The sequence below is a fragment of the Amaranthus tricolor genome, chromosome 2 (genome assembly GCF_026212465.1).
Source record: "Amaranthus tricolor cultivar Red isolate AtriRed21 chromosome 2, ASM2621246v1, whole genome shotgun sequence".
Taxonomy (NCBI): Eukaryota; Viridiplantae; Streptophyta; class Magnoliopsida; order Caryophyllales; family Amaranthaceae; genus Amaranthus; species Amaranthus tricolor.
Window position 1 is genome coordinate 35,022,383 of NC_080048.1, and position 70,162 is coordinate 35,092,544.

Below are 70,162 nucleotides of genomic sequence, written 5' to 3' on the forward strand. Positions count from 1 at the left end.
GAATCCATTTCTTTATTTTTTTTTTCCTTCGATTGATTTAAAAAAAAACTTACCTCGAATTTTTGTTGACGATTTCGATTCCAAAGTTTTAGCTCCGCTTAATTTTATGTGAAGAATTTGACTTTATGGAAGTGATGAAAGTGTTATTGAGTGGATTTGAAGTGTTTTTATAGAAGCTATAAGCTTAGTGGCATTTTCGTAATTTTTTAAATTTCAGGGGTAAAGTCGTAATTTCATTCGAGGGGTGGCGATAAAATGAAAATGGTGGCGACAAATAAGAAATGGGATAAATAAATTTCATCCACCATGTCATCATCCACCTTTCAAGTCCCAACCTACTTCTCACACTTTAACGCCACGTCAGACACCAAAAAAGTGGGTCCCGGCGGCTTTATTGTCAGTCAACTTTCCTCCACATTTGTCATAAGACAATGAACTCTCTTGCATTTTTCTGTCAAATGTAAATGACAAAAACATCCACTTCTCTCTCCTTTCTTCTTCGGTTCTTCCCTTTCCACATCCTTTTCTCTCCTCCTTTATCAATTTCCGTTAACCTTGATGATTGCAAAAACTTAATTTATGCTGTTTTTTTTCATTCGGTCTTAATTTCCCCCAATTTTTCTCGATTTTTGAATGTAATTTAGGGTTTTGATGATGTTGTGTTCGTTTTGAAGAGGCGTTCGTTGTGAATTTCAATTTGTGCTTGCTGCGGCTGTTTAAGCTTAATTTTAAGCTTTGAGAGAGTTTTTGGACTGAATGTTATGGTGAATTTGAATTTGCAGCTATATTTATCAATGTCGTAAGAATAATTAGATTTGTGATTGTTGTGGTGTAATTTTCTCCGAAAATGGCGGCGGATGCTGCGAAGACGGATGAGAAGAGAGAGAAAATGTCGGTTGCAGAGTTGAAGGAGCGTCATGCTGCTGCTATTGAGCAAGTTAATTCTCTTAGAGAACAATTGAAGCAACGTCGTCGTAGTCTTCTTGACACTGATGGTTATTCTTCTCTTTTTAATTTGAAATCTATGATTTTTAAAGAGAACTAAAATGTAGTTATGCCTTTTTACTTTACTATTCCTATTTTTGTGGAGATTTTGTTGGGAAAAAGATGAAATTTTGCTCGTGGTAAATTTCTTTTGCAGTTGCGAGTTTTGCGGCGGCGCAAGGAAAGACGGCAGTGAGTTTCGGACAGACGGATCTCGTGTGCTGTAGAACTTTGCAAGGTCATACTGGAAAGGTAGTGCCTTTTTCTCCACTTTCCACTAAGATTAAGGAATTTCTTTAAGAAAAGGTGGATAAATTGATGGTATTTGATGTCATATTTAACTTTTTACTTTGAGTTATTTGCATTATGTAATTATATTTTGATGATGATGTGAAAGAGCTCTCCTTTTCTATTACTGCTAACTCCGTTTGAGGATGAAGGTATTCATATCTAGTTATCTATACACACGAAAGATTTAGTTAAAATTTAGACCAATGAAAAGATCATAGGGAGAATTGCATGGACAATGGAAGTTTTCATAACACATTGGAAGTGTTTGAAATTTTACCTTTTAGTATACTGGTATTTTAGGATGACATTCACCTTATTTTTACCTCTTGAAGACTTGAATTTATGTATGTAGAAAATTATTGGATAAGTTAGTGAAAGTTTTAGCTTGAAAATAAGAAAAGATTTTGGAAGAGGTAAGTTAGTGGTAATGTGTTAAGTTTCTTAATGTAGAAAATTATGGGATGAGTTGCTGGAAGTTATAGCTTGAAAAATCAAAAAAGATTTGGGAAGAGGTAAGTTAGTGGTAATGTGTTTAGTTGCTTGTTTTATTTTTTATTGATTGATTACAATTGTTGGGTAACACCCATATTTATATATGATATGTCGGTTACTCTTAAGTTTTTCTAGAGTTCTCTAAAGTATACTACAATGTCAGTTACTAAGCTAGATTTTTTCATCCATTTGTTGGATATTTTATTGAGATCTTTCCGGATTAATTCTAACACTTCCCCTAATTTGAAAATTCTTATACTCTAAGTTGTCTTCTAAACTCGATAAATTTTTCTGTTGATATGGGCTTCGTGAAGATATCAGCAAGTTGCTTCCCTGTCTTGCAGAATTGTAGCTCGGTCTCTTTCTTGTCAACTAACACACAAACGTAATGATGTTGTATCTCGACGTGTTTCGATCTGCTATGGAATATGGTCATTGCTATTGCTGACATATTGTCACAAAACATTGTAGTTGGTTCTTCTTGCTTATGTTGAAGATCGATCAATATCCATCAAAGCCAAACTGCTTAGCAAGCTGCGCTTGTAACTCTGCTTCTACTCATGACAACATTATTGTTGCCTGCTTCTTGGATGACCATGAGATTACCTTGGATCCTATCTGAAACTTTCAGCGACTGGGTTGGAAGCATAGATGACCGAAAAAGCACAAGTTTCAGCTAGGATCCAAGGTAATCAAATGGTCATACAAGAAGCTGGCAACAATAGCGTTGTCATCAGCAGAAGCGGAGTACATTGTAGCTACAAGTGCAGCTTGCAAAGCAGTTTGGCTTCGACGGATATTGATCGATCTTCAACATAAGCAAGATGAACCAACTATAATGTTCTGCGACAATATGTCAACAATGGCAATGACCAAGAATTCAGTATTCCACAACAGATCGAAACACATCGAGATACGATGTCATTACATTTGTGAGTTAGTCGACAAGAAAGAAATCGAGCTATAATTCTGCAAGACAGGGAAGTAACTCGCAGATATCTTCACGAAGCCCATATGAACAAAATGATTTATCGAGTTTAGAAGACAACTTAGAGTACAACATTTTTCAGATTAGGGGGAGTGTTACAATTAAACTAGAAAAATCTCAATAAAATATCCAACAAATGGATGAAAAAATCTAGCTAGTAACCGACATTGTGGTATACTTCAAAGAAATCTAGAAAGACTTTAGTGTAATTGACTTATCATGGTATAAATATGGATGTTAATCAACAATTGTAATCAATAAAAATAAATAAATAAAGCAACTGAATTCATTACCACTAACTTACCTCTTCCCAAATCTTTTCTGATTTTTCAAGGTAAAACTTCCACCAACTTATCCAATGATTTTCTACAATGTGAATGATCATATGAATGAACTTATGAGAATTTGGAATGATATGGAAAATTGAGATTTGCAGAAATATATGGTAATGATTAGAAATGAATATAGAAGGGGAATATGTGGATGACCATATGTATGGATGCTGTTAGTTGTAGATTGGTATTAAACATAAGGTCCATTCCTTATTAGTGATGGTCTCTCGTGGTAATTTATTTTGGTTCATATAGTGACCCAATGTAGTTAAGATTAATTCTTTGTCATTATTGTTGTTGATGTTGAACTTATGTGAATGGTGGTGGTTAGAGCTTATAGTTTTAAATTACATCCTTAATTATCCACCCATGGTATTCCTAGTTGGAATTTGTACTTTTTTGTTCGTTTCAATCTTGGTTACTCTTCAGATTTATTTTACAAGGCGAATATAGAGCACCCTTAGTGACAATATCATAAAGCTACTTAAATTATGTAATAGGATTACAAGCTAAAATGTCAAATAATTTAGTGGAGAGATACTAATGCATGCTTTTAGCCTAAATGAACTCCAATTTTTATGGGAGTATGTGGATTCTTTTGGATGCGAGTAATCTATTTGATATTCTATTGTTTGTAATATTTCGATTACCCTTGTTTGAAATTATGGCATTGTGAATCCTATTAACTTTGCGTATGATGTTGTAAACTAAAGGATTTAGTGTTCCTAAGCTATACTCCCGTGGGGAAAATAATTTTCACAATGTTTCCATATTTTAATGACTTGATTTCTCCATAAAAACCTTTATCCGAATTTGACCCTTATGCCCTCTCATACTTAATGCAAGTAAGAATGTATTCTGAACTCTATATTTAATTGTACTGTTTGGGAACACAGCTAATGTTCTCCTTTCACGTTAATTGCTAATGAAATGATGAATTTAACCTGGAGATCTGCCAATTATTGGCGATTGAATTTTTTCCATTTTAAAATACTTTATAATCATTCAATCATGGTATTGCAATTAATTATTAGAGCTACCCAGGTGTATTCTCTAGATTGGACCCCTGAGAAAAACCGAATTGTCAGTGCATCTCAAGATGGGAGGCTTATAGTTTGGAATGCCCTAACAAGTCAGAAGACTCATGCCATCAAATTGCCTTGTGCATGGGTGATGACATGTGCTTTCTCCCCTACTGGTCAATCAGTTGCCTGTGGAGGTCTGGATAGTGTTTGCTCAATATTCAACCTAAATTCGACCACTGATAGAGAAGGAAATCTTCCTGTTTCAAAAACTCTCAGTGGGCATAAGGGGTATGTATCTTGCTGTCAATACATTCCAGATGAAGACACCCATTTGATTACCAGTTCTGGTGATCAGACTTGCATTTTGTGGGATACGACTACTGGACTACGAACATCTGTGTTTGGAGGTGAATTTCAGTCTGGGCATACTTCTGATGTTTTGAGGTACTCAAGTAGAATCTTGTTTCCAGTAGAGCTTCATCTGCTTCCCTATTATACTAGCATTTCAAAATTGCATTTGTTTTATGATATCTTCTTACTGGTGCTTTTACATTGAATTATTACCCAATCTCCTTTTTCTGAGAATTATCACGGCATCCCCATTTGTTGTACCTAGTTTTGGCTCTTGCAGTGCATTAACCATTGATGATATGTTTTGGAAGCTGTTGATAATTTGACTCTACAATGAAAAAAAGCCTTTGACAATAAAGCTTACTGATCCTTTAATGTAGCTGCTACTTTTTTTTTATTTTTTATAAAAGTTGTGTCGGAATTAAGTATGCATATTTTGCTCAACAGAATGAATCAGGCTTCAGCTTTTATGCTGATATTATCGACTTTTAAATTAAATTTGTGAGCACGGTGTAAATGAATTTCAAATAACAGGATTTAAGTTGGACAAAAGCTTTGATCATTTTGAATAAGCATCAAGAATGAAAACCTTTCTTGCGTCATTCTTTTCAGCCAATACCACTTGGTTTGTGTTGAATACTCGATCATAACAATAGTCAATTTCAAGCTATATGATAAGAGCTTTGATTACACAAACAAATCAGCAAAGTTTTCTGTCTGCCTATAAACTACTTCCTCCGTTCTGAAATGCTTGCTACATTTTAGATATGAGCACTATTCATTGTTCAAATATATTTTACATATTGCAGTTAATGTGCAAGCAAAAATATAGTCAAGTGGGATCTTGTTTGAATCGTCTAATCGCATACTTTCATAATATTAACTTTTTATAATTTTTAGATGTGTATAATTTAATATGTAAATTAACAAAATAACACATTGGATTGCGTAAAAAGTAAAATGTAGCAAGAATAATGGAACGGAGGAAGTATGTCACTTGGACCCGGGTACTGATGTTGGATATTGGTACGTGTCCAAGTGTCGGATACGTCTAAATATTCAAGTTCACGCCTAAAATGAAGTGTCTAGGTGCCATACCAATGTCAGAGCATCAGGGATCGGACATGGGTACGTGAAGCAAAATGAAGAGTCTGAGTAACATAGCCTATAAATTACGTGAAGCTGATATCTTTTTGGACTCTTAAGTTTAATCTATGTTACTTTTAGTTCTTCGGTTAGACTATATGCTGTTGTCTTTTTTGGATATATTTATCGTTTCATTTTTTGCTTTTATACTTGTATGTTATATAATTTGAAGCCGAATGCTACCTTTGTATACTTTTGTATTGATACAGATGAGTTCTGTTCTTTCCTCTGTATTTCAGCATTTCAATAAGCAGAGCAAATAGTAAAATGTTTGTATCTGGTTCGTGTGATTCTACTGCCCGATTGTGGGATACTCGTGTTGCGAGTCGTGCTGTGCGGACATTTTACGGCCACGAGGGAGATGTAAATACTGTGAAGTTTTTCCCAGATGGTAACAGATTTGGCACTGGTTCAGAAGATGGCACATGCAGACTGTTTGATATTCGTACTGGGCATCAACTTCAGGTATACTACCAGCCGCATAGTGAAAATGAAGTTCCTCCCGTGACAACCATAGCTTTTTCCGTATCTGGAAGGCTTCTCTTTGCTGGGTATTCAAATGGTGATTGTTATGTTTGGGACACACTACTGGCAAAGGTAGGAATTATAGTTGTCCTTTTACTTGTTTTGAATTCTTACCATGATAGACATGCATGATGCATCACAACGGTGCTTACTGTGGGCTTATTGTTGACTATCTTGTTCTTTCTAAAATCTAAACTTTTCAAAGAATAAGATGCAACCATAAATTGAATCACTTCAAACAGCTAGAACATTGTCCGGTAAATAGAGGATTTGAAGGCGCCAGTTTTTTGAAGAACTATTTCCTTTTTTGAGCCTGAGATAGAGTTATGACTGTTGACCCTTAACTGCCCTTCACTGGAGGTTTTTATTTGTTTTCCATATGCGCCACTGTCTGCAAGCAGCAATCTGACCTATTTGCTGTTGTTGCTTGCAGGTGCAATATCAATATAATTTGTATGCTCTATATAGTATGAAAACGGGTGGAAGAAATAATGTGTTTGCTTGTTTATAGGTGGTTCTAAATTTAGGATCACTTCAAAACTCACATGCTGGAAGAATCAGTTGTCTAGGACTGTCAGTTGATGGGAGCGCCCTATGCACTGGAAGTTGGGACACTAACTTAAAGGTAAGCCTTTTATCTTTAACATATATTGAGCCTCAATTCATCTTATAATTTAGTGAATTACATGAAAATTCTGCTTACTAGTCTTTGATTGAATAGGCATAAGGTTAAATATATTGATACATATAGCTCTCCCAAGATTTTGCAAGACAAATTCTGGTTCTTTACCAATAGCTGATCCAATATGATAGCCCTTTGAATTCCTTGATCAGATGTTATCATATGTTTGTTCTGGTCTATTTATATAATGGGAATTCTGAATATTGGGTTGCTAGCTGGGTACTATGCTATTTACTCACTGCATCACTAGAATGACGAAATTATATAGATTATGTATTGATATCTTGCTAGTTGCTCTTCTTTCCATCATGTATGATGCATAAATGTTTTGTGTGGTCTTTCTATCCAATTATAAGTCTAGGTAATTTGTAAGTGTGAGTGTTTGACATTCAATTATAGTGAATATGTGGGGGATTCCCCTCTTCCTTTGTCCCCTTACGTTCTCAACCCAACAAAAAATCAAAATATTAAAATTTTAATCTGTTAATTTTTAACAAAATAATGGTTCATTCTGTACTATTTTTTTGTATAAAGATATAAATATTGTGCTTTTTGTTCATGTCCAAATGTCGGATGTCCCCATGTCTCACAAGTTCAGGCATTGCAGAGTTTAACTCGTGGATCCGTGTTAGACACCAACACTTGGATATGGTAACATAAGAAAGCTATGTGTTTTAAGTGCTGAGTTATCATTTAGCAACAGAAAATATCTATTGACAAGGTTCTTGTCGGCTTAAAACATCAGTATAATCTAATTGTCAAGTATCACTATAGTACTGTGTATGATTCTCATCTAGGAGACAAGCCCTTTTTCGTATGATGTTTTGCATTTTAAAATTTAGAATAGCTTGAAGAGCCTTGACTATCTTTTCCTTTGACGAGAAAATGATATTATTGAGTGTTAAGTATTTAACATGCTGAAATATTGCACTTTTTGCCATATTATTCATTACAAGTATCTCTCGCCTAGGAGACAAGCCCTTCTCCTGTGTAACATATTTTGCATTTAATCGTTTGGGAGAACCTGAAGATTATTGACGATCATTTCATTGACATACAGATGATATTGTTAATTGTTAAGCATTATATATGCAGGCAAAGTCACTTGTCAGCATAGGTGGATTAAGGTAACCCTCAGGCAATCGCATGCCTGAGAGTAAATGTGAAGTCTTGCATTGAGCCCTTCTTTTGCTGAAATTTATCCTTACAAACCCCCAAATAAATCACTGTCTTCTGGGTTCCACCAATTTTGAGGAGATAGTTTCATGATGGGTCTTGCATTCTTTGAGTGACATCTATAGATTTACACAATAGATGATGTTTTCAGTAATATTTTACCCTGTACTGACCCAGTAAGGTAGTCACTGTTGTGTTCTCAGATTAACTTTCTAGTTGTATTTTTTGTTCCTTTAATAAGTAGAAGACAGCTGTCTTGCAAACATAGAGCAAAAATGCGATGACGGTCACGATTGTGGCAACGACACATTGATGTTGTGCGGTTGTCATACAGCCAAATTATGGGCCCAAAATCATGATATATCCCTTAAACTGGCCTAAAATGCGATTTTTTTTTATACCTTGTCAGCGCGAGTAATATCGATTCAGTGGATTTGAAAACCTTCACAATGCGGCCAATACGATACAACGCGACTTTGCTTTTGCACTATGCTTACAAACACCAACTTTATGGCGTTTCAACCATCGTTCATGAAGTGTGATTCTGCCATGAAGTGATGAGAACTTTGTTTTATGGTTTATAAATTGATCCTATAACCATTGTCTTTTTCTTTTTCTCGGATGCTCTTTGAGCCCCTGCAACTCATACGTAATGTTTACTCCTGTTAGCTAGATAGCATTTTTCTGTAAATGCAAGATTTCTTGCTTATGGCCTATCGGAGTTTAGGGTAATCAGTAATCACAACTGTTCGTTCACTTATGTTCCCTATAAATTAAGTTGGCTTATTCTACTTCTATCAATAATCTTGCTTATTCCTCGCAGATTTGGGCTTTTGGAGGACACAGGCGGGTAATCTAATCTGCAATGACAGCTACCCCTAAATTATACTTCTATATTATTAATCTTCTCTGCCTGAGCCTACAGATTCCACTCTGATCTCAAGTACTACATATTGTAAATTTATTATTTTGCGTCTTTTTTCTTGTAAACCCTTTGAGATGCTATTGATTTAGTTTTTGTTTTTGCTGTAATTGTGAGTTTTGGTTTGAAAGCTTGCTCTGATTTGCTACAGATTCCACTGAGTTTAACATGCCAAGAGATCCTTGATTATTCGAAGTTTACTTTTCATTACATGAATATGAACTCATTTTCTATTTTAATCTCATTACATCTCAATGTACTTGTTTCATCCAACGGAGAGAGGATTGGTGTACTATATGCTTCCTCTATTGAATTCATATGATTAAGAGGGAGAAAAGTTAAAAGATGTGTAAATATGAATTAATGAATTCGGTGGAAATATTATTTAAAATGAAAATGTTTTAAAGTAAAAGGGAAAATTCTAAATAGAAATGTTGGTAAACTTAATAGGAACAGAGGAAGCATAACATACTCATGGGTCTAGTTGATTTTGTTGGAGTGTAGATTTGTTGGTTTTTAAATTTGATGGCTATTGAGTGAAAATATAAGGCAAGAAAACTTTGATGAAATAAAGCAATGTTTAATTTATGGATTATTTTTGAAGGGTAAATGTAGGATCATATAGCAAAATTATGTCCATTAAAAAAAATTTATTGCAATTAATAGAACAAAATAGTACTTGGATTTGTCTTTTTGATTTTATAATATTTATTTTCAACTGAAATTGAAATTTAGTAGAAAATACACTCTCAAAATCAGGTAAAAATTAAAAAAAAATTACTCACAATCGAAATTCATCTATCACAAGTTCACAATCAACCCGTCAATTATGCGCATGTAGTTCATACCTAACAAAAACTCAGTCGATAAATGTCCGAACTCATTTCTTGATTCATGTCAACTTAAAAGACTCTAAACCAAGAATGAAATAACTAATTTTGCATGAGATCAATAAATATGACCGTACCAAGCACAACTTAAATAGTGTCGATTGCTAAAAGGAACCCAATACAGATAATTAACCAATTAATAATAGACTCAAATATATCCGAGGTGTGTTCTAACCCCTTGAATTATGCATACACACCTAAATGATCAACTCTACTAAAATAATCAAAACCAAGAGACATATATCGACATTTTTTTTTAAAACATTATAAATATGATAAAGTTGTCACGAGTTTTTTTTTCTTGTACTCAAACTCAATCAAGTAAACGCAACATAAGATAGAGAGCAGAAGAATGATTTACAGAAAATGGAGTTTGCTCAGCAGCACCGCCGTAATCACCGGCGGAATCATTAGCGCGGTCGTCGTCGCTAATCTTTTTGTATCTCCTAAAGTTAGTTTCTTTCTCTTTCCTTAATTTAATGATCCCTAAATTCGTATTTTTGATCGATTTTTTGTAATGATAGTTTTGATCGATTATTGATTATTGTTTAATTTGTTTTGATGTATCTTGTTTGAGCTTGTTTGGTTCATTTTCATCATTCAAGGAAATTGTTATTATGGCCAAAATTTTGATTCTTCGTGATTTAATGTTTATGGTTTTGAAAAAACTCACAATTCTTTTATGATTTTTTGATTTCGTTGATATACACTCGTTTAGCTAATTAATTTAGCTTATGGATTATCCGATAATTGAGGGTTTGAATGAATTGAGAAATATCAACTGAGGATTGCAGATTTTTTTTAGTGAATTCACGTTTAATCGTGTACAACAACATTGTATATTAGAACAATCATCTCAATGTGTGATTTAGATCTGGACAACCTTACTCTTGTTCAATGGAGTAAAATTTTAACACATTTTATGCTTTTCTGTTGTTTGGTAATGGGAGTAAGAATTTTGAGAATAGAGGTTGGATTGGTACGAGACTTGGGTGGGATTAGTCACCATGTCATTATTTGGTATAGTAATGAGAATTGATTGGGGCTTGTTATGGAAAGTTATGGATTGGCTAAATAGCTCCATTTGTTAAAAGGAGACTTGACAGGGTTGTTAAATGAAGGCTAAATTCCTCTTTCCCCCTCAAATTCCAAAGTTCCAACTGAATATCTTACTCTCATACAAATGAAATCTTGGGACTTGGTTGTTTTAACTTTTATCCCATTTCCACCATTTCACATCCATCTCCTTAAATCTGATTCACACCTCTATTCCCACTGAACATACAACCAGTTGGTCCTATCTTACTCGTGGTGAGTGCCTAAGTGGTGTACTGCTTTCGGACAACAATCTAAAAGCCTTGCATTGTCCATTTTCAGTGGCATCTCTGAGTTAGGGACACTCCTGTGTTAATTTTAATACTGCTTATGTCATAAGATGTGTCGATGTTTCACGCTCGTTGTCACAAATCTACCACAATACTCCTCCTTTACAAGGGGTTGGATCCAACAATGAATGTCGAAGCACGAAGAGCACTCGTGGCTTAATTTTAAAATGCGTAAGGAATGTCTAAGGGTGCCCAAAAATGTAGAATTTAGGCTCCAAGAGGACTGTGTGGCTCCCTAAAACCCATTAAAAAAAAAAAAAAAAAAGAAAGAAAAAAAGCTAAATTAAAACCTTAAAAAATTAGAAAAATACCTAGTCGTTGAAGAGAAATTTAAGATAATGAAGAAGAGAAGAGAAATAAAGAACTGAAGAGAAGAAAAAAGAAAACATACGCGGTGGGTACCCGCTCAGGCTCTTCAGGGTGCTATCATGCGCTTGCCTTAGACGTCATAAGGCACTCTGAGGCACTTGTCTAATCCAATCTGTTCCACTTTGTATATTCCTTATCTTCTTCACCAAGTTCACTTAAGGTGATATTAATGAGAGCAAACTTGTTCTTGGTTTAAGGGCTTGTTTTACATTCCTTCTATATTTAATATAATTGTTCCCATCAAAGAGAATACTTTCTAGAGTTTTGCTCAGTGTTACATGATTCGCTAGTCTCCTCGTGAATTGTGAATCGTGAATCGAAAAAAAGAATTATAGTCGGTTTTAGGCTATTCTTGGGAAAAATTGAGCGAATTAGCTAGCGAATTATGTTACACTATAAACTAGTATTGTTTGAATTAGATAGGTAATAATGTAATATGAGTTTTTGTGGGAATTCTGGCTACTCTCTTCCTCTCTCTTCTTCTTTGTTTCATCCCTTCCGCTCATTTTCAGTGGGTTAAAGTTTTATGGTTTAGATAAAGGCAATAACTGTCTTTTAGATTGAAAGATCTTCAAGAAAGAAATCAAATAAAAAAACAATTGATATAATTAAATCCGAAATCCCAGAGATTAACGCTTTGATTCCATAAAAATTGAAATCAGCTAGTTTATAACAATCACAATCTCACAGCAATACTGATGCGCAGTATAGCAGAAATCAACGGAACACTAAATGTTTTAGACTTTTAGCTTCACTCAATATATGTAAGCATACAAAAGAGCTATTAGGCCTTATATATACATCGTCTACCTTAGCCTAATGGATAGATGGCAATATGCAAACTATCTACAGAGGCTAGCATTAGAACAGTTGACAGGGTACAGGTTCGTATGTTAGCAGTCTTGGATATAATCCAATGGAAATATTGCAGGACTTCACTCAAACATACCTTGGGTAGTGGTATATTTAGTAGTATTTCCAACTTGGTTAATGGTGTACTATTTCTTATGTATCATGTTGCTCAATATCTGCTTAGTTCATTTTGTTGAAGATGGAATGATTTTGGATGATTTTTAGATTTGAGGGTGAAGAGATGGTTTACTTGATTGAGATTCCCATGCAATGTTTTCGTGGATTTTACTTAGGCACCTTGAGAACTTCATTGCTTATCTTTACATGGAACGTGGAACGTAACCACGTTCCGCGATCCGGGAAAGTCCAGCCCCAATTACCACGAAACGCGACCCAAATCACTCAAGGTGTCAACCCGGTTTAGAAAACTTTTTTTAAAAGGTATTTTAGCCTTCATTTACAAATTCAAGAAAAAAGGAGGGAGAAAAAAACAAGATGAAACCTAGAAGTCTAAACAAAATTCCACATGAAAACAATTTCCTAAAGCAAAATCATTTTACTTTAATTTTGTTTTCAAAGATGTACTTTATACATAATGAATCTCGTACCCAATTGTTCCCGAGTCAATCTAGGTTGCGTTCCATGTTTCCGTTCCCGTCCTCCGTTCCAAACCGAATGCGTTCCAGGTAACTATAAATGGCATATTCCATCCCCAACTCAACTAGATCTTATGCAGGAAAGAAGTCTTTGTTTTACCAGAACAGGGGAGAGGCCGAGAGAGGAAATGGTTTACTATTTTGTAGTCACATATTTATGTTTATAGTGATCAATTCTACAACTCAACATAGTTGAAGGTCTTATTATATCTTAATTAAAGCGTAATGCTTACTAACAATTGTAAGGTTGCGTATATGTGTTCCCAAAAAGCCCGCTTAGGTGGGAGCCAATTGTTGGCATTTGGAAGTAATCAGATGTTGTAAATCCGAATGCCTAACGTATCCTTAAGTTGCCATTTTTCACTGAACTCTGGATCAGTGGTGAAACTTGAAGTTAACTTTAGGGGGGGCGGAGTTAACAAAAAAATTGAATTCAACTAATATATAACTAATCATTACAAACAAAAAATATAATGTAAATTTTGAATCAATAAAACTCGACACTCTTTTATCATTTTAAACTATCTATAATTTCATTGACACTATGTCTTTGCTATTTGTCTCTAAATGTATATTACTAAACTGTCAGCAAGAATATCGTCACCCATTTTGTTACGAAGTCCTTTGTTTACTATCTTCATATTTGATTTTTTTGTATGGATTTTCAATGATTCAAGTATTCACTTATTCAAACTAATTATTAAATAAAAATAAAAAAATTCAAATAAAAAAATATAAAACAAACATTTATTCTTCAATTGTGGATGGTAAGCTTAATTTGTAGAGTTCTCTCAATCGCTTGCTTCTTTTTTCGTTCTTTTCAGTTGTTAAAGGATAATTTTATACCTAATTTGATAATCTATTATTACTTATAAGATTTTTTTTATTTATTTTAGTTATTCTCTTCTTTTAATTATGTTGCTTTTATTTGTTGGACTAAAATTATAAAAAATATGTAATGACGTTGTATATTAAAAAAAATTGCCGAAAATCTCAGGGGGGGCAAAGCCCCTACCCGCCCCCAACAAAGTTCCGCCACTGCTCTGGATAATTATCAATCATAGATTGTATTGACTTACCCTTTGTTTATCTTGATTCAATGTAGGATTCTTTTTTGAGGCCAGAATTGAAGAAACAAAATGAATCTTTACTGAAGTAAATGGGTTTCTCAGCCACTTCTTTGAGCTAGAATTTGTCCCAGGTTTCGTACGATGTTGATTTTCATGTAATTGAAACTGCTAAAAGCGTCGTTTTTTAGCTAAATAAACTTTACCGTTTGATCAAAGACATTCATTGTTAAGCATCTAATGCCTACATTCATGGCCAAAGTGCACATTGGATGTTTGTTTCTCTCAATTTAGAGCTGAAGCGAGAACTTGGAATCTGTTCATAATAATATTGAGCTTCATCAAGGATTTGCTGTAATTGCAGCTTTTCATCTATTACAGATTTGTATGAAAACTCCATATCATACCGCAAAACACAATGATAAATCCCTTGAATGCCTGAAATGCGGTTTTTTACACATTTATAATGCGGGTAGTATCAACCTGATAGATTTGAAACCTTTACAACTCAACCGATACAAACTATAAGACCCTTTTTTTAACTATGTACGACATGAAGTGTCTACATCTTGAATTCAAATAAAAAATGTTGAGTTCTAATTTACATATATTTCCATTTAATTGAATAATGCAATTTCACATTTTTTTCTGAAAGTTAAACAAGCTATTGAATAATACTTTATGTGATACTTTTGATATTTCAGATCGAGCTTTCATGTTGGTCTTCCTTGAGACAATTTTTATTTTTTTTGGTTGGTAAAAAAAATATGCTATTCTGAACTAGTCAATTTTCTGGGGCCACAACTCTTTAATTAGCCATTCTTATCCTCTTATCTATCATTCCTGGCTGGCAACCAGAAACTCAGGCTGGAAAATTTAGAAATGCTACTCTCCTACACCATTACACCTGCAGCCTGTTACTCCCGCCCTCGAACATCTAGCTACAAACATCTGCCGCCTTGTCCTCCTCCTCCAGCCACCGTCCTTCGTTTTCACACACTATACCGTGAAAAATTAACCTACCTAAGAAACCTCGGCATTGCAGATCTTAATACCAAAAGCACCAATATCCGCTCTCATGAAACATTGGATCAAATTCTCTCCATCATCGACTACCTAAAATCGAAAGGCTTCTTAGACAGTGATATTCCGGAACTTGCTTCTGATTGCCCTAAACTCTTTTCGTCTGGCCTCGAGCCAGCTGATGTTGAACCGGTTTTCCGTTTCTTGGCTACTGAGGTTCGTGCATCAACTCCTGAATCTCGTGGACTCGTTCTCTGCTGTCCCGAGCTCTTGTTTTCTAATGTTGAGTATTGTTTGAAGCCAACACTCGCCTTTCTCACAAGTATAGGACTCGAGAAGCTGAACTCTCCCACTAATCTCAACGCTCATCTCTTAAACACACGCGTTGGTAAGCTTGAGGCCAAGATTGAGTTCTTAATGAGCATCGGGTTTACTTATGAAGAGTCGATAAAAGCGTGTGTGCGGTTGCCCGCTATTTTTGGTTATAGCATTGAAAATAATATGTGGCCAAAGGTTGAGTATTTGTTGGATGGGATGCAAAGGAGTATTGAAGAAGTAAAAGAATTTCCTCAGTACTTTGCTTTTAGCTTGAGAGGAAGAATAGTGCCAAGATATATGCATTTGAAGCAAAGGAGTGTTCACATCTCTTTGAAGAGGATGTTGTTATGTGGTGATGATAAGTTCTATGCTAAGTGGAAATGATTCTTTTTTGAAGTATGTTTGGAAACCATTTTTTTATTCGAGGTTAAGGTCAAAAGGGGAAATTAATTTTGATTAAGGCGGTGAAAATCAAACTCTTTTTACTCTGATGAAAGAGAAATTTAAGATTAGAAGGAAGTGAAGTAAAAATTGACGTGTTTTTTTCTTTTTTAAGGTCAAAAAGATTTATTTTGAACAAATTATAAAGAAGTTATTGTTAGAAGTATGAATGCAGAAGTATGAATGCATAACTGTAGTAAATAGTGTATGAATAGTAACCACATGGTATTATAAATATGTGCATCTTACTGTATTGTTTGATACACAAAAATATACAAGTTTATTAATCTATTATACTACTCTTCTCTCTATATTCTCCTTACTTCTTTCTCCAATTCTTTTCTTTCATTTCCATTATCCCTTTCCATTTTGATATACAAATGAAGTAATGTCAATTTTTTTCAATTTCTTTCCTTTCATTCTTTCCATTTTTAAATATAGTATTAGATTTCCTTTAGAAATTTGTCCCTACTTTACTAGCTTCTTGTGTTTGGGACGATAATCCATCGGTCATCCTTCAGATGAATAAGACTAGTACTAGATGTACAAAGTAAAATATCCTTTTTTTTGGAGAATAGAGCAGACTTGAAAAATTGACTTGTTCCTGCTGCCTAGTTTTTAGGGGGTTGTGTCTTTGTAGTGTTAATGTATAGCTAATGCTTATATTTGTTGCTCCTATTTAGCTCATGCTTATTAGATTAAAGTACTCATTCGTCACTTTTTTTTGAGTTGACTAATTCGTCACTTTGAATTTGCTATATTACGTAAAGTTTAGTGAGATTTATTTGAATTTATATAGTAAATTGAAGGGGACAGATGTAATAACTTATAATTTTTAGAGTATTTGTATGCACCAACACAGACACGCAGGTTGATGTAATTTTTGTTGGTCAGTCTACACTATCTTTTTTTTTCTATGTTTGATTTCTAATTCCTTTATTGCTTGATTAATATTGGAAAATTTTATAATCACATTTTAAAATTTTAGTTAAAAAGAAAAGTAAATGTTTATCACAAACTACATTTTCATAATATCAAACGTTCAATGATGAGCATCGAAAGGCTTATCTACTAACCTCTCCCTTCCAGGCACTATAATATTATTTGTTTTTTCACTCTATTTAATGCAGTAATTGAACTCTTGAATTCTCTAATCACGTATAATTAGAAGTTACAAAAAGTATGTTAATTAAATATATATTGAAATAAATCAAACTACTCTCATAAAATATAAACTAAAATTGAATAGAGAATAATATTCAAAAAGCAGACAAACACTAGTTGGAAAAAGTACTTGTATAGAATAACTGAGTCAGGAATTATTGAATGGAATAATAGAATACAACATTATTTTTAATGTCTTTGGGAAAAAGAACACAACATATATATATATTCAAGATATTAGGAAAAATGGGCAGATTCATACATGATATAATACTCCTAACAAGAAAAACAAAGAAAGAATTGTAGAATTCTATTTGAGGTAAGAGCCAAGGGTTACAACTCTGGTCCGCATATCATTAACAAAATCACCAAATCCCACTCTGAGCCAGACTAGACAAGCTTTACTTTGTATGGGAAACTCCTCATCTCTACAAATAGTCTCCCACGACACACTACAGCAGTCACCTAAAAAATCGACATTCACTTTCATAGTATTTAGCCGCTTGCAACAATTTCATGTATTGTTTCACTGACGGTTTCATCTTCTGATCTAACAGCAAGCTTCATCGCCACTTCTCTGTCTGAATCAAGACCAAATTGCAGTCGAACAAGAACCTTCACATTTCCAATGAATACACCAGAAAGCAAGCATGTATGTGATCTCGAGTTGTTTGGAACCACTTCAGTACCCTGAAGATCATTAACAAAAGAAAAGAGTTCTCAGAATTCCAGTTTTGTCGTCTGCCAGAGAAACATGATGCAATGCACCGGAAGAGGGAAATTGAGCTTTCATTTTCGATGAGACAGATGGGATGTTAGCCAACCTATTAAACTACTTCCTTCATGTATTTGTCCCACATATTTCATCTCTTTAAGTTTTAGCGAGGAGATCAAGAATGGTATTAAAAGTAGAAGTAAAAACAATAAAGATGGGTAAAGACGGGTAAAGATGGATGATGGTTTAAGAGAAAGTATTAGGATAAGGAGGAAAATGGTTTATGTGATTGAAAAAAAAAAAAAAAAAAAAAGTGACATTTTGAACCACCTTAATATCTCAACCACCAAAATGACTATCCTTAAGCCCCAGCAGTTTCAAAGATCTTTACTCTAGATCTCTAAACAAACCATTCAGGAATTCTTACCAAATCAGAAAATTTTCAAGTTATAGTCATTCCTGTCATTATTTTTAAATCACGAGTTAAATTATTTGTTCGTGTAGTTAAACATGTTTTGGGATTAAGGCTTTGGCATAGTTGTTATTCCTATTAGCGTACCTCACAAGGCTGCATGCCAAGAAGATTGATGACAGCATTAACTGCTTCTGCCAAGCTCTCCCGAGGGCCTAGACCATATTCATCCACTTTCTCGAAGTCGTCTCTAATGCTTTCCCAAGCATTTCTAAAATTAGAAACACCAACTTTCAACATATAATCTGCTGCGACAACTTCTGAGTCTTCAAGCTGGTATTCATCTTCCACACCATCTTCCTCTGCCTCGCCAGTAGATGGATCAACCTGTAAAAAATATAACTGAATCACTCGACCTTACCTCTTTGACACCACCCAAGGTGGCAATGTACTGATAGAAAAGTCCGCCCACCTATTATAATCAAATGTACCATTCCTATTTTGGCATAATCACATCATATATATTATTTCCTTATTTGGTGACCTTTTCCCTTATGCCCTCATGGGTACTATTTATTTACACAATTGCCATTAAATTATCACTTTTTCCCTTATTTTTTCCCTTACTTCTCTCATGTAGTCCCATGTGGTTCCTCTCCATTTTTCTTGAAATTTGGTGTCAAACCAAATGAGTCATTTGATTAGAATAGGAGGGAGTACATGTTATAGGATAAGGAGATGATAGTACTCTTCGATCCAATGCGCAATGTGAACACGAGTCAAAGAACTGACTTCTAAAAGAGCACTTACTGAAGGGCTGTCAATTGATGTTTTAACGTAAAAATACATGATATATAGGATTAAAGAGATGTAAGGCATATTTTAATTACTATACAAGAAAAGTAGTGGACTACAGGACAGGGGCACAAAACATTAGGTACATGATTTATTTGGGACAAAATAAGGTGTATTAAAACCTATGATAGAAGAAACATAATCAAACAGAGCTTTGACAGAAACCAACATACTATTAAACTAATACCCATCAAACATAAGGCTCCGGGCCAAAAATCTGAATTCTCTTGTTTGGTACTTATCAACCATTATATCTCACTGAGGAGAGATTCAAAAACGCTCGAGAATGAAGCAGCATGCTTTCAGCATGTCAAAAGAATTTGGGATACCAGCAGTAATGCTGGGAACCAAAAGTACTACGCTTATAATAAGCTCTATGCAAAGTTTTTTTTAAAAAAAACATGCTCACAAGTGCACACAAAACATCATATTATAAAAATGTAATTATCCTACATTACCAATATGCAGTGGAGATCTAAAGCAGGGGAGCAGTAGCAAGCAATTATAAAAGAGATTTTTAAAACAAATACCTCCTTGACAATGAATCTCAAGATATTTGAAAATTTGCCCACAGCAGGTACTCCCTCAGGTTTCTGAAAGGCCACAAAAGTTTGTCCAGGAGTGTCATACGGAAGAGACCTGAGAGGTTTGGATGCTATTTCAGCAAATTCCTCTGCTTCAGAAGCATCCACAACAACGCTAACCTAATGGCAAAAGGGTAATAGCTTAAAAGATCAAAACATTAGTACACAAAAACAATTTTCTGATCATTCAAACTTCTTACATCTTCAAGTAGTTGCTCCGGAATAGTGTTGGTGCAATTGTACTGGAACACGATGTGTCCATCATATACATGCTTGACAACATTCACTGCATACTCGGTCTCAGCTTCAGTAAGCTCGCTAGGAGCCGAAGACTGCCAAGAATCAATTATCAATTATAAGATTAAAAAAATTTACAAAAAATTACCTACATCCCCCAGACAAAAAAGGGGTTAAGAAAAATGACCTTGAAGAGCTTTCCAAAGGAAGAAAATTCTGGAATGGAGGACAGTAATTTCTCGTAAGCATCAACACCAGTTGTTGAAGCGTTAAGAGGAGTATCCAACCCAGGGTGGTTCTTGTTCGTAACTTTCTTCTCAGCAAGTGGCTGAGACTTGACCATCTTGGAAACAGAGTTGATATCGAAAGGTTCTTCAGAGGGCTCCTGCACGGATATCAAGCAAATGAACAATTTCTCAATGGAAATGACAGTGACAAATGTAAGTATGCTTACATAGTTCTTCAGACTAGTCTCAAGATTAGATAAAGGAACATCCAGGGACCCAAAGAGGAACTCCTTTGCAGCTTCGTCAGATTCAACTATTTCACCATCACCTCCCAGCATATTCAGATAAAAAGTTGCCCTATCACGAACCTGTCATCAACCCCAATGGACAGTTAGCATTAGCACAACAGCCATCAATCAGATATGCTGTCAAACAAACAGAAAAAAAAGCAAAAAAGAGCAGTAGAACTATTGGAAGGTGCACTGGGCTCTCATATTTTGGGCTCAGTCACAATATTATCCATCATGAACAAATCACAAAATGACATTTGTCTCAATGGAGAGTCAGGAAGAACAAGAGTGATAAACTCCAAATCAGAAGCAATCTTCATTTCTTAATTATTGGTAGTTCATAAATTAAGCAGGGTTTAAAATCAAAAAATTCAAGTTTAAGCCTCCTCTGATAAGTCTGCTCCTCCAGTGCCTCAATCTAAAATTATTTTTCTCTTGGACAAATTTGTCCAAAAAAATAGCGAACATTGCAGGAGTTCAAAGAAAAAGTTTAGAAGTCTCTGCTTTGATCCTCACAAGTTACATATGGTACATGGTTAATGTAGTGAGTTTCAGCAAGTGGAATGTGCTTGTCAGCCCTAAGGATTGACCCACCCAAGTGAAGAAAGCAAGATACCATAAAACAAATTTTTGAATAGATGGAGGCCAATCAGACAATGAAGATTGCTAAGCCTTAAGGGTCATTGTATCATTGTCATGGAAAAAACATATCATCTCACAATGTAAAATTAATTTTTAACAGAGGGTGTATTTCCTAAGTTGAAAAGGGCAGAGATACAAAGGAGCCAAAATAAATAAGAAACTCAATGTTGACCTTGAAATTCTTATAACCTTTTAAATAATTTAGACACGGTAATGGCATAATGGACCCAATATGTTATATTTCACTGTTAAGTTAATATCATGACTCATGGTCACAAAAAGAGGATGACTATACATCGAAAGACAAGGCAAGGATAGCAAATGAGATTACCTCATCATCACTGTCAAACAGGCAGCGTCTCAACAAAATGAAAATTCGGGGCTGCACAACACAAAATCCACCATCATTAGTAACCATCAAGTTAGTTAATCTGTGAAAAACAGTAAAACCAAACATAATACCTTCAGTGAATCAATGTTGGCACCAAACTTCGCCAATGTGCTCACAGCACTAGCTCTAACAGTGGCATTCTCAAGAATTACTCTGTTATAGATATACCGAACATACTTGCTGGGATCAGAAGTTTTTGGCCCCTCAACACCCAAGAAATGCAGAATCTGTTGAAACCTCAGAAGGACACAAGTTTATTACATTGCAAATCAAGGGCATGGGATTCACAATCCAACAAATTTTCATATTATATCTAACCTGAGTGGATAGGTACGTAAATTCACAGTCCTCAATGAATTCACAGAGGTGTAGAAGTCCATTTTCTTTGGCATCAGGGATATCTCTAATTAGGATCACAATAGAGTCCACAATTGCCTTCTTATAATCAAAACCACCTTCTTCTCTGAGGATATTGCTCAAGAAGTTCATCCTGAATTGTGTCATTTGGGCAAGGTATTTCATTGAATATTATACAATACACATCCAGAAATAGATACAAAGTAAAGAAAGTATTCAGCACTTCTTCAAAAGCCAATGAAAAATTACACTTACAGTGATCTGTATTTCAGAGGGAACTTCAAACAAAGAGATCTAATGGCTTCCACAACAACTATCTTAAACTCGTCAGCAATGTCTGACATGAAGTTTGTGATTTGTTTCATGAGGCGATCTATACTCGATTCATTACCAGTTTTAAGAAGAGTTGTGATGGCAAGTGTGGCAATGCTTCTATTTTGATCAGAAATCAAGCTTTCCATGTCAATGTTGCAGTTTGTCACTGACATGGGATGCACCATAGCTACCTGAACAGCAGCAAAGACATCAAACACAAATGAGATCAAAACATAAAGCTTAGAGGATAAATAACCACGTTACAGAAGATTGCATGCACAAGAAACAGAAATAAGATGAAAACCAAGAGATGAGCTAAAACCACCATATACAGAAAATGAAACTGCACAACTGTAAGTTCAAGAAATATTGAGCAGAGTTGAATTGTAGAAGAAAACAGAAAAACAAGAAAAACAACATGAAAAAAAAAAATACCGGAGAGCTATAATTTCACTGATAATGTTTTCGCAGTAAAATGACATTAGTCATTGAAGGTCTGCCATAATAAATATTTTCCAAACAACTCATTTTGGAGACAGAAAGGAGTTATCATGTTTTTCAAAGACCAAATAGTGAAACACGAATCTCAAAGCAGCGTGAAGACCAAATAGTAAAACAAGAATCTCAGAACATCCAGTTTGACAGTATTGTGTGGCAGTAACAGAGCAATTTATAAAACTTACTTTATTCAGCGTACGAACAGCTGCAAAACGAATAACAGGCTTCGAAGAGTTAAGAAATAACTGAAGGACGGTGATTGCTGGAGTCAACTCCCTGCTTGTAACTCCACTTAGCTCTGTTATGGCTCTGGCAGCCTCAAAAATAACCATTTCTGCCTTGTGACGAAGACAGCCTTCAAGATAATCATAAAATGGCCGTTCACCTGCTTGAGAATTGCCTGACTCACGGATAACCTGCAATCACTAATTTATATGAATAGCCATCCAAGATGAGATTAGACATATTATCATATCAAAGGAACTGCTATCTAACATAAGTCATGCACCTGACTAATGAATCGAATTAAGAGACATTGTGCCAATGGAGAGCGCACAGCTCCTCTAGTCAAGTTTGAGACAAGTTTGCTCACAGCTAAACGGTCGTTCTGCCTTATCTGTAAAAGAAATATAAAGAAAATTAAACGACTCCAAATTCAAGTACAATTGTACAAGCATCACCAAACAATCAAACATTTGCAATAAATTAAAAACTAATGGCACATGATAATTGACAGTATAGAGTTTAAGCCATGGCATTGAGCATCACGCTTCATTTGGTAACCAATTCGCACTATAAACAGAAAGCAACTTATCAATTATCATCAAGCAACTCTCTCACAGCACACAAAATAAACAAAACTCCAAGGGTGAACAACGAGATATATGAATTGTACGTTTTTGAACATTAGATAACAATAGAATTCAACAGATTACGCTATTGTCCTACTATGCAATACACAGAACGGAAGAAGAAAGGTCAATAATTACATCACCATAGTTGTTAGGTATACATCTAAATTTTGAATGGAATAATCATCAATTCTATTCTTTCTTATGATATGCATCTTATGGAGAATATTGAACAATACAATTCATAGTTCTAAAGACAAATCAGAATGGAATTAAACTGGAAATCATCAAACATTTTTTTCCAGTTTGTTGTAGGCCACCTACAGCTTCCCACTTTAAAACTCCAAATCTTTTCTGTTCCGTAAGAACATGTAACAAAAATCTGATGAATCCATCTTGAAAGCAACATAATTGAGCTATAGGCTTCACTCAATTCATCTCGAATCCACTAATCTAAACTTTTTGGAATAATTTGAACTTATTGCAGTTACGACTTCAATTCTCAATTTCTTCTAAACTCTTAATAGAACATTCTTGGACTAATCTAAACTTTAAAGCAACTGATTCTTCTAAAATGTTACTCCCTCCTATTCATCCTAAGTGTCACATTTCATTATTGAGTCAAGTCATCCTAAATGTTTTATTTATGTTTTAGGTATGTTAACTTTACCACTTTACCCTTATTAAACTTAACCTTTTTAAACTTTTATACTTACTAACCCCACTTTACCCCTATCAAAATTTAAGAACATTACACTCTTTCTCATTCACATGTGGTCCCATATGACCACTTGAAAATGGTAAAAAGTCAAACGTCACATTTAGGGTGAATAGGAGGAAATATTTGAAAGATGAAAGATGAGAGATCAAAGCTTTGAAACATAGAATTTATCTATACACAAAATAGGCGTACACCTCTTTACTATGCAATAATCTTTAATCTTTCCTTTCAAGAGCGTGATTTCATTTCTTTGCAGCCTCATTTGTCACATTTAAGCACCTTGTGTGCTATTTCTGTTATCTAGAAAAGCTAGCATTTATATTTCACTGTCCAAAAGTAACCATCTTTTTCTCATTTGTAAAAGAGACCTGGAAGATATACAACAAAGATGAGTCTAAGGTAGGAGATGTAGGTCAATGATCCCTACCTGTCATGGAAGGCAATTTGGTTTTGTACGTACAGCACCAGGACAGAATCGCACAGTGCAAACAAAAACTACATTCTCAAGCAACTGTTGAGATAAGGAAATGATTAAAAGGTCATTAAAAAGTCATGGACTTCCTTCAGTTCTAAAGTGATTAAATTGCCACTACAACGTCTGTCGTAAATCACTAACTCTTCGGTAATGGGTTCATAATTATCATTACACCTAACTCTACATATCACAAATTATTCTCAGAAAAAGGTTTGAATAAACCATGCTTAACACAGCAAGAAATTAACAACAGACATTTAGCCTGCATAACTCAGTACCTGGTGCAACAGAGCTAGAGCGTGAAATTGCACTAAAGCAGCCCGTGATTGAACAGCTTCCTGCACTTCATTGCTCCAACGTCTCACTACCTCTGAGTTGGTCTGAAAAAACCATCATAACACATAAATCATATTGAGCACAACAAAATAGTAAATGTTAAAAACAGCTAATGAGAATGCATTTACATACCTGCATCAAGTGAATGCCACTGACTAGCGCAGCGCTCGCCACAACAGGGTTCTTATCAACAACAGCTTGTTTTAGGTACCTTTCTATCTGAGTAAGGAGTGTTCCATCGGTGATTCGACAAAGCACACGAATAGCGTTGGCTTTGTACATATCAGTCTTGCTGTTCATGTCCTTCATTAAAGAGCTCGTAACAATGATAACCTTCAATATGAAATCCAAAAATTTCAGCACTATAAATCATGGAAGTACATTTAATCATAGAACAAAACAAATTCAACAGAATAGAAGTTGCAATACAAAACCTCATCAGCAGATGGTGAGAGTTCCTTAATCATCAAATAGACCAGCCTTCTTAATCCATTATCTTTCGATTGAAACAATTTTGTAACAGCAAAGAATACTTCAGTGGCTTCAACCTACATCAGATCACATCAAAAAAATCTTTTTCAATGAAACATGAAACAGACAACAGAAATCAATCCAACATATTTTTCATTAATCTCAGTGAATGCCAATCTCCTCTCACATGAAAAGTTGATGATGCTTGGTAATAACGTACTAGCTTTTGTAAGTGTTTCTCAATACATATGAATCAAATACAAATTAACGTACTAACCTTTGTAAGTGTTTCTCCTTGGTTTAGTAAGTAAAGAAGCTTGGTAATAACCTAAATACATAAATGCAACCGACATCAACAAATGTGAATTTATTAAAAACTCAAAAGATTAAAGCAATTTTAGAGTTGAAAATTTTTCAAAACCTGAGAACATCGTCTAGGATCAAGTTGAGGATCGTGAAAAACCCTAGCTTCTTGAAGCACAGCTCCCTTTTCGATTCCCAAAAATGGCGAATATTCAGCTGTAAACATTTTTCCAGATCCAATTCACATTACAATTAAATTCAATAACATACAAATCACTAGATCTAACTATAATCTAATTGATCAAAAAAATTTCAATTGAGTTATAGCACATTGAGTATAGTAAAGATTCTAGCCTTAATCCAACAGATCCAACAGTCAATTAAAACTGTACTGCAGATTAAAATTGTTCAAAATAATAAATCGCGAGTACATTGAACAGAATTCATGGAAACTTTAAATTGAGAATGAAGTAAATTAAGGGAGAAAGTGTTACATTCGTCATCGCGATCGTCATCCTTCTTTATAAGAGGCTGCGCCATTGTTGAATGAGAGATCTGCAATGGTTGGAGAGAATTGCGACGATCTTCTCTCTCTAAGTTTCGGGCGAGGGTGGAAGTAGTGAAGTTTGTAAAGGGGTGCTTATATCGGACGAATAGGGTCGACGGTCTAGGATCTCTCTCAGGCGTAATTTTTACATAATGCTCGTATAGCATGTACTTTTACAACTCGGGTAGTCGGGTGCAACATTATTGTGGGGAATTATCAAGTGTATGTATATATTATTACAAACACAAAAGAAAAATTTGCTAAAAATTAAGTAAATTATGACTCATTTTTTTAAAATAATACATAAAATATTGATTAATTTAAAATAATCGACTAATCTAGAAAAATTTCAATGTATTATTTAAAAAAAAAATAGACAAAAAATTAACTAAGTAACTTATAAAGAACTCTAGAAAAACCTAAAATAACCGACATAAACTTGTATAAATATGGATGTTTGCCCAATAATTGCAATCAACCCATTAGAAAGAATGAACAAGCAACTTAACACATTACCTCTCCCAAATCCATTTCTGATTTTTCAATATAAAACTTCCTCTAACTTATCTAATAATTTTCTACAATGACCTCTTAAAAGTATTTTTTTAAATAAAAAATAGAAGTATTTTGACAAGAAGAATAAAATGTCGGATTTTTTTGAGAAGGATATATCAAGCGTATGAAAAAATAAGTCATATAGTTGGAATTATTTGAACAAATAAAACTTCGAATTACAAGTTTAGTTGAGGGAAGGAAATGATTTAGTAAGAATCGAATCCTAAACTTTTCTTGGAAAATGGTATATATTCTCCAAATGAGATAAAAATGGCCTTTCATTAAACAATTAAGTTCACCGACAATTCTTGTCATGTACTTCAAATAACAAAAAAATCACAAATTCTCATTTAAAACGGTCTTATTGTGAGATAATTTAAATTGAGTTAAATAGTCTAATTAAATTGAGAATTGAGCTTCTTGTATGGATATGTGTTAATTGAGACAATTTCATACAAAAATTTCATTTTAAACGATCTTATAAAGAAAATTTTCAGAGGAAAATGTAGGGGTGTGGAAAAAAAATCTGACAATACTAACCCAACATAACAACCTAAACCCCCTAGAGAAGGATAAATTTTTGGTAAAAAATATACTTTACAAAGTTGGTTTGGGATATATGTTGGAATTGTCACATATGCGATAATTTAAAGATGGTGCACACACTATATAAATTATAAAAGTTTTTTCTCTTATTGTCATATGATTTTAGGATTATATCCTGAATTTACATAGAATAAATTATTAACGTGGTCCAACAATGATCAAACGAAGTCAATAGGTCAAAAAAATCTGATAAAATACATATGCTCCGAAAAAATTGTGATTGTTACAAATATTTTACAATATATCATAAAAAATACATTCTATGTTTAATTAAATGTAGCCACCATCTCTTTTAAATAAAACAATACAAAACTACATTCTCTTTGTTGATCAATTACTCCTCCGTGCTTCTGAAATCTCTTACTTTAATTTTAATTTATATAATGTAGCAAATTTAAAGAAACAGAAAAGTAATTATAAGCGCAGTAACATCTCAATCAAATCATTTTCTTCAAGCAATAATCTCATACTTAACATTAATCAATGGTGAAATTATAAAATAATGATTTTAGAGAAAATTTCTTGGGTTAGGGCTAGTTCTTTTAGTGGACATTTCTTCACTTGAAGCAGAATTATGTCCATATTCACTACTTGGATAATCTGTGCTGTTAAATGCTGTTCTTCTAAAGTTCTTCATGTCAATGTTATATGAATTTGAGTCATACTCTGAGCTCTCGCTGTTGCTTAGTGTGCTACCACTTCTTGCCTTTGGCCCTTCCTTTAAGTCCTCTAGTGAAACATCACCTTCTAGGGCTCTAACAATCTGTAATTTGTGTAACAAATTAGATTTAGATATCTGAATGGCGTTAAAGATTTATGTTTCCTTGATTAGAGAGTTAGGTGACGTTTGAGGATCGAATTTGTCAAGAAATCAACTCATGATATGTTATATGCTCTAATACACCCCTCGAGAGCACTTTGGGCTAGAAGCTCGTGGTCTGTGGATACAGCCCAAAACCTCATCATATTTGGTGTTAAATATTCCACTTCAAATGAGGGGTGGTTGTGATTTGAACTCGTGATGCATTGTCATGCTGGTTACTATAACCATGATAAATTTGTTATTGGGCTTGTACACAATATATAAGACCCGCATAAGAGGAGAGTACTTGACTGCACACAGACCTGATGAGGTTCAATCCTAAAACCAATTGGTATGGAAGGAAGGTTTCAATGACTCATACATTTTTAATTCATTGATGGAATAATTTGTTTTAGTTGAAGACGCATCGTCTTACAGTGAAACGTTTCATGCAATAATTTATATTTCGATAAATTGTATTTGCTTTTCAACTGAGATAATAATCGATTATGTTATTATATTTAAATTGAAGCATGAAAGTATAAATACCTGACTCATTTTAGCCCTTCGTTTAGCAGAATGTCTAATAGATGCACCAGCACATGCAATCAAACGCATCATTTCTTCGGAATCAAAATCTGCTTCTAAACGGGGATCAACTAACCCATTTAATATTCCTCCATCCATGGCCTGTCCAATTAGCGGTCTTGCCTGTTTTTGTCATTAGCAATACGTTACCATATGCTAAATAATTAATTATTTTTTGATTATGCTAAATGATTAATTAGGTTGATACAATTATTCTAATTTTCATTCAAATTAATACTAATAACAAACTTGAAATGGTTAAACACTCACTTATATACCAAGATTACCCTAAGTACAAGATTGGTTCTAATCATATATAAGATGTTCAAATGAATTTAGAGATGAAGCCATAATTTAGGATTTTAGGTATTTATGTGTTCACAGCTAAAATAACATATATATTATGACTCAAACGTAGAGTTAAAATACTTGTGGGTCAGATATTCAATATATACTAATACATTTTCTTAGTTTTATAAAAGGTGCGCTATGTTCGAATTTCTTTCATTGTAAGTTAAGGTGCTAAACACACCGTAACAGAGGCACAAATTCTTGTGAGAGACGGTTTCTTTGAAAACCATCTCTAATTTGGACGGCTCATTATATATTTTTTAAAATATTGTAAGTAAGCATTAAAAATGATGTAAGTAGACATTTAAGATATTGAAAGTAGACATTAAGAATATAGTAAGCATTCTGGATAATGTAAATAGGCATTAAGAATACATTAAGTAAGCATTAATCTTTAATGGGTTAGATTTGAAAATTTGAGATATTATAAGCATGTATTAAATGTGTGACCTTACATAGTACATTTAGCGGGTGTTTGGTTTAGTATTTTTTGCTATAGATAACGGATTCTATTAACACAATCCATTACTTGTTGTAATAAAAATTGAATAACTGTTACCATTACTTTGTTACCTCTTAAAGTGTTATGGAAACAATTATCCTTTCTCTCTAAATTCTCACAAAATTATATACACCAAGCTCCACCATTAATAGCCCCCTTAGTTTTATTGTTTGTTACCCTTACTTTTTAATTTTTTTATACCAAATAATATTTAACAATAACACTTATTATTACCTTTACCCTTTCGTATCCATTCTCTTTCCTCTCTTAATACCAAACACTCCCTAATCCCTAATCACACCATATATACTAATATCTACAGTTCAATTACTCGCGTTAAGTTGCCAGCTCATACCATTTGTACTTGTATATATTGGAAATTGAGAAAGTACCAATTAAAGAGATGATGTACAAGTAGTAAGTACTAACCCAATCCACTAAGCTATCTTCTTCATCAGCAGATGGATCAATTGGGCGCTTGCCGGTGACCAATTCCAAGAGCATGACACCAAATGAGAATACGTCGGATTTCTCCGTCAATTTTCCACTTGCTGCGTATTCCGGTGCCAAGTACCTAAGTCGTCACAAAGGGTTGAAACATGGGTATAAATTATTTTTCTTAATGTTTTGTTTGAAAAGGTTCAAATAAGCTTGTGTTGTGCGTGCTTAAGGAATTGAGGTTAGAGATCGGAATTTTGAGAGTAAAACTATGAAGTTTTCTTGCTTGTTCGAGGGGAATGAGAATTGATAAAAATTGGAAAACTCACCAAAAAATCTTAGGAAAGGTGATAATTTAAGTTGAGAGTTAAGTAAACTATAAAAAGACATTTTTATCTTTAATAAAAGTAAAGAAAAGTAAAGAGTCATAGAAATAACATTGTAAATATAATTAATTTTTATCTAATTTCTTACCTATTTTTATCATTTGTCAAACAAGTGCATGAAATATTTATTTTCAAAGTCCCAATTCAAGTCTCATTCCTAAGTCTCATTTCAAGTCTCAACTATTCTCATTTTCACATGCCAAACATTGATAACCTTAGTAGTTAGTAGGTGGGATTCCAATTAGACCTGTTAAATTTTAATTTGATTTGAAATTACCCCGAAAATTTGATCGGAAATTAGTTGGTCATAACATGAATATTTTGACCCATGATCAAATACGACCCCATCCAAAAAAGGTAAAATCTAGATCAAACCCGAGTGAAACCCATACTCAATCGTTTTGACCTATTCTCAATTTCACGTCAGTATTTTTAGTTGCACATCAATATTTTAGTCGAATCCCAACATATTTTTAGTCAAGTTTTAAAAATTTTAATCCAATATTTCTTTATTGTAATCCTAAAGGGTAAAGCTGATATAGTGGTCTTTTTAATACTTCTATAAGAATGGTCTTAGATACGTAGTAATCTAAATTTTAACATTATGTCGAGTACAAGTTTTGAAATATAAAAAACTGAGTCTAAAAACAAAAGAGGATGTTTGGTATGAAGATTATTACCCGAATGTTCCCATAACACGAGTGGATACATGAGTATAAGTGTCGGATGAAAGTTTAGCTAATCCAAAATCCGCAACCTTAATCAATGGAAATGTAGTTTCTTTAGTCATAAAATTTACAATTAATTGATTTGTAATGCACATGAAAATATAAAGGCAATATTGTTGATAACAAACGAATAATTGCTTTATCCGTTGAAAAAAATTCGTTTGTTGTGTTTTTAAATTACTCTTTTTTCAGATATGCTTGTTGAAAATAAATTTACAAATTATTTTAATTTTAATTGCTTGACTTACATAATTGAAGGTTTGAAAAAGGTTATGAACAATAGGCAAAACCTTTATTTTCAGCAATTATACGCAATATTATATAAATTTATTTAATAATATAATAAGCAATAAATATATTTATTTTTAATAGAACAGGCAAAAATTGATTTATTATTATGACAATTTTACTGCCAAAGATAATAGAAGTTACTAATCAATAACAGTAATTTGTAAATCACCATAAAAAGACAAAGAAAATAAATAAAAGATAAAAAGATAAATAAAATCCCAAAATCCATCCCCTATCAAATCATGCCATATATAAGTGCAGCGCCTCTCCTGAGATACCGTCTTATAAAAGACGACTCTCTAGGCTTAGGCCCAACAATAAAAAAACGAGAGAAAATCTTAAAAACTAACGTGCACGTTTGACCCTGTTCGAAGTTGGTGTTATAGCCTATTGAAATTGGTGTTAAAACATATTGAAGTAAATTTTATAACCTATTAAAGTTGGTATTTAGAGTTGGTGTTATAACCTATTAAAGTTGGTATTTGGAGTTAGTACTATAACCTATTTGGGGTTGGTGTTATAACCTATTGAAGTTGGTATTATAACCTATTAAAGTTGGTATTTGGAGTTGGCATTTTAACCTATCATAACCAACTTTAATAGGTTATAATACCAATTTCAATAGCTTATAACACCAACTCCAAATAACTTATAATACCAACTCCAAAACCAACTTTAATCGGTTATGACACCAAACTCCAAATACCAACTTTAAAAGGTTATAATACCAATTCTAATGTTATAATACCAACTCTAATAAGTTATAATACCAATTTCATTAGATTATAACACCAACTACAAATAGGATTACAAAACGCGTATTTTGTGATAATAGGATTACACAACTACAAATAAAAATTTATGATAAAATTAATTTATTAAATTAACAAATTAATAACTGTAATTTAACTGGACAAACTCAAATATAAATGTACAAACCTTGGCCTCAAAGGCATTGTCAATCAAGATGTTAGCAGTTTTTATGTCTCTGTGGATAATTCTTGGGTGGCCTACAAATATGCTTCTGTCAGTGAGCTACTTGTGAAATAAAAAAAAAAATTAAAAATAATAGAACATAAATAAAAGATCTTGTTAAGGGGACACCCAATCTATTTACGTTGGTTGGTAAGGAAAAAATTTGTTTTAAATAGTAAACTAAATTACATTTAAAATTTTAATTATATAAGTATTTATTATATTACCTAATATAGCATAAATTCGAAATGTATCACCAAATCACATATTCAAAAGTATTATATTATTTTTATTTTTTATTTTATTTACTAATTTACTCGTTCAACAAACGCTCTCCAAAAACGTTGGTTAGCATTTGCCAAAATAAATAAATAATGAATTAGGTTAAAAAAAGGAGTTAATACATACAATCTTCATGAAGATAAGCCAAACCCTTGGCGGATCCAAGTGCAATTCTCATTCTTGTAGGAAAATCCATGACTGGTCGACCTTTTCCTGTAAGAAAATACAAATAATCATAATCATCAAATTAATAAACTAAACTAAAGTTTATAGTTAAATAATCGATACACTAAAATAATTATACAAATACAAGTTAAATTTTAATGTTTTTCAATAGAAAAAATTAATAATTTAAGAAAAAAGTATATAAAATCGTATATAATAAAATATTTTGGGAAATTTCACGTGGTGACCTTGAATTTACGACTTTTTCACGTGGTAGATAAAAAAATTTTTAATCCATATGGTGACCTCGAGCTTTTAATTTTTTCATGTGGTAGACAAAAGGTTAAGTCTTTATTAAATTAAATACTCATTTCAAACAAATTTTCGAAAAATTGCCCCATAAGGGTGATGATCAAGACGATATTTTATGAAAAAAAATCATTATGATAGGTAATGATGATGTAAATTTAACGAAAACCTTAATCTTTTGTCTATCAAGCGAAAAAATTAAAGACTTAAGGTTATCAAACAGATAAAAAATGTTTATTCACCTCGTAAAAACCAAATATTCCAAGTCACTATATTAAATTTTTAAATTATTAAATTTACAACTTATATAATGATCAACACTTTACTTGATTTTGTAATATTTACTTAGCTGTAATTATAATTTAATAAGGAGAGGTTAGAATAAAAACACAATAAACAATACGTATTTAAACCGCTCGACTCCGACTCCGACTCCAACATGACTAATTATTATTTATACTAACTACGAAATCAGGCCAAAAAATACTCATAGTATATAAAGGGTAGAAAAAGGTTAGCATACCATGAAGATGATACTCAAGTGTATTATTAGGTACAAACTCATAAACAAGCATCCTTTGACCACCAGCAATACAATAACCCACAAGGGATACAAGATGTCTATGATGGACCCTACTAATAATATCCACTTCAGCTTGAAATTCTCTTTCACCTTGACCACTCCCAGATTTAAGGCTTTTAACAGCTATTTCTTTACCATTAGGTAAAACTCCTTTATGCACATAGCCGAACCCTCCTTGACCCAACAACCTATCTTGTGAGAATTTATTTGTGGCGGTCGCTAACTCCTCGTAGCTAAAGGTGCTCTTGCTAAACCCTAAGGCTACTGATGGATGAGGTGGCGGCAAGACGGGGCCTTTTGGTCCTGATGAGTAGTTTGCACTACTCATATCGTTGCTCATCATAGGCGGCGGCGGTGGCGCCATGGCGGGGCTCCATTGGCTTGAGGGGTAGTTTGTTTCTTGGTGTTGCCCTTGCCATGGTGCATGTTGCTCGCTATATTGTTGCCCGCTATTGAAATGACGTTGTTGATCTGATATAGAAGGGAGTAAAAATATTTAATAATTTTAAGTTTATGTTTATTCAAAAAATTTTAAAAATTTTTGAAACTTAAACTTAGTATAAAAAATATTGAGGTAGGTACTTTGATAAGTAATTTTAAGCTTCTATTTATTTACAATATTTTAAATTTAAGATAGATGATTTATCTTCATTCTTATGTGTTTGTATATTGAGATGAGTATACTATATACATATCAATAAAATTTAGAGTCAATGAAATATTAGTTTACTGATAATTATAAGGCGATGATATTGATAATTTTGAAAATAGGTAAAAAAAATGACTTTTTTTATTAAAAAACGCAATGATTACATATATATATATATATATATATATATATATATATATATATATATATATATATAATAAAAAAAATGTCTTGAGGTAAAAGAGATATTTATCCAACTTAAGGAGGATAAAATTGTCTAAAAAGATCCTTTCAAAAAAATAATCCAAAAATAGAAAATATTATAAAGTACTAGACAAATATTTTAAAACTACCTATTTGTGAAAGATCATGGAAAAACATAAAAAAATTGAAGGAGAACATAATTTTGCAGAAAAATTTATTGTGGTTGACTTTTAAGATTATTTGTTGATTTAAATATTTTATATTTATTAGAGCTAATTTTTTTAAGTAAGAAAACCTACGATTTAGATTCTATGATAGAATAATTAACCCTTAAAACTGCATGACCGTTAAGAAATTGGCTTTAAAAGCCAACTAATGTAAATTCCTCAACTACCAAGTGAAAATTAGCTTAATATCTATGGTACTAATTCAACATGATTTTCTTATATGTCCTCAAGTAAATGCTTCTTTTTAAGACTTAAGGGTATTAATACATTTGATAATTGATATTTATAGATTATATATAAACAATGGCTCAAATTTACTAGTCATTTGATAAAATCCTTAAAAAAGAAAATTTAATAATAATAAAAAAAGTATCTAGAATAATTCAACATTTTCATGATTTTTCAACAATAATCTTACCTATTAATTAACCATGAATAATCCCACCTTTTGAGGGGTGTTTTCCTAGAGTAAACCCGGTAACCGGTGGCTTGCTATTAGCAAGTTTTTTTTTTTTTTTTTAAAAGATAAATTAAAATAAAACATCAAAAAAATTGTTTTTAAACAATTTTATGTGATTTTTTTATGTTATCTTTTTTTATTATTCAAAATTTTTTATGTAAACTTTAAAATTTTTTCGTTAATTTTAAATTAATTTTCAGTTTACTTTTTTTTTATGAATAACCTACAATAGCAGGTCATCGGGTTACCCAAGTTTACTCTAGATAAATACTACCTAAAGTTGAGATTAATCATGGTTAATCAATAGGTGGGATTATTGTAGAAGAATCATGAAAAAATTGGATTATTCTATGTAATTTTTTTAAAAAAATTGATTAATGTTAGAAATAGAATAAAAAATGGAACAAAAAAGTTGAAGTTAGTGTAAATCATTTAAATTATTATAGAAATTTAATTAAGTAAAGACTTTGAATAATAAATTAAATAAAAGCGCATACCTTGTTGAGAATGATTTACATGATAGTATGGAATGTTGTCATTACCCCTCTTTTTTTTCTTCTTAGTACAAATCACCACTATGCATATTGATAACAATAATAACACCCCAACACCAACCACAAGTCCAGCTATAAGAGCAGCATTATTATTGTTATTGGAAGATAAAGATGGTGGTGGTGAAGAAGAAGACTTTCCACTTAATCTTGGAGGAGGTGGTGAGGATGATGAATGCGAACCCTTCGATGGAGGAGGTGGTGGTGGAGAATTCGACGATTTGTTCTTCGAGTTATTATTATTATTGTTGTTGTTACTGTTGTTATTATTGCCGCCATTATTATTATTGTTGTTTCCGCTATTATTATTGTTGTTGCTGTCTTTGTTGTTAGCGCTACCACTAATATTATTATCATCACTATTATTGTCGTTGTTGTTGTTGTTATTACTACCGTTGTTGTTGTTATTGTTGTTGTTGTCGTTGTTATTGTTATTGTTGTTGTTGTTCGATGACGAGTTATTGTTGTTATTATCTGATTTTGAAGGAGATGGAGATTTTGCACTATTATCGTTGTCAGAAGAACCCATTATCTTTCAAACTTTCTTAATGAAAACTTAACAATCGATATATTGCCTTCTGATATTGCCTCTCCTCCAATTGATGACCCCTAATTCATACAATAAACATGAAAAATAATTGTCACAAAGAGCCATTTTTACATTACATAATAATTAGGATGAAATATATTGAAAAAACAACCAACATTAACATATATTTATATATACATAAATTTCCATAAATTCATACAATAAACATGAAAAAAAATTATCCCAATGAGAAATTATAACATAACATTACATTATAATTTGTATGAAATATATTGAAAAAACAATCAACATTAACATATATTTATATATACATAAATTTCCATAAATTCATACAATAAACATGAAAAAAAATTATCCCAATGAGCAATTATAAAATAACATTACATTATAATTTGTATGAAATATATTGAAAAAACAATCAACATTAATTTAGCATATCCATAATGTGTAAAAAAAAAAAGTTTCTAATAGATTGATAATCATTGAATTCAATGGAGAAATTCATAAACAAAATTTGGAAATTAAATAGAAAGAAGAAGTAAAAAGAAAAGGTGGAAGATAATTAACCTGTGTGGAGAAGGGCATTTTGATTGTCAAAGGAAGAGGGAGTAAAAAGAAGGGACATTCTAATGGAAAATCAACAAGAAATTGGACAAAGTTGTTTCCTACTCCATCCACCATCTACAAAATAGGAAGTATTGGTTGGCATCCTTTTTTCTTAATTTATAATTAAATTTTTGAGGACTAGATTTTAGGAATTATTTTATGGTTGATTTTAGTATTTATGTTTTGTTAGTGATTATGATATGATAAAGTATTTTTTATTTTTTATTTATTATTTACTATTTTTTATTATAGAAAAACAGATTCATACAATGACCTTAAAATAAGAACATTTTATAATGTCGGTAATTCATATCTTAAGGCGATCATAGAATAAAAAATCTAAATTAAGTTAGCCTAGATTGAGAGTTTAATTAGGTACATTTGGATAGTTTTATGTTTGGGTATGGTAGGCTTAGTGAAGGAAAAGGTCAGAATAGAGGTCAGCGATAATCGAATTCACGTTTCTTTCTAAAATACAACCTATACAAAATCTAATTACAAGGTATCTTTTAAACATTAATTTGAGCTAGAATGATTCCAAAAACTTAATACTCTTCCATCCTAATTGAAATAAAAGCTAGTAAGGTCTCACAAAAGAGAAACAAGATTGAAAACACAACAAATTAAAAGCAATGAAAAAAAGAACACAATAATATATAAGGTATCTTGGATATCTCCCTCTCAATAAATATTTATTTTATTATTGGATTTAACAATACAAGAATAAAATAACCCTTATCATCTTGAGAACAAACTCCCAAGTCTCAAGGCAAATATCTCCCAAACAATGAAGATCACTTACAATACTAATGCAAAGTAAAGAAACTCTCCTAGCCCCTCTCTATGTATTAGCCTTTACTCACTTTGTTGTGTGTTATTCTATGAATTTATAAGCCCTTTACAGAGAGGACATACAACATTCTACTACACAATAACTTACCAATAATGTCGTAATAAAACAGCAATAATGCACGCTTAAAGTCATGCAAAACGCACAAAAACTACCCATTGGGCACCCTAGACTGCTGCTCGAACGAGCTACCCATGTGCTCGAAAGAACAACATGATCAGAGACCTACTATTTGCTGCACAGTAGGCTGCTCAAACGAGCATTGTTTTTGCTCGAATGAGCAACTGGTTGAACACCCCTTTGCTTGTTGTTTTCTTGTTACCTTATTTGAGCAACCTTCACACCATGTCTTTTAAGGCAAGGTCTAGCATCCTCACTGAAGTCTCTTCATGCCTTGATCAAAGCCTCTCTTGCTTTGTTCAATGCATCTTATATGCTTCACATCGATCACCTTAGTCCTTATGCACTAACCCAAACCTCAACACACCACAATTCGACACATTCATATATCCTCCTTTTCCAAAGTACAAGACAAGATATGTTCGATTATTTGATAAAATCATCTTCATCATTAACAGTTTTGGTACTTGCTTCAACACCTATAAATTTACCTAAATTGTATTTTTGCATGAGTTATGACCCACCACCTTTACTCTTTATATAATCTCTCTTATTTCTAAATTCTTACTATCTTAACCCACCATACTTAATCTTTTTAATCTTCATGTGATTTTATAATAGAACAAATTCATTAGAATAAAGGAGTATGCTCCTAAAAGAGAAGGGATATTTATCATCATTATACCCAATATTTCGGTCGAGAGCAGTAGGGTCTGGATAAGGAAAGGTGACGGACAATCCATACCCATACAGCCATACTCCTTTCACAAGAAGAATTAGAGATTTAGAGGCAAACAATTGATTTTACCCCAAACAAACAAAATCTTACATAAGAAGATATGAGTGGCAACATTATCTCAAGAGAACACCTGCTGACAGAAAAATTCTTTTATCATTTGTATATTTTTTTCCACCTTCAAATAAAATTTATACATTCTATTTTTTTTAACTCCAACAAGGTAGTAAAGGAGAAAAGCCACGGACGCATGATTGCAGTAAAAAGTTCCAGCAGTCCATATCAGTCCATATTAGTTCATATTGTGCTGTGATCACAATTTACAAACAATCACTGATTAAATTGTAATTTCTCCTTCTGTCTTCCTGGAAAGGTCCTACCTAGTTCTCATTCATTACCATCAGTGATCAGTTCCTTTTTCTCTCTCTTTATTTCTTCGTCGCTCTTTCTCTCTCCTCTAGCCTCTAGATCCGTGAATTTACAGAAACTCGAAGATGTCATCACGTAGAAGAACACTCTTGAAGGTTATAATTCTCGGCGATAGCGGGTTCGTACGTTCTGCTTCACGCTTTTAATGATTGTATGATTGGCTATTCATTGTGCTTTTGAGTTTTGACTTTGATTTGTGTTTGACTTGCTGGTTTTCGTTTAATTTTTGGCTTATTTGTCGTTATTTATTGCTAAGTTTGATGTTTTCTACTGAATTTTGATTTAAAATTAGGTTAGCAACTATGCACCTGAGCGTAACTTCACTGAATTTTTTTGGCAGTGGTTGACAATTGAATTAAAATCTCTTTTATGATTTAGTTGAAATAAAGAGATGAATTGATTGTTCTTAGTTGTAATTGGATGACTTAGAAAAGTTTTGTGCTTATCCTGTTTTATGATTTTAGTTTTTGAGTTTGGACTGGAAAAAACTCTTGTAATTATTTTTTTTAATGCTTTGTACAATTGAGGCTTTTTGGACGTGATTTTTTTGGGTAAATTGCATATAATTGACCAAAGTTAGGTTGGCTACTGTCTTGGATAATAATTTGTGCAAATACGTTATACTGTGTATTGCCTTGGACATTATTGTTTCGCATTCAGCTATCCTTGTAATCTCTTACATTAGCGAACTGTATTAGCAATTTAGTATCTCAACAGAATTCCTGACTATTAGAGTTCTTAAGCTGAAATAGAGTTTCATATTTACAACTGGTTTGTTCAAGAGTGGTGTGCATTGCCTGCTTTTTACATGTATGAAACCGTTGCTTGGGATTTTCGTCCACTAAGAAAACTTTCATGCATCTTCAATTGATGATTGCTCTCGGTAGTCATTAATGAAAACGGGTGTGCGCTGCTAAATGTTAAAATAAATTTGAGAAACAAGTTTAAAGGTTGTTCTATTAGGGAAGAGCTTTCTTGAAATTCTGATGAAAGAAATACTGACATGGTGAGTTGCATGGAATATTGAAGACAGAATTGTTTTGCATGTATTTTATATTTTGGCCCGTAACACTTTTACAAGCCTAGATATGTCATAACAAAGGAGCTCGCATAAATTATTGGATGCTTGATTTTGGTGACTATTGGTGCGACATTATGGGGGCATAAGTTTTTAAAGATCTTCATATTTATAGGTGCCGAGAAGAGTTTATGTGAACATGTCTCTTTGGTCCTGACTTTTTGAATGAAGACAGAATTGGAGAACGATTATTCAATTGAAAGTCATTTGAATTATTTTAATATGAGCGGCATAAGTTTTTAATGTGTATTGACTACTCTCTTGCAAATACTCATTTATCTAGCTATGTATTTGCAGAGTTGGGAAGACATCTTTGATGAATCAGTATCCTTATTTTACCTGCTCGTGGAGAAAAGAAGAAATTGGCTTCTACCTTGTTTAGAGAGGAAGTCAATTTTTTTAGATGTTTGTGCTAATTGTATAGTTGTTCACCTTTAACTTACTTGATTAGATATGTGAATAAGAAGTTCAGCAATCAATACAAGGCCACTATTGGTGCTGATTTTTTGACCAAGGAAGTGCAGTTTGATGATCGACTTTTCACTTTACAGGTCAGTACACGAAATTATGCTTCTATTCAACGGTAATTGGATATGATCATTCTTGCTTATTTTGGATCCTTCCAATACCAATGTATCTTGTACTGATGCCCTAATATATTAACATTCTTAATGGTGGCCTCTTTTAAGTGATCCTCTTTAGGGATTACTACTAAATTTGTATTACTCTTTTTTCTTGCTTCTTGTGATTCACTTATCTAAGGACAATTACATTTAAATAATCCAACTGAAGTTATCTCTATTTGGAATTTATCAGGAAGGATCAAATCATAGGAACCTATGATTCCACATATAAATTCAAATATACTATATAATATTTGTTGCCGAGAGCCTGAGACATAGTTGTGCATTTCAAAAGTTTGAAAGTCTGACATAAAGTATCTTTAACGTCATTTTTAAGGAATGAAACAAAAAAACATTCAACTATTAATTTTAAAACTCCATATCAATAAAGAAATTTATTTTTTTTAAATTGTAATTATGGTTCAAATAAATGTGTGTATGTGAAAAAAAAAATAGTGAGATGGCAAATAAGAAAATTTCTTATAAGCAAACTAATTTTACTAGATTGGATCGTAGAATCGGGTTCTGACCACTCAAAGTTGTTTACAATTGGGATCATAAGATCCTACCAATATCACGATCCTATCTAAGACTCGGATTGCTCGATTATTTTTGGATCCTATAATCATAAGATCGTAGATTGGAATTTGAGATTTTAGTAACAATGAATGCAACGTAAGGGAGTATTTCTGCTCTCTCCTCTGTTGTATACTTGTATGTGATTTCTTGATTTAGGCAGGTTGGATGGAAATTATGATGTTTTGGTCCATTTTGAAGAAGGAGAACAAACGACATGTGTGGTGCATTTGTATTCCCTGGTTACCATCTTTGTTGAATGACTATGTACATTGTAAAGATATAGATTAGAGCTTTGGTATCTTCTTCAATTGCTTATGGCTTTAAAAGTTGTTGATTAAAGTATTCATGCGGATCCATGGCATGCTGGATGAATGAATTTATTCCAGAGTGTAAGTGTTGACTTGGTGAGAAAACTGGACGTATGAACTGAATGTGGCATACCAGGGTTGAATAAGAGCAACGAGCTGTAAGAAGAACTGAGATTTCCTCCTTTTCTTTATCTTTTCCTTCGATTCACCTTGTATGTACAGAGTAAACAAAGTTGAGTGTTAGTGTTCAATGATGGAACTAGAAAGAAAGGAAAAAAGCATTTTGTGTTAGGCAAAAAAATTTCAACTTGTGCTTTTTGATAAGACTTTAGTTAACTACACAATCTTACAACACTGGCCCCATTAAAGGTTCAACAATCTTTTTTGGTATTGTTCAAAAATGTTTTATTTTTTTCAAGAATAAGGTGTTCAGATTTCGTTTTTAGATAGAGATTAGTAATTAGTATACATCTAGAGTTAGGCTCACCTTATTCGCTAGTACTAACAACAAAGAAATAGAGAACAACTTGAATGGAAAGTGGTTAAAAAATAGAGAACAATCTTGCATGAAAAGTGGTTAAGTCTTTGAAATTCAACTAGAGTGTAATGATTAAAGTAGACAAATGGGTTTGGTTTACAAGGACCAAGGTGCCGTAATGAGATAATGTCCAAGAGCCTAGTCCCAAGACGCCAAGCGAAGTTGCTATCCTTTGGATGTGAGGCGCCTCAAAACCCAAAAAAATAAATTTAAAACTCAAAAAATTGGAAAACCTTAAAAATACCTAGTATAAAAACAATAGAAGAGAACTAAAGAATAAGAAGAGAAGAGAAAACATACATGGTAGATATCCAAATCAATTGAGTTTCTTTTGAAGCTGTAAACAAAAGGCGTTCTAAGGCGCTTCCCTTGTTCACCTAGTCCTATGAAGGTGCCTTTCCCATTACCTGCCTAAGATGCTAGCCTTAGGCACGCTTTTTAAAATTAAGCGGACGGGATGCCAGGTTTTAGTAATTAAAGGTTGCTTTGCCCTTTTGTCACAGCTAGTACTCACAGATGGATCTAGTTGGCTAGTGGCCTTGTGATTTCAAGATGAATGTAATATATCCTTTCTGCTTCGAGAGTCAGGACTCAGGACTCGTACATAACTGAAGATATTTTGCAATTTTTCTTTTACTTGTTTGTTGCAGTACTTTCATGTTGATGTTAGACTATCTTTTAGAAATTCGTCTCTGTTTTGTTAAGTCTGTGCTCAGCTATTTTGTCATGCCAGATATGGGATACGGCTGGACAGGAAAGATTTCAGAGTCTAGGTGTTGCTTTCTATCGAGGTGCAGATTGTTGTGTTCTTGTATATGATGTCAACTCTATGAAGTCATTTGACAATCTCAACAACTGGAGGGAAGAATTTCTCATACAGGTGAGTTCTTCCTATAGCGGCCCACCCCCTCTTCTATCTCAAAATAATGATGTTCTAGATACTTATTAAAACTTAGAGTCAAATGAAGGACTAAGGATGTACTTTGCTTCTTTGATTTACTTCTAATCTCACTTCAACTTTTCTGCTGTCCGTCACTTGGAGATTCATTGAGCGCCCTTTGCATAGTCATCTTTTTTTATGGAGGATTTAGCTTTGGAATTTAATGCATGTTGATGTATCTTGATTGTGTAGATCTTTCCTGAAAGTTATTTATTAAGATCTTTACACTACCCTGTTAGTTAAATTTTAGGCCCTTGATGTTTGATTGCAAAACTTTCTGACCTTGTCATTTTAATCTCTGTATATTACGACTTATAGCTATAGGCGAGTGAGAGGAGTGTTTTCTCTTGATTTTTCTCCTTTGTTACCATAATTTTTCCTACTTGTTTCATTTGGAAGGCATAAGGAGCATACTTTGGATGATGAGTAGTCGTCTCTCTGTTAAGCATATGCCTGACAAGCTCAAACTTATCTTTCATGTTTTTACGTTGCAGGCTAGTCCTTCCGATCCAGAAAACTTCCCCTTTGTTGTCATTGGAAATAAGATTGATGTTGATGGTGGAAACAATAGAGTGGTAAGTTTTTGGATATAGTCTCTCATATGCGATGTGATTGTTATTTATTTGTTCCTATTAGTTGAACATACTGAGCTTGATAACAAATTTCTATTGGATGATAACCACAGGTTCCTGAGAAAAAGGCACGGGCATGGTGCGCATCTAAGGGGAATATTCCTTACTTTGAGACTTCAGCAAAGGAGGGATTGAATGTTGAAGAAGCTTTCCAGTGCATAGCAAAAAATGCCTTAAAGAGTGGTGAAGAAGAAGAAATGTAAGTTAATCTTAACCTTATTATAGTAATGAAACGCTGAAGCTTGTAGATTTATAGATAAGGTTTGGGGTGGATTTATTGATAAGGTTTGGGGGGATCTGAGAGCATTGCTTGTAAACCTTATCCTGTTTTTGTTTGCTGTAGTCTGAAGGGGTAATAAGAGAACTTTGTGCGTTTCTATTTTCAGCTATTGATGGAACCTTCCGGCTGAGAGAACTTTCCTTTCTTCTCTAGTCAGACTAATGCATTATATTCCAACAATAAAGCATACTGATTAGAAGGAAAATCTTCATCCTACATGTATCACTTACAGTCTGTAGTGTGTAGGACAATTTAGATTTCACAATGATGCAAGCTCTTGTAGATGCTGGTGCTCAGAAATATATTTACCTCAAACACGTGTGTTGGACAGACCCTTAGACACTTCAATTTGGTTCAAAATTTTGGGATTTATCGTAAACTAGTCAAGTCATGCACTTGGATATTTTTCGTGCTGGGCATACGAGTCCGAGTAACATTTATAAACTAGCACCTCTTGTTAAAATACTTCTACCATGTCTGAATCGAAACCGTTAATCCACCTCATAAGTTGTGTTTATAATTTGATCTGGTTTTCTTCCACCTGCCCAAGTTGATTTATCTTCCACTGAAAGAACCATATTGTATGATATTAGTCTGTTTTATATTATGTGGTTATGTCATCATCTGCAAGTTTCAATTGCTGTCAAGCATTTAGGACTAGGCCCTGTATGGCTTTTGCTAGTCGATCATATGATTAGTAATTTAGTATTCTACCCTAAGATTATTGTTTACTTTTCAAGTCTTCAATATCTTCAAATCTTGTGCTCTCGTTATCTTTAATGGTGTTTGCTGACATGTTTTCCTTCTGCATATGCGTTCATTGCCTCTGGAAGATACTTACCGGACACAATCGATGTTGCAAACAACAACCAGCCGAGGCCAAGTGGATGTGATTGTTAAGAAAAAGAGTTGTATTCGATTTTTAGGAGCTGCGCAACAAGTTTTTTTCAACTGGTATATTGTCGTTTTTGTGAATTTCAGTTCGAGATTTTCTTCATTCATACTGAATCGAGTAGTTTTGTATCTTACAATTGTTCATATTCTGGACATAATTTTACAAACATCTTGAATTTCCAGATGTGAATATGTGATTCTCTTGTAATTTTCAGTTTAAATAAAGGAACAACTTGCAAGTGTAAAAGGTTTTTATCTCCTATTCTCCGTATCTACACGTCCTGGGAAAATCTATTACACCTTGGAAATTATTTAATAAATTTTTTCTTTCATTCATTATTGTTTGACTCTAATTTTGTTACTTAGAAATGAACAAATTAAGGTTGATGTAATTGGAAAAATGATAAATCATTTGATTAGAGTTAAGTTCATTTTTGAACTTATTGTGAGACAAACTCAAACTGAAAATTAAGAGAAAATTGTTTTTAACCGATTAAAAACTCGTACACTCAAATATTTGAGTGTTGGGTGTTGTCGTAACAATCAAAGCTAAGTAATTTAGTAGGTATTGTCGTACTGTAGGCGCTCATGATTTCTGTCGATTAGTGTAAATTTAAAAATTACAAATAATTAAATTGTATTATTTCAGAGGATCAAAGTGAATAATGAATAACTGCATAGAAAGATTATCAAGATGATAACAAGCTGGTTTCAATGAAAATGTGAAATAAATAAGCAAAGTTAACAAAAATAAAATTAAAAAATGAGATTCGGTAAACTTAATTTAAAAAATAAGCATCTTTATGTTTGAGCTTAAGGTTAGGTCAGTTCGCAGTTACTAACAGCGAACAAAAAAATTGGACAAAAAATTTTGAAATTGTTTGTTCGCAGTATTAACTGTGAACAAAAGAGAGACAATGTCATACCGTTAAAAGAGACAAAAAAATGAAAATTATGTTTGTTAACTAACTGCGAACAAATGTGTTTTTATTTTTTTTTTTGTCCCTCCTATGTTATGACATTATCTCCCTTTTGTTCCAAGTTATTAACTGTGAACAAATAATTTTGACCTTTTTGACCAATTTTTTGTTCGCTGTTAGTAATTGCGAACTAACCTAACCTTAGACTCGGACATAGAGACACTTATTTTTTGAATTAAGTTTATCCGAATCTTTTTTTTTATTTCATTTTTTTTGTTAATTTTGCTTATTTGTTTCACATTTTCGGTTTCAATACTGCAAAATTTCTGTCCCTGGTAGCCAAAATTTGCAAACCAAACATGTCCTATATCCCTAAATTTTCTGTCCCTGTAGCCAAAACTTGAGTTTTTTTAGTTGATCTTGATTAAACCTCTAGCTCTAGGTGTGCAAGCACTAAACTTAAACAGCAAGTCTTGCAAGAGCAAGACCACCTTACCGTGAGACTACTATCATCAAAATGATCATTATTACAATGCCTACCACTTATGTGTTGAAGATAAAAATATTAAACATCAAAAGAATATACAATTGAAGTAACCATAATTTATTTGTCATGAAAATCTACATATATGTCTTGTATTTATTTTATTGATGCCAAAATTTTACAGAGATGAAATTCCTTATCCAGTGTGCTTGCTTTTCCTCAAAACTGGTTCAGTTTGTCGAATAAAAAACAACCAGAAGCTTCAATTCAGGGGAACTGGATAGGCTCAGGTTGTAATGCCTTCTCCACGAGCTCAGTTTGTTCTTTGCTATGAACGGTAATAAAACCAGTTGCAGTTGCAGCAGATGGAGGGCGGCCGACATACTTGATGTCATCGATACTTCCTCTGTTTACAGATTTCATTGTAGTATACAGTCGGGGTGCAATGTAACTGTAAGCACCCATGTTCATTGGTTCTTCCTGGCACCAGACAATCTCAGCATCTGCAGATATAGCAAACATTATAAGTAAATTCATTGCGACAAAATAAAACACGGAAGAGCCCAAAAACATAAACCGAAAGAAGAAATCAGGTGCATGCACATGATGTGATCTTCATGGGTCAATGTATTTTTAAACCCATAAATTAAGGTGAAACAATTTGGGAAACCAATGATGTTCTTCAAAGACATTAAGGCATGGATGTTCAATGTTCCTAGAATCCCACGAAGAAAGCCTAAATAATACATATATTTGAGCACAGAAAATGATTAGCGATGAATTATAAACTCACTTGGATACCGCTTCAACTCTCGTTGAACAAGATCGTATGGGAAAGGGCAAAGCTGTTCCACCCGACAGATGGCAACATCACCGCCCTCTACTTTTCTCCTTTGTTCATCAAGCTCGTAGTAAACCTAAACATTGTCAGAATAAGAAACATTATAAAAACAGCACATAATTTTCCGCCCAAATACTTGCAAACACACATAACTTCCAATATCAAAAACATAGTAATTATTTTATGCACCAGTGAGCACTGCTGCGTAAAATGGCAAGAACTGTGAGTATGGCGTGATTAAAGAGAGAACGTAAATGGATAAGTATTTCTGTAATTCTAGGTAACAATAGATTGATAGCAACAGAAGCATTCGAGAGGCTAGCACTCTCCTAAAACATGAGCATTAAACGCACTAAATGTCAATACAAAAATCAGGAAATGTTTGGCTACTCCCTTTTCTTATTTATACTAGTTCCCCCTTCCCTAAACTAACTGATTAACCAACTAATACTAAAATACCCAATATACCCCTTTGACTAATGTATCAGAGTGTGTTGTACTTTGTAATTGAAAAGCACATACATGTACTTAACAGTTAATGTATGTTAACAGAACAGTGCTCTACACTTCTACAGTTCAAACAAAAATTTGCACTTTCTACCTGTTATGTCTATTTATTTGATTAAGTGTGCCCAAAGATTTACAAAGGGAAAATAAAAAGAAAGATGCTACGATATTGACCAAATGATGAGCACTTACTTTTCCAGAGCACAAAACCAACCGCCTAATACCCTCCTCGCAATCTGAGTGCATATTCTGATCCTTTATGAGACGTTTGAATCTGGTTCCTTGTTCATCGAAACCAGGATGACCCTTCACATCATCGAATTCAGAAAGATTTGATATGCATTTTTTGTGACGAAGCAAGTTCTTAGGGGACGTGACAATCAGAGGCTTGCGGAATTCCCTGTGGATCTAAATACAAGACAAAAGTATGAGCAATTGACGAACCATTGTTTAATAAGTAATAGAAAAGCTTGTTATGATTCCACTCACCTGACGACGCAGCACATGGAAATAATTGGCAGGGGTTGTTACATTCACCACTTGCCAGTTGCATTCCTGGATCTGCTTCCGTAAGGTGGGTTCCATCTCAGGAATGACATAGGGATTGTCATCACTCATCTGTAATATAAAATTTCAGATCATATTTAGTAGGGTACATCAGATTTTCCATCAGAAGCTCAAACCATACCTATAATCTCCCCATGCTATTAGATGCGGTTAATGACAAAGACAACAGCTCAAATTTCATCATAAATCACGCGAAATCAGTTACTATTACTCTAGATTACGTAACAAGTATTACCAAACTACCATTACCATCTTGTTGTGAGCTCATTATCTATATTGAACAGATTATCAAAAACATGTACAGTGGCCACTAAACTTTCTCAGTCAGCTGTGGTTGTAGTTTTAAGATCCCTCGAAAAAGCTCCATCTGCCTTGGAAAGTAATGCCAAGGGTCGATATTAAATGGTAGGAATGATAATGAAAAGTTTGTGTAATTTTGGTAGGAAATCTATTGACAAATTTAACGGTCAGGCTTGTTCTACTTCAACCATCTCATTTTATTCCAACGCATTATCTCTTGAAGTCGTATTGGGTGGTAATGGAAAATTGTGAACAAACAAAAACTTTATAATCAAAGTTTCATCAACATGAAAATTTACGCTATAAAACGTTCACATTACCACCATATAGTGCCAAACTACAATGGTAATTTCAAGGTGAAACATACAACAATGACATGCCAAAGAGGGAACCATCTCATCCAGAATTTTAATCACATGCCAGCTTAATCTTTAAGAAGCTCAGGTAATACATAATTAGGTCGCAAATTTTTCGAGTACCAAGGTTTTGTTTTTAGGCCTCGAGTCTAACACATGATGACATGAACTAGGATACACAAAAAAGAAGTGTGCATAGCTTGGCTCTACCATCGTCCTTATCAACTTGCAATGTTCATCAATTCACTAGGCTGAGGCTAAAAAGGGAAGAACAAAAAGGAGCAAGGGTTTAAACTTTAAAGTTTAAACATTCCACAAATGCAACAATCAACTGTAAACTTAATCTACCCTTTTCAAGACCCAACACCTAGTACTTTAAATTTTATTAGACTCAAGATTTCTCAACACTCTCATAATGATCAGACTGACAGCTGATACTTGTTTGTTGTCCCTCCCTACTCGACTCCAATCCAAAAAACTTCCAATGGGCATAGGATCCAAATAAAACAGTAAGGCTCTGAATAGCATTAATAATCTGATTGACAAAAAAAGTTCTAAGCTTTTTCCATATCTCCATGGTCATCAGGTTATCAATTCAGAACTTTTTTTTAATGTCCTATGTGTAAGGCAATACTTTCAGATAAACACTTTTAAATTCACATACTGATACTGGTATAGGAATGCGTAAAGATGAGTGGAGAAAAAACAGAAATGCCAAGCGTTAGTAACCAGACAACCAGAAAATTGAAATATGAGCATGTACTTGCAGCAAGATTAACAGCACCAAAATTTTGGCCAATGATTTAGGGGGGGGGGGGGGGGGAGAGCGTATTCCCCACACCCACAAGAACACAAATCAGACAAGCTTTTTCATCATCCCATTATAAAAGATGCATCATATTAGAGCAAGTCAAATAACTGACGACGGTTCCATCAGTCCATAAATAGCTTTTAAATTAAAAAATTTATCAAAAGAAGACAACACCTGTAAGAAACGTTCCAGTCGCGCACTTGAATGTTCGGGTCCCTGACCATCATATCCATGAGGAAGTAGCACAACAAGACCAGTTTGCCGCAACCACTTCGCTTCCCCACTGCTTAAGAACTGATCAAACATTACTTGCGCTCCGTTAGAGAAGTCACCAAACTGAGCTTCCCACAGGACCAAAGAATTAGGATTTTCCATCGAATAACCCAATTCAAATCCAAGAACGCCAAACTCTGAAAGAGAGCTGCACCAAGAAAACAAGTAGAGCAATTAGAAATGTGGAAACAAACAAGCCATTAGCACCTTCTCCAATCCCCCATTCTATCAGTATGAAAAGCAATAAGCTCTGCAAGAAAAGCAAACTGAGAGCACAAAAGATCAGAAGTAATACTCTATATAAAGAATAATCAAAAACTCCCATTTGATTGTATATGTCCCTATATAAAAGTCGCAGCCACTGGTTCTTCACCTATTGCATAAGTATGTTGATTGGATACTTCATTTCACATGAAGTATGATAACAGATCCTCAACACTAGTACAATAACATCAGTGAATAACATTCCATTTGTCGTTCAAACCCTTTTGAATCTAACATTTGCCTCCACATTTCTAATTTAAAATGGATCCATCTCTAGGTTCGTCCACTGACATAATATAATTAGGGAATGACATTCCATTTGTTGTTTAACCCTTTTGAATCTAGTTTATGCCTCTCCATCTCTAGCTTAACATTGACCGCATCTCTAATTTTGTCCACTAATACAACATCAGCAAATAACATGCATCATGAATTTCTCCATGGATTGGTCTTTTTCTCATCTATGATTGCTGAATAGGGCTCACAGCGGAACCTTGATATAGAGCAATTACGGTCAGAACATCTTCAGCAGTTTGTCCATATGTTTTGTTTGCAGTCACTCATATATATATTAGACCAAGGGAGAAGCCGGAAAATAAAGTTAAGGGGGCCGAAAAAATATGAAGCAGTGCTAGGAATATCTAATCAAAAAATTTTCACACCTTTCTTTGTCACAACCCACCCAAGTATTCCCTTAGTACTTTGTCATATGCCTTTTTTAATCAATAAAAATTAAGTGCATGTCTTTAGGTTGTTTTTCTTTAGCCTAAAGTACTCCATTTGTTGTTACATACTTACATCCGATCAAAAGATTCTATCGAAAGTCGTTCCAACATTAAACCAAACTGGTTTTCAAAAATATTTAAGCATCTTCTCTTTCCTACAGCATCATTAGTGTGGCTCATAAACTATAATGCATAAGCCCTTTGATTTTGAACATACGTATTATAATGCATATGCTTCAATTGACATATGTTAATTTTATATATCTTGTTGAAGAGAATAGTTAACCTATGTAATCTCATTTGCTCCAAACATTTCCAAGGCTCAATGGGAGGACGACCGAAATTCTTTCTTTTGATTCATTTTTATTCAAATCTTCGTCCAGATTCACTTTGTTCATCCGTCTCAAAAAATTAAATACCAGTTCCCTTGACTTGTTCCTTCAAGATGTCTCATGTATGTCCGTTGAATAGGTCGTCAAAGTACTCCTCCCTTTCATGTATAATCTATCTTTATCACTTCATCTTGGACAACAAGGCTGGCTGTTTATCCTAAACCATACTTCAAAATATCACGCACTATCATATCACGACAGTCTATAGTAACTTTTTATCTTTTCACAAATGAAATACATGCTGAGACATTCTGAAAGCATCAGCATCGATCATGAAAGTCGTTTGTAACTGCAACCACGTTTTTTTACTATGTACTATACATACTTCACCCAACTAAAATCTTTTTCTAGTCGCTTGTCTCCTTTTGGCAATCCTATGAAGCTCTTCCTACCCTTCTCTAAGTGTAACTTGGCGTATACCTCTTCATACACTTTTAAACTTGCCTCAAATACCAATTGCTTTGACTTAAATTTAGCTTCTTTGTATTTTTTAGTGTTCTCCTAACTCCTACATATCCTTAAAGATTAATAGCATTCTTTAGTTTTATTGCAACCTTCACTCTCATTCCACCATTTTTTGTCATATTTCCTAACATAAAATTTGTGGTTCTCTTAAAATATTCTAAGTTGCATGAGTGATACAAATTTTCATCTTAGTTTCTAATAAATATAGATTATAGGAAAAAAATATAAAAAACGTTTTAGACTGTTAGTGTAAGAACCTAAATATTTAAAAGTAGCAACTAGCTCTTTACACACTAACTCGGGATATAATGGACGTCAAAGAAAAACACACATTTTATATCTCAGTTCTGGTGAATACTAAGATATTTCACATAAATCTCTTGGAATTTTTACTCAAAACGAAAACTTTCAATAAACATTCTCACATATTTCTAACAATGAACAAATTTCAAAAAAGAAAAGTCAAAGTTCAAATCTTGGGACTTCATCCTAATTTAAATCCATTGGCCTTTAGAGGAAAGCATCAATCTAAGTTTAACTCAAGAAAGGCTAATAAGATTACATATCCAAAAAAAAAATCCTACAAGGTTCAACAGATTAGAGATAATGTTTGCATAGGGATTAGGTTATCAATTCATCAGCAACATAAAATAAAGGGTAAAGCACGATGCCCAATAAGAAAATGAGAGCATGTAAGCAAAATGATGTTATAATATAAAGAGCTCACCTGTTACTAACAGTAAACATCTCGTCATTTTGATTTATCATGACATGATCCAATGGACAATATTTTTCACCAGTTCCCTGATCATGTAATACCGAATGCCTATGGCTAAAAGTACCCCTCTCAACATCCTGACCACTCAGTCGAACATGATTGCCTTCAACTAGTAAAGTAGCAAAGGCTAATGCTTCACCAACTGCCCAATCAATGCCCTCCCCTGTTTCAATCATCTGAGCCCGACTCTCATATATCCTTTTCACAGCTTTGTGCGGCCTGAAGGTTTCAGGAAGTGTCGTGATTGCTTTGCCAACATTCTTCAAGATCTCTGGTTTAACCCTGAATAAATATTACAGGAAACAAAAACAGACAATGAAATATTGAAGCACAAATTCACAAAAGGTGTGACAACATATTAATGAAAGGTCAAAGAAGATACCCAGTGTTACGGATTCTAGAAAGCTGCTCAGGAGACTTGAAACCTAGCCAGTAAGCAGAAAGCCAGTCCCTTCTTTGAGGCACATATTCCTTGCTTGCATCAAACTCCTCATTGAGGATTGTCATAACCTTTTTTTGGATCTGCTCAACTTCTTCCTTCGCCATGTCTCCAGATTCAAGAACTTTCTTCTTGTATATATCAAGCGAAGAAGGATGATTTCGAATGACCTATTAAAAAGATCAAGCTGAGAAGAAAGTATATTTTCCTTCTTACACTAAACAAGATTCAAAATTAAGGCCATTAGGCACATGAAAGTCTTGTATGCTAAAAACGAAGAGACTGAACATGTGTATTCTAAGATAAGTTGAAGAAGCTATAGTAAACTGAAGGGGAAAAAGAGAGAAAGAAGTCCCAAGAAATATACAACCTACAACAACAACAATAACAATAACAATGACAGAGCCTTAATCCCAAATCCCAAAAGATTGGTTGAGTGAAATTTCAATTGACATACCTTGTACATTTTTGGTTGAGTGAAGGATGGCTCATCTATCTCATTGTGACCAAATCTACGATAGCAAACTATGTCCACCACGACATCTGAGTGGAAGGTCTGACGCCACTCAGCTGCAAGCTCACAAACACGAACCACAGCTTCAAAATCATCCCCATTTACATGAAAGATGGGGGCATTGAGAGCTTTTGCAACATCCGTGCAGTACTGTGAAGATCTTCCTGACCTTGGATCTGTTGTAAAGGCAACTTGATTGTTCACCACAATATGAATAGTACCACCAGTAGTGTAATTTGGAAGAGCACTTAGATGGAGTGTCTCATAGACTACACCTTGTCCTGCAAAACTACCATCACCATGGATCAAAACTGCCATATTTTTTGTCCTGTCAGCATCATTAGAATAGTACTGTTTAGCTCTTGTTTTCCCAACCACAACGGGATCCACAGCTTCCAAGTGACTAGGATTTGCAACCAAAGAGAGATGGATCCGCTTCCCACCCCTGGTTGGTCTATCATAAGAAGTACCTAAATGATATTTGACATCTCCAGTTCCTGTGTAAAGTCCTACCTCATCAGTAGGTTTTGTGCCTCCACTGAATTCACTAAATATCTGCCGAAGGGGTTTTCTCACGACATTTCCCAGCACATTTAATCTACCCCTGTGTGACATTCCAATGACTATACTCTCAACACCAAGATCTGCTGATCGATCAAACATCTCCTTCATGCCAGGAATGAGTGTTTCACACCCTTCAAGACCAAACCTTTTAGCTGTAGTCCACTTAGTTGCCAAGAAACTCTCAAACTGAGTACTCCATATAAGTCTGTCAAGCATGACATGGCGCCTTTCCTTGTTATATTCCATTGGTGTAGGGGTCTCAATTTTGTCTCTCAACCAATTACACTGCTCATGATCAGCTATATGCATATACTCATAACCCACACTCCCACAATACGCCTGCTCGAGACGGTTAAGGATATTTCTAAGGGTCTGAACAGGGCGATTTTCTGACAAAAACCCAGCCATCCTCCATACCCCAAGGAAGAATTCACGATCTAGGTCAGCTTCGCTAAACCCGTAAACTTCCAGGTTCAAGTCATCAGGAACTGGCCTTTCCTCTAAGTTCAATGGGTCCAATTTGGCCTTAAAGTGACCATTAACTTGGTATGCTCTCACAAGCAGCAGCAGACGCATACTCTCTTGAATAGTCTGCCCTGAGATCCCTGGAGATGTTGCTGCTTGGCCAACAAAGTTCCTGAAGAAATTGTCCCATGACTCATCAACGCTATTAGGATCAGCTTCCCAAGCGCGTTGTAGCTCCTCTAAATACACACTACTCGTCCCATCCAGAAAACTATCAGTAAGACGTGAAAGGGGTACAGGGCGTGGAACAGGAGCAGCTCTAGGTTTAACAACCGTGCTATGAAAGCAACGGTGAACTGAATTAACAGTATTGCGGGTTCGCGAATCAATGACGTGTGTTCTTGTTACATAAGATCGTCCCTGAGCTACTGTCCTCCTAATAGCAAGCTTCGCTACCGAAGATCCAGCTCTAAACCAAGCCATTGCTTTAGATCACAAAGTCACCAACTTAGATGCAAGATTCCCTTACAATGGAACATTATAGAACTATTAAGGTAAAATGATGGAGAGAAAAAGAAAAGAGAATTACAACAAAACAACCTTAATAAACAAGGCATGCAGGAAGATAAAACAACCTTTATAAACAAGGAAAGCAGGAAGATCTATATTAAATATACTCACTCACTCTAGAATCTGAATAGAAATGCCACAAACTAGTTCAAACTAACCTATCAACATCAATATCAATCCCAAGACCATAGGATCACATAATTTTCCTTTTTCAGCACTGTGACAAAAAACAAAGTTAATAACAGTCCACTCTTTATTTTGTTATTACATCTCGATATTATATGGTAAGAATGTAATGAAAATTTAATGTAATTTTGATAAAAAGAATCTATTGATAAATTTAATAATCATCCTTGTTCTATTTTAATTATCTATGATGGTTATGAAAAATTGTGAAAAAAAAATTACTATACTTTTCATTACCATATGAATCACATGTATATTTCCTCAAATGTTACAATTCCATTAGCGCCATTCAGTACCATCGACCAAACAACCCGAGACTTCCACCAACAGAGAAAATTGGACATGCATAAATACAAAAAACAAGCATCATGAAAGGAGCCTTGGCAGTTGGCCAACAGTTCTTGCTGTGCGACTAAAGGGTAATGAGTTTGATTCATGGTCTCTTACAGAAATAAACTGATAACATATGTGGTAGGACCCCTCCAGACCCTGGCTCTGCAGGACGCTTTCTGCACCAAGTGTCCTTGAGCATCAATACTACTACACATCATTTCAGCTAAACAGCTAAAAACTTGATATCACAATTTTACTTCAATGAATAAATAATGACGCCAAGAATTTAAAATTCAAAATTTTAATCCCAAATGCAAGCTAGCTGTTTAATAAATTGGCGAACATCTTCAATTCCGCTCAAAAAATCATAAAATAACCATAAAAAGTAATAAATCATTACATGCAAGCAAAAAGACATAAATACAAATTGAAAACAAAAACAAAGAACATTCAAAGAGACACAAATCCAAACCAAAAGCAATTTAGATACTAAAAATTAAGCGAGAAAAATTTAGGATACCTAAATACCGTAAAAGTAGATATCACAAACCCTAATTTCTACATATGGAGAGGAAGATGAAGGAATGACGAGATGTCGAAATTCTAAGAATTGCAGAGAAAATCCATTTATTCATTCAGACTCAGATCCTAGGAACCGTTCATGAATTTAGGCGGTTCATGAACTATTTTATTGCCATGGTTTTTGTTTATCCAAGGATAATTCCCTAGCATCTTTTTGTTTTGGTATGGTTAACGGTCTTCAAGGGGTGTTTCACATAATAGAATAGAATATTAAGATTTGTGACATTTTAATATTCCCTCCGAATCAATTTAGTTGTCCCATTTTCTTATTTGGCAAAGTCTTTTTAGTTGTCTTATTTTTATTTTTGTCAATATTTTTTTACCTAAATATCCTTAGTTCACACAAGTAATTACTGATATACCCCCATGTACCTTACTTACCCAACTACCCTTCACTACTTAGCTTTCACTACTTAACCTTTTTAATGGACCCCACACCATCCTTAATAATCGTGCCCAAGCAAATGGGACATCTAAATTGGTTCGGAGGGAGTATAAGACTTTAATGATAAAAGGTTTTGTCTTTTGTTTGCTATGTTAGAGACTTAAAAGAAAGATATAAAAATGAAAATCTCAAACTCTCGACTAAAATACCACCCTTCCCTATATTTGTATTTTGGGGTTTTTCATTTTCTATCTCATTTCGTGTTCTTATTTCCTTTAAATAAACAAAAACTTTGACCGTTTTTAGACCAAAGTCTCATTCCCTCAAAATTTCATGTGTAAACATCTCTTTCTCAAATTTTCAACAATATGCGCAAAATATTACACTATAACGATTCAACCAAGTCAATAAAAAGTGTCAAACAATCAAATTCTCTTACCAAATAATAACTATGTTAAAGTTCCACAAAGAATAACCGTGTCTCAAAATGTCAATGCTCATTTAGGGTTGAGCATCCCAAGTCGAGTGGGCTACGTACATCAACATTATGTGGAAAACTTAGTAGAAGGTTCAAGACTTCAAGCCCCAAAAAATACAAATGAATAAGTATAACTTGAATCAAACTATTATAAAAGGAGGAAAAATATTTATTTTGATCAAAATTTATATAGGTGCAAAACAATCTTATTTTTTATAACATCCAAAGCTAGGATTACTTGGTTCATAATGTCCCTAACATACGTCTATCTTGAGCTTGGTTTAAATCAACTTAAATCTAAAATTGTATATAGGGAGATGGCATATGTCTTTATCTCAAGACTCTACAACTTTATATCACACATTAAATTCTTATTACTCTTTAATCCAAGTGAAAAACCTAATCTAGTCCATAGCATGACTTATCTAAGATTTTAGTCAAAATAGAAAATAATATCTTATTTTAGTCAAAATGTTAATTGCTTTTCAAAAAATATGAATTTGATTCTTATTGCTTTTATAGACCTCCCCACTCTCCCCTAAGCAAGCGTACCCTTAAAAAAACCTCTCAATGAACAAAATTATCCAATAGAAAAACGACGTCGTTGGGGCTCATCGATAAAGAAAAGCAGGAAAGTAAGTTCATCTCAATTCCTCCCTCTTACCACAATCTTGTTTCACACAAAAATGGTGGCAGCTGCAATTTCAACTTACTTCACTTGTTCTCCAATTACTTCACAAACCACCAAAACCCTACAATTCCCATTACTCTCTCAAAGGTAAATACTTTCTTGAAGAATTTTCTTTTTAATTCCTCTAATTTGATTTAGTTTTAAACCCCTTTCAAGAAGTTTCTAATGTATTGTTTTTCAATCTAGGAAATCGAATAAATCGATTGTCTCTGTATTATCCAATCCCTCCAATGAATATTCTTCCGTTGCTGGTATGTCAATTGGGTCTTTGATGTTTTAATTTTTTTCCTTTTTTTAAATTTTTTAATTTTTTTTGTTCGAAATGTGGAAAGATAAATATGGCAACGATTATTTCTTGCTGCTCTTTTTGATGGGTATTCTTTGTATAAATTTATTGTTTTTTTCCTTAATCTTTGAATGACTATAAAGATATGCTGCTTTGAAGTTGAAGAGTTGTAAAAACATGGGGGTATTATGTTTTTGACGATTGTAGTATGGACTTATGTATTGGCATTACATTTAAAATGATTTGATGTTGCAAGGTGTGTTACTAGAACTCGACTATAGATGTGTTTGTGCGATGAGATTCATATTTCCAAGTTTTGGTTAGAAATGGAGCCGTTGATTTTCATTGGTGTAAGATTGGAGAATCCCTACATGCAACAGGAAGGGGAAATAATATGCGTGACAATCATAATCAATATTGTGGTTGTGGCAAGCTTAAAAACATGTATAATGTGTTGGTGATGCACCTGATATATTGACCTATGTTACATACCTATGTATTATTTTGTATTTTTGAATTTTTCTTTGAAAAAATATCCTTTGAGCTATTAATCAAAACAATTTTTTACAAGGAGAAACCAACTAAGATCCGAGAAAACGTAACCTAAATGACAAAATAAGCAGAACCACTTCATCTATGTATTGTGTGAGGTTAAGGAAATAAATTCGTCCATTTACTTTGCTTGCATAATATCACCTTCAGAGAATGGGAGACGTGTAAAGGATGTTGTATACGCCTTATTAGTTTTTTCTTTTTTCTGGGTTATTTCTAGGTGATATATCATCTTCATTGTGTAATTCACTAATGCTTGCAGGATTATCAAGTAAAAGCATAGGTTTCTCTTCAAGGCTTAACGAGTCAGGTCTATACAATACCAGTTTAAGGTATATTACTCTCTAATTTGAATCATTCTATCCATTTGTCAGTATGTTGGTGAGAAAAGTTCATTCATGTACAAATAGCCTACAATAAGCTAACGGGAGAGAACATATATCTAATACATCAGTCAAAAACTTGTTTGACTTATTTGTTAATCTCTACTTTATGTAAACCACAAATACAACAACAACATTGCCACTACCGTAATCCCAAAAATTAGTGCCAGCTGCATAAACCAAAAGATCAATGATCGTTCACACAAATTCTCCCATCTCTATTCATTTCAATTTACTATCATCTTAACCTGGAAATTTATATTATTCATATCCTTTTACACTTTATCGTCCACGTCATTTTTGGTCTTCCTGGCCATCTTTTTAAATTTCTCCAAGTCATAACTTTCTAAATTGTTGACCGGTTTGCCAATATTGTGATACCCCGGGTTAAGCTTTAAATTCTTAACTGGAAATTTAAACGTACTTGATGGGGAGCAATCTTAGGATAGGTGAATCATGGGATGTTTTCTTGGGTTTGTACGAGTGAGGCCAAAGTGCACTAATAGGACTTATGTTGATCTATGAGGCTAGTCTATAACCTTATTGGGTAGTTACCAGTGGCTTGATGGGGTTGGGGTGTTACAAGTAATATTAGAGCGACCTCACGACCGTGGCTGATAGTGTGTTCAGTGCACCTAGCAGGGGAAAAGATCCTGAAACTATGGTGCAACGAGAACGTTGCATTCTTAAGTGAGGGTAAGTGTGATACCCCAGGTTAAGCTTTAAAAAGGATCGATAGACTATCTATATCAGCAAGGTGCTTCTTCTCTTCAAGGGAGCCCATTTGTTAAGAACTTTACAATTTAGCATCCTTGGTTGGGAGCAATCTTAGGATGAGTGACTTCCTGAGAAGTTTTTGTGGGTGCTCACACGAGTGAGGTCAAAGTGTGCCGAAAAGATGTGTGTTGGTCTGTCGGGCAAGTCTACAGCCTCCATGGGTAGTCACTTCTGTTCGATAGGGCCTGGGTATTACAAATACTTTACCGTTGGTCTTGCTCAAAGCAGCTTTGACGATGTGCTATCACCTTATCCTCAATATTTACAATGTGTAAACTTTTTCTTATGCCTTCTTTTGAGTTTTATCCCTCATAGTATGTTCTTTCTTCAATCTAAGCATCCACATTTCTGCTAATCCTATCTTCCTACTTTGATCCTTTAAAAAGATCAACATTGTGATCCTAGCGCTCGTATAATGGATGTCCGATATACCTTGTCGTTGAGCTTTAGAGGAACCCCTCGATCGATCATATCATGTCTCAGTGACCACTCCACATTTTTGCCATCCAGATTGAATCCTTTGGGCCACATTTTGTTGGATATCCCAGAACTTTAAAATATGGACCCTATGTATTTGAAGCAACGACATAGGATGATTTTGTTCTATTCTAATTTTACAGTGTTTTTATTTATATGATTGTGCTAAATTAACACTTCATGTACTCCGTCTAACTTCGACTTAATTTTAATCATCGTGACTCCAACTCTTGTCTCAACCGTTCTAACATAGCATTTATCCCATCTCCGGTCTTATAGATTGTACAATGTTATTAGCAAATAACATGCATCAATAACCAATGTAAAAAGAGAAGAGCTTAGGATCGAACCTCGGTGAAGGCATTGTGTTGCTTCTTCACATGTTATAACATTTATTATCTCATCTCGATACATATCTTGCATAATGTCAATGTATTTCTTAGGAATACCTTCTTTATCATTGCCTAACAAAGTATTTCTCTTGGTACCATGTTGTATGCTTTCTCTAAATTTATGAAAATAATGTGCAAGTCTTTTTTCTCTAGCCATATAGTATTTCACCATTTGTCTCATCAAATGAATTACTCCATTGTAGTTTTCTATGCATATACGAATTGGTTCTCTAATATACTTGTATATATCCTCATATATTCTATCACTTTGTTTATAACTTCATAGTATGACTCATGGATTTTATTCCTTAGTAGTTGGAGCAATCTTGAACATCTTATATATGGGTACCAGAGTACTTTTTCTCCAATTGATAGGCTTGTTGGGTCGGATTTGTATTCAAGTCATATATAAATGGGTAAAAAACCCTATGACTCAGACTTAACCCTTTTAGGTTATTGGGTTGAACTTCGTAAATCCTATTTCAATTTAGACTAAGGTCAACATGAATTTAACCCACTTAACTCGTTTAGAGTTTTATGTTATCATTTTAGGGTTTTTAAAATCGACTAAATCTTATTTTTTGGTCCTCAGTTTTATACGTTTAGTTTATGAGTTGTTTATTTTGTATTTATTATGAAAAATAAGAAAATATGAAATGAATTTAGTTCAAACTATTTTGATTGATTTGACTCAAAATTAACTCGTTGAAAAAATGGGTTATACCAGGTTGTTTTAGGTTTATTTTGACTTTAACCTAACTCATTTTAATAAACAGATCGGGTCAAAGTAATCCATTTCATTGGGTCAAAAGTTTCAACCCAAATCCACTTATTTCGGATTAGGTTATGGTTAAATTTATTTTTTGGCTAGCCTAGCTGTTAGGCATATTGTTGTCCTCTATATCTTGTTGAATAAATCAATTAGCCAAGTTACTCAATAGGTATACCATTAGCTCCACCAATTCTTTAGCTCCATTTTCATCAATGCCCCCTCATCCTTTGATAGATTTGTATACTATAATTCTTAGCATTTTAAAATTGAATCCTTGGATAATGGGAAATAAGAGGGGGTTATTGTGGTTTAATGCCTAATTGATTAACTATGCGACATAGGAAGTCATTAATTATTTTTTAAATTTTTTGGATAATCTGGCAATTCAGGTCATTGCATAAGTTAAAGCTTTATATAGCCATACAGAATGGAGTGAGATGTTTCGTTTGTTATCATTAGCTTCTAGAGTCGTAAAAATCACAATCCAAAAACTTACAGTAGGATTTTTGAGAAAGGTTTCTCTTTTCTGCATGTTATCGTTGTTGATTATTGCCATGCAAGTTGCAAGGTACATTTTTGCTAAATTCTTTTCCATTTTGTTCCAGCAATGGGCCTATAGAAGCCAAAAAGGGCAATCCGCCTATAATGCCTGCCGTAATGACACCTGGAGGGCCATTGGACCTTTCTAGCGTATTGTTCAGAAACCGGATAATATTCATTGGCCAACCAGTAAACTCTCAGGTGGCTCAGCGTGTTATTTCCCAACTTGTAACTTTGGCAGCCATTGATGATAAATCTGATATACTGGTATACTTCAACGTCTTTTTCTTTTCATTCCGAATTTGCAGCAAAACACAACGCTGAATTCATTGAGCTTGACAAGTTTCTCTACTCTTTCAGATTTATCTAAACTGCCCTGGTGGAAGCACATATTCCGTTTTAGCAATTTATGACTGCATGTCTTGGGTAAGTTGCCCAAGATTATCTAGCATTTTTTTTTGGATTTATTTGGTTTTATGCATGTCTTAGTATGCTACCCAGCAAATATGGAATTGGAGGACCAATTTCAACACCTAGATAAAAACTTGACCTGTTAGAGCTGGATGACTAGATCCATTATTTGATGAATATGAGTCTCCGAAAAACCTATTAACCCTACTTCGCATCGGACTTTTCTAGTCACTAGCTCCTTCCTCTTTTCAAAGTTCCACCTAGAGTGTGACCACTTTGGGTTTTCGTAAATCGTAAGAATTCTTGAAAGCTTCTGCTAACATAGTAAGCTGTTTTTTTTTAAATTTTCAGATAAAGCCAAAAGTCGGGACAGTTTGTTTCGGTGTTGCGGCAAGTCAAGGTGCGCTTCTCCTAGCTGGTGGAGAAAAGGGGATGCGCTATGCAATGCCAAATTCACGCGTAATGATCCATCAGCCACAGAGTGGATGTGGAGTATGAACTTATTTCTCATAACTTAGCTGTGAACATTACATTATTTTAGCTATTTTAAATTACTGCTTGAGCTTGATGTTGCGTGTTTCCTGTAGGGTCACGTTGAGGACGTTAGGCGCCAAGTGAATGAAGCAGTTCAATCTCGCTATGTTAGTATCAAATCTTCAATCCTTTTGAACTTTCAAGCAAGCATTACAAAATTTGTGTTTGCTTCTACTCCGCATACACACAAAACTTTTGTACCTGCGGGCTTGAACTGAATTAATCCATTTTAAATCATTTGTTTCTAATGAGTGTGGATTAGCTGTGAGACGTATGCATATGACCTAAAACACACTTCCTCCATTCTTTTTTACTTGCACCGAAACTAACTTTCACTATTCATTATTTGAAGTATTTTGCATATTGCAGCCGTTACACGAATAAAAAACAGTCATGTTAAATCTTGTTTTATTATCTCGTCGCTTATTTTCATGATGTTAAATTTTTTATAATTTTAAGTTATTTATAACTCTAGATATAAACAATTCAACAAACACATTGACATGTGACAAAAATATTTTGGTGCAAGTAAATAAAAACGAAGGAAGTAAATGATTTACTTGTACATATGAAGAGTTTACTGAGTTATAGTGCTTTTACTGAGACTAGCCCTGTTTGTTGCTTGAAGGAACTAATCTTTTTTCCCGGTGGGTGTGTTGCAGAAAATTGACAAAATGTACGCTGCATTCACTGGTCAACCGCTTGAGAAAGTACAGCAATACACAGAGAGAGATCGTTTCTTATCAGTGACGGAGGTAATGTCAAGCAAGTTACTCCTTTTGCCCCCATGAAATTATACCCATGTTTGTAGCCGTAATTTTAATTTGTAGCTTAAGATTAAAACAAAGTAGATGGAAGTAACGAGTGATTGAGAAGAAAAGAAAAATAAGTTTGTGGATAGGATTATAAGAAAGGGAGTGCGACCATTGCTAAAAAAGGAAATGGTGCAATGTAAATGGGACAAACTAAAATAGAAAATAGGTGCAATTTCATAGGAGCACGGGTAGTAACATAAAAAGAAGCTTAGCTTTTTTAGACTAAAACAGGTTTAACATCAAGAGGATCAATACTTGGTCCATCACCCGGGATATGGAAACCTGGGCTTACATGAATGGGGGCCCGGTCAATTGAACACCCCTTGTCATGGCTTATGAATGTTAAGAGGTGGAAAACTAATCAACCTGTTTGAGTTTTTGTTACTCACGACAATTTTTGAGTTTATCCCGTAACCATTTGCTTTAATTAGCTTCCGAAGGAAATTCTAATTGCCATGTATAAATCTAATATGCAACTATTCGGTTGGGTGATATCCTTTGCTCTTCCACGAAAAACCGAGCAAATTCAAGAGGAATATTTTGTATGCATGCTTTGTTAATTGAAATAATGTTTGCGGCTTTTCTTACTCAACACATACCGGAGTCCTGACCGCTCTTTCTTCTTTTGTAGGCAATGGAGTTCGGTCTCATAGACGGCATTTTGGAAACCGAGTATTGATAATCTTGTTTTTAATGCATTTGGGATTGTGTTACATATTTCTTGTAGCTGTGTTGTATGGGTTCAGTAGCATTGTGAACAACTTCTGACACTAATTTTGAAGGGAGTCCTGGACATTGTATTTGTACATTTTAAATAGGAATTATATTCAATTTTACTCCACCCATTTCTGGTAATTGCTCCTCAAGTACAAGGCAGATATTCATTCCATTGTTTTCCAGATTATTGTTACATTTATTTTGTTCTACATTATTGACCTTATTTAGACCCCAATCTTTTAGGATTAATGCTCTGAGATTATTGTTGATCATTAGCATGATTTCCTAAATTTGCATAAGGAAGGTGTTCATTCGGGTTATCGGGTCGATTTTGGGTTAGATGTTTCGGGTCGGTTCAAAATTGGGTCTTGTGTCCATATTGATTTTTACATAATTGTAATTTCATTTTTACGTTGGGTTGAATCGGGTTCGGTTACAAGTTCGGGTCAACGGGTTTGTTGGGAAAACACCTCTATGCAAAACCGGCAAATACGGGTTTCCCGCCATTTCTATCACGGGTAAAGCTAGAGAATCACGTACATGCAAGAGGGAAAGGAAATTAATCCTTCCCTTTGACGGTAAGAATCAAATCCATGTCACAAAGGTGAACGGAAAAACCGTCAAACCAAACTTTATTTTTCAAACTAGAGAGTACATTGGAAACTGATCTTAATTAGATTCGAACTGAAATCAGTAACCCTATATAGGTCTCTCACACACATTAAAATGCAACAAACAAAACCTAAAATGCACAAATTAAAAAACCCTAATTCCCAAAATTAATCACTATAAGAAGTAACATTGGGAATTGGTTCAAATTCATCAGCAAAAATCTTCTTTGATGCATCTTGTTTTTGGGATTTGACCTGATTTGGATTGGCATCATCATGATATGCAGAAATATTAGGGATTGGTTCAAATTCACTAGAAATTAACTTTTTTGAATCATCATGGTAAGCAGAAACATTAGGGATTGGTTCAAATTCTTTGATGAAATCCTTAATTGCTTCTTCTTGGTATGATCTTTGATTTATGAATAGTTTAAGTGCTTCTGGTATAGGCTGTCCATTCATCATGTTTCCCCAATACTTTTTTAGGTCTTTCCTCCCCTCAGTGGGGCCTGCAAGCTGTTCAACATTTATATAACATGAATTAGGACGGTCTAAAAATATACAATAATTTTTTAATCGAGTAGCTTTTGTATGAGACTGTCTCACGGTAAGACAAGTTCGAAGCGACTCTTATAAACAATTACACAAATTCTTTTGTAAGACGGTCTCACCGTGAGAAGTTCTTCATACATGGGCTCAATAGTCGTCTAATATAATTATTAATATATGGACTCCTTGTTTTTAGGTCGTCTCACCAAGAGACAGTCTCTCACAAAAGTAGCTTAAACAATTAAAGTGGATGATTTGATTATTTTTTTAGGATTACGGGGCAAGCTGAAGGAATAGAAAGACTATGTAAGAATCAATATTGGACTTTATCGACAATGTCGGAATCAATACTAGACTTTATTTAGGTATGTTTTAGTTAATTTAATTAGATTATTTAGCCCAATTTAAAACTGCAGAATAGTAAGATCCTTTTAAATAAGAATTTATTTGTGTAAGTATAATTTTTTTAAAAGAAAATAAAAATTGGCCTAATTAAACACAAAACATTATAAACTAATATAAAATAAGCCCCTAAATTTATAAGAACTAGTGGGTCAATACCTTAGACAATACTTATAAAGCCATCATAAACCTATCCATGGGCATGAAAATAGCTTATAGTAGACGACAAGTACAATGCCAAAGAATCTATTTGACTATTTGAGTAATACAATCATGTGAGATCCTAAATTTAGTTGGAGTAAGTATTAATTAATTCATGTAAGATCCTAAATTTCATTTTTATTTAATTTTCTCAGCCTAAAATAAAGAAAATATATTTGAATAATACACTTAATATAAGAAAAGGTTACATAAGAAAATACTTTTTTTTGGAATTATTCCTATTGTTATTTTTAATAATCCAGGTAAGAAAATACACTAAAATAAAGTATCAACTGTTATTTTTAATAATGAGGATAAAACATTCTTACTGAACTAGCTAATTGATAAGTAATCTATTTAAGTAGATATTAATAAATAATAATAATAATAATAATAATAATAATAATAATAATAATAATAATAATAATATTCTATTACTTTGTTGTATAATAATAATTGCTTACCAAGATAATTGAGAGTAGAAAAGTAAAGAAAATTTTCAAGTAGGGTTCCATATCTGAAATACACAAGTTTTGAAATGACTATGTTATTACTTCATTCTCCTTCCTTTATATAAAACAAAGAACATATTAAATGACAAACAACAAATAGTAAAATAAATTAAATGATTCATCATCCAATGTAGCAGACAATCAAAATAATCTTGTAATATAATATTATAATAATTAAGGCAGATTCATAACTCGAATTATAAGGTAATAATTTTTAGAATGATTTATTTAACTAGTGTTGGAAAATTAAAAAATTCCTAATTTGGAGTTGACCAAAATTTATTTTCCAAACTAGTGTTCATTAACAAAAAAATTAATTAACTCTATTTGATTGTGGTTTGGAAAGTTCCAAACCTATTAAACCTATTATATCCCTTCCAAGCAAAACTAAACTAAAATTAAATTAATTCCAATTCCAACAGCAAGCCTATTTATTTTCTCAAATTCCTAAACTAAACGTCAGTAAGACTGACGACAGAGTACTTGAAGAGACTGATGACAACCACCATCCACGCCAACCTCTGCCTTTCCACCACAGCCGCCACCTATACCAATCACCATAGTCTAAATCCACTGTTCTAATTGAGATTTTTTTTCCAATGTGCAATTGAGGCTCTATTTTTGATTGATTTTCATCACAAGGATGATGCTAATAACAGATCACAAGGGTACGCTATCTTCGACAAACATCTTTACTGATTTTGATCTTTGGACTTGATTGAGATTTTTTGTTGTATGTAGAAGTATTTTTTAAGATATTTTACTCTTTCTTTAGACTTGTGGGATTTTTTTAATTTGTTAATGCATATATTTGCTTGACAAAACAACTTTATCCTCTTGCAGGTTTGGAATTACCAAACCAAAAAATGTAGCTCAGTAAAACTATTTTATTATATGAACACCATTTTGGGAATTATGTTTTAAAGAACACTAAAGTTGGAATTTTTTTTTATTTTTTAACCCCAATTAGGCAAATCACTCTAATTCCTAATTAATAATCACTGTCATTTATAAATCACCACAAAAAGACAAAGAAAAAAATAATTGATAAATAAAATAAAAAAAGGCAAATTATAATTACGAAACTCATACTCTATCAAATCCTACAACATAAGAGTGATTTATTAACTTTATAAATCACCGTTATTTACTAAGACTTCCTCTTATAAAGGGGTAATATATAATAGCACTTACTTTACATAATTACATACATTATGCATATTACTATTTAGTTTTTTAATTTTATATTATATTACTATGTGTAATAATTAATTTTTCGTGGGATTTCTAACTTTATTTTTTTAAGCTAGCCTTCTGAGAAATCATCTTTTTGAGAGATGTGTTTCAGTCTCAATCTATTAAAGGTTAATGTTTTTTTTTTTTTTTTTTTAAGGCATGGGAAATTTACAACTATAATAAATATATTATATTAAATGAAAAAAATACTAAATTATATAAATGATATTAAAAGAGAGTTTAGATGTGTGGGTGTAATTAATAAAAGGAAAAATTACCTGAACTAATCCAACTTTATTTTGAATTTCCTACAATAATTCCACCTATTGATTAACCATAAATAATTCTAACTTTAGAGAGTATTTGCCTAGAGTAAACTTTGGTAACCTAATGACATGTTATAGAAGGTAGTTCACCAAAAAAGTAAACTGAAAATTAATTTAAAATTAGAGAAAAATTTTAACAATTTACATAAAAAATTCTAAATATTGAAAAAATCATAATTTTTTTTCAGATGTTTTTAAACTTTTGTATCGACATTTTATTTTAATTTATCTGTTTTTTTAAAAAATAAAACTTGTTATAGCAAGTCATCTGGTTACTGGGTTTACTCTAGGAAAATACCCCTCAAAGTTGGTATTATTCATGGTTAATCAATCGGTGAGATTATTGTAGGAAAATTATAAATAACTTGGTATTTTAGGTAATTTTTTCTTAATAAAAAGTGTTGAAACGCTTTTTCTAAATAAAGAAAATAATGCAAAATGAAAATACAACCCAAAATGAAATTTTTATTCAAATTCAAAAAGACTTAAATCCAAAACATGACATATGGAGTGATGATTTATGAACAAATGGACAATAATATCACAATATATACTATTTTTAGTAATTTATTTATAAATATATATGTAAATAACTTGACCCAATGGCTAATTAATTATTGTATTTGTCTTACCCTTCCTCCTATTCTAAATACAACTTGTCTTGTATGAGACTGTTTCACATGAGACGAGTCCATATAATTAATCCATTTCTTTAATTAATTACTTTAAGATCGTAAGTGATCGTTTTAAGGTTAGAAGTAATCACTCTAAGACTATAAAAAAATGATTATTTTTAAATTGTAAGTGATCAATTTAAGATTATAAGTGATCATTTTGAGACAAAAAGTATATATTGGCCAACCTAATAGAGATGGTCTCACCATGAGACCGTCTTATTTAAGAATTAGTATTCTAAATAAATGTTTAATTTTTAACATATTCATTTTAATTGTCATATTTTCTTATTTGATAATTGTTTCCTTTACTTTTGCTCTCATAAAATTCGATTATTTACATTATTATCATCATTAAATTATTACTTTTTTGGCTTACTTTTTTTTCATGTGGTCTCATGTGGTCCTTTGTTTTTCTTGAAATTGGTACATATCCAAAATTAGCCAATTAATCAGAATAGAAGGGAGTAATAATTTAGAGGTCGGTAGAAAATCGAGTCTTCTCTCGATTGGAGAACAAATACCATTTTTAAGGAAAATTTTGATTTTTGAAAACCCACCTAGCTCACCCCTTTTCTTAACTTACTTTATAATAAAAAATAAAAATAAGAAATAATTTTGAGAAAAATGTTATAAATATTGAAATCTTACCTGCTCCATTATCGGATGATATTTTAATTCATATTTTGTGCCCTACCTCGCACCATCTCTCAATGATTAGATATTCAATCACTTTCACTTGTAATATTTGCTAATTTTAAGGGCATGATTGATTTGAGAGACACTCGTGGTTTTCAAATAGGAGCAAAAAATTTATATTTTTAATGTTTTGAATTATAATAAATTTGGTAAAATGACTCATTTATTGTTATTCCCTTTTATTTATGTGAAGTTGCAGATAATGTTTAATACCAAGGGTAGCGAAAACAATATCTTTATTCATCATCTTCGTCATCATCAATTCATCATTATACCAAATATCTC

General features: G+C 33.3%; 8 protein-coding genes across 9 annotated transcripts; 4 read left to right on the top strand and 4 right to left on the bottom strand.

Annotated features, from left to right (window-relative positions):
• Positions 1-432: 432 nt before the first annotated feature.
• Positions 433-9,064, top strand: LOC130806489 (guanine nucleotide-binding protein subunit beta-2). 2 transcript variants are annotated; one of them, XM_057671600.1, is made up of 6 exons: positions 433-995; positions 1,142-1,236; positions 4,132-4,556; positions 5,849-6,206; positions 6,646-6,759; positions 8,816-9,064. In XM_057671600.1, exons 1-6 carry the CDS (start codon positions 848-850, stop codon positions 8,849-8,851), a joined length of 1,176 nt encoding a protein of 391 aa, XP_057527583.1. In that variant the 5' UTR covers positions 433-847; the 3' UTR covers positions 8,852-9,064. The 2 variants fall into 2 exon arrangements, with proteins under 2 accessions (XP_057527583.1, XP_057527584.1); XM_057671601.1 differs by lacking the exon at positions 8,816-9,064 and having other exon boundaries at positions 439-995; positions 6,568-6,706.
• Positions 9,065-10,012: 948 nt separating this feature from the next.
• LOC130806491 (transcription termination factor MTEF1, chloroplastic) lies at positions 10,013-16,226 on the top strand. Its single transcript, XM_057671603.1, has 2 exons — positions 10,013-10,255; positions 14,172-16,226. Exon 2 carries the CDS (start codon positions 15,016-15,018, stop codon positions 15,856-15,858), a length of 843 nt encoding a protein of 280 aa, XP_057527586.1. The 5' UTR covers positions 10,013-10,255; positions 14,172-15,015; the 3' UTR covers positions 15,859-16,226.
• A 1,108-nt stretch (positions 16,227-17,334) lies between these two features.
• Positions 17,335-26,501, bottom strand: LOC130806490 (coatomer subunit gamma-2-like). Its single transcript, XM_057671602.1, has 18 exons — positions 26,254-26,501; positions 25,878-25,975; positions 25,734-25,784; positions 25,420-25,533; positions 25,118-25,318; positions 24,928-25,029; positions 23,111-23,218; positions 22,788-23,018; positions 22,045-22,295; positions 21,751-21,922; positions 21,504-21,659; positions 21,373-21,423; positions 20,337-20,477; positions 20,070-20,267; positions 19,846-19,977; positions 19,592-19,765; positions 18,354-18,593; positions 17,335-17,769 (listed from the first exon to the last, which is right to left on the bottom strand). Exons 1-18 carry the CDS (start codon positions 26,471-26,473, stop codon positions 17,575-17,577), a joined length of 2,835 nt encoding a protein of 944 aa, XP_057527585.1. The 5' UTR covers positions 26,474-26,501; the 3' UTR covers positions 17,335-17,574.
• Positions 26,502-27,625: 1,124 nt separating this feature from the next.
• LOC130806493 (putative proline-rich receptor-like protein kinase PERK6) lies at positions 27,626-37,113 on the bottom strand. Its single transcript, XM_057671604.1, has 9 exons — positions 37,076-37,113; positions 35,905-36,567; positions 33,808-34,338; positions 32,937-33,023; positions 32,493-32,563; positions 31,215-31,291; positions 30,140-30,284; positions 28,819-28,980; positions 27,626-28,230 (listed from the first exon to the last, which is right to left on the bottom strand). Exons 2-9 carry the CDS (start codon positions 36,485-36,487, stop codon positions 27,976-27,978), a joined length of 1,911 nt encoding a protein of 636 aa, XP_057527587.1. The 5' UTR covers positions 36,488-36,567; positions 37,076-37,113; the 3' UTR covers positions 27,626-27,975.
• A 2,034-nt stretch (positions 37,114-39,147) lies between these two features.
• On the top strand, positions 39,148-45,460 carry LOC130806494 (ras-related protein Rab7-like). The gene is made up of 7 exons (XM_057671605.1): positions 39,148-39,367; positions 40,625-40,651; positions 40,779-40,878; positions 43,109-43,255; positions 43,810-43,890; positions 44,001-44,146; positions 45,061-45,460. The coding sequence occupies exons 1-7, from the start codon at positions 39,315-39,317 to the stop codon at positions 45,125-45,127; spliced, it is 621 nt and encodes a 206-aa protein (XP_057527588.1). The 5' UTR covers positions 39,148-39,314; the 3' UTR covers positions 45,128-45,460.
• Positions 45,461-46,340: 880 nt separating this feature from the next.
• Positions 46,341-56,645, bottom strand: LOC130806495 (uncharacterized). Its single transcript, XM_057671606.1, has 9 exons — positions 56,396-56,645; positions 53,701-55,310; positions 53,187-53,413; positions 52,754-53,086; positions 50,082-50,328; positions 48,363-48,491; positions 48,066-48,281; positions 47,319-47,442; positions 46,341-47,028 (listed from the first exon to the last, which is right to left on the bottom strand). The coding sequence occupies exons 2-9, from the start codon at positions 55,267-55,269 to the stop codon at positions 46,793-46,795; spliced, it is 3,081 nt and encodes a 1,026-aa protein (XP_057527589.1). The 5' UTR covers positions 55,270-55,310; positions 56,396-56,645; the 3' UTR covers positions 46,341-46,792.
• A 1,229-nt stretch (positions 56,646-57,874) lies between these two features.
• On the top strand, positions 57,875-64,791 carry LOC130806496 (ATP-dependent Clp protease proteolytic subunit 6, chloroplastic-like). Its single transcript, XM_057671608.1, has 9 exons — positions 57,875-58,098; positions 58,198-58,262; positions 59,112-59,181; positions 62,256-62,457; positions 62,551-62,616; positions 62,953-63,093; positions 63,189-63,242; positions 63,798-63,890; positions 64,582-64,791. The coding sequence occupies exons 1-9, from the start codon at positions 58,007-58,009 to the stop codon at positions 64,627-64,629; spliced, it is 831 nt and encodes a 276-aa protein (XP_057527591.1). The 5' UTR covers positions 57,875-58,006; the 3' UTR covers positions 64,630-64,791.
• A 318-nt stretch (positions 64,792-65,109) lies between these two features.
• On the bottom strand, positions 65,110-66,970 carry LOC130806497 (organ-specific protein S2-like). The gene is made up of 2 exons (XM_057671609.1): positions 66,895-66,970; positions 65,110-65,794 (listed from the first exon to the last, which is right to left on the bottom strand). Exons 1-2 carry the CDS (start codon positions 66,943-66,945, stop codon positions 65,447-65,449), a joined length of 399 nt encoding a protein of 132 aa, XP_057527592.1. The 5' UTR covers positions 66,946-66,970; the 3' UTR covers positions 65,110-65,446.
• Between the last annotated feature and the right edge of the window lie 3,192 nt (positions 66,971-70,162).

What these genes read in the sequence shown, in the direction of transcription:
- LOC130806489 (XM_057671600.1), top strand. Translation starts at nt 848, where the DNA reads ATGGCGGCGGATGCTGCGAAGACGGATGAGAAGAGAGAGAAAATGTCG. An exon ending in TAGTCTTCTTGACACTGATG is followed by an intron (nt 996 to 1,141) that starts GTTATTCTTCTC and finishes TTTCTTTTGCAG; the next exon opens with TTGCGAGTTTTGCGGCGGCG. An exon ending in GTTGGGACACTAACTTAAAG is followed by an intron (nt 6,760 to 8,815) that starts GTAAGCCTTTTA and finishes TATTCCTCGCAG; the next exon opens with ATTTGGGCTTTTGGAGGACA.
- LOC130806491 (XM_057671603.1), top strand. Translation starts at nt 15,016, where the DNA reads ATGCTACTCTCCTACACCATTACACCTGCAGCCTGTTACTCCCGCCCT.
- LOC130806490 (XM_057671602.1), bottom strand. Translation starts at nt 26,473, where the DNA reads ATGCTATACGAGCATTATGTAAAAATTACGCCTGAGAGAGATCCTAGA. An exon ending in CTGTTCGTACGCTGAATAAA is followed by an intron (nt 22,296 to 22,787) that starts GTAAGTTTTATA and finishes GCTGCTGTTCAG; the next exon opens with GTAGCTATGGTGCATCCCAT. An exon ending in CCAACATTGATTCACTGAAG is followed by an intron (nt 21,424 to 21,503) that starts GTATTATGTTTG and finishes TGTGTTGTGCAG; the next exon opens with CCCCGAATTTTCATTTTGTT.
- LOC130806493 (XM_057671604.1), bottom strand. Translation starts at nt 36,487, where the DNA reads ATGGGTTCTTCTGACAACGATAATAGTGCAAAATCTCCATCTCCTTCA. An exon ending in ACAATGCCTTTGAGGCCAAG is followed by an intron (nt 31,292 to 32,492) that starts GTTTGTACATTT and finishes CCATTGATTAAG; the next exon opens with GTTGCGGATTTTGGATTAGC. An exon ending in CGTGTTATGGGAACATTCGG is followed by an intron (nt 30,285 to 31,214) that starts GTAATAATCTTC and finishes GTGACGACTTAG; the next exon opens with GTACTTGGCACCGGAATACG.
- LOC130806494 (XM_057671605.1), top strand. Translation starts at nt 39,315, where the DNA reads ATGTCATCACGTAGAAGAACACTCTTGAAGGTTATAATTCTCGGCGAT. An exon ending in ATCGACTTTTCACTTTACAG is followed by an intron (nt 40,879 to 43,108) that starts GTCAGTACACGA and finishes TTGTCATGCCAG; the next exon opens with ATATGGGATACGGCTGGACA. An exon ending in AGTGGTGAAGAAGAAGAAAT is followed by an intron (nt 44,147 to 45,060) that starts GTAAGTTAATCT and finishes TGCCTCTGGAAG; the next exon opens with ATACTTACCGGACACAATCG.
- LOC130806495 (XM_057671606.1), bottom strand. Translation starts at nt 55,269, where the DNA reads ATGGCTTGGTTTAGAGCTGGATCTTCGGTAGCGAAGCTTGCTATTAGG. An exon ending in CTCAACCAAAAATGTACAAG is followed by an intron (nt 53,414 to 53,700) that starts GTATGTCAATTG and finishes TCTTTTTAATAG; the next exon opens with GTCATTCGAAATCATCCTTC. An exon ending in ATGTTTACTGTTAGTAACAG is followed by an intron (nt 50,329 to 52,753) that starts GTGAGCTCTTTA and finishes TTCTTGGTGCAG; the next exon opens with CTCTCTTTCAGAGTTTGGCG.
- LOC130806496 (XM_057671608.1), top strand. Translation starts at nt 58,007, where the DNA reads ATGGTGGCAGCTGCAATTTCAACTTACTTCACTTGTTCTCCAATTACT. An exon ending in TGAATATTCTTCCGTTGCTG is followed by an intron (nt 58,263 to 59,111) that starts GTATGTCAATTG and finishes TAATGCTTGCAG; the next exon opens with GATTATCAAGTAAAAGCATA. An exon ending in TTTATGACTGCATGTCTTGG is followed by an intron (nt 62,617 to 62,952) that starts GTAAGTTGCCCA and finishes TTAAATTTTCAG; the next exon opens with ATAAAGCCAAAAGTCGGGAC.
- LOC130806497 (XM_057671609.1), bottom strand. Translation starts at nt 66,945, where the DNA reads ATGGAACCCTACTTGAAAATTTTCTTTACTTTTCTACTCTCAATTATC. An exon ending in TTCTACTCTCAATTATCTTG is followed by an intron (nt 65,795 to 66,894) that starts GTAAGCAATTAT and finishes AATGTTGAACAG; the next exon opens with CTTGCAGGCCCCACTGAGGG.